We start from the raw sequence: 72,089 nt of genomic DNA on the forward strand, positions 1-72,089 counted from the left end.
TAAATGCATATGCTTGATGTTCCTTCTGTATGAGTCATCCATAAAAACCTAGGCAATAATTATAATACGAATGGATAGTGGTAGACATAAAATATGAAGAACAAGCTTAGGATGAAGACAGTTTGCTGAACTGTCAGGCAAACTAAAATAAAAAGAACCTTGCCCATCTAACTGGAATGAAACAAGAAACAAGATTCTCTTTCAAAGGCCTATGGTGGTAGCACATTTATTGTTAATTAAATATTTCAGCATCAATGCCAAAGGATCGGCTTTCATGGGACTGGAACAGACGTCATTATTTCCGCCTATTAAGAAGCTGGCTCTGTTAAATTTAAAATCACACAATTCACAATGAGAACTCATGGTGTCTAGAAAACTTAAGCGAACCAGATCTTCAATTCCAAATTGATTATTATATCTTAATTATTAGGTCAAATGTATGGTGTTTGATGAGAACATAACTCCCTAACTCCATGCTTAAATCATATGTGGACTTGATGGGATTTATAAGCTTTGGCAGTCTGATGAATAACATAGCACTATATACTTAATGTGGGGCAAGACTGAAGTGATTTTAAGTGTTGGTTTATTTGGTGAATATTTATTTGGTGAATTTAGAATTCACATCTTGAAACTCATTTAGGGTGAGATTAGACTAGGAGGTTTTCACATAGATGGGCAAATATTTATATATGATGACATTGATTGACAAAGTCTCTTTCATTTGTTGATTGCCCTTAGGAAGCTTATATATGCAAGCTGGTTGGAAGGGATACCCAAAAATCACCTAGTTCAACCTCTTGCTCAAGTCAGGGCTGAGTCAGATTTGATATCTGCTAGGACTAAAACTTCACAGCTTCTTCCAGCGTCTGCATCCGTGTTAGGTCAGTCTCATTGTCATTACTGTTATCCGCCTTACTTCTAATAGTTAATCAGAATTTAATTTTTTTGCAGCTGTGACTGTGTTTCCCATCCTTTCAATGTGCAACTACAAGAGATGCCTCACTCCTTTCTTCTCCTTATCCTCCCATTGGGTAATTCCAGGTGCCCTTGAGACTTCTCCTCTCCAGGCTAAACCCTCCCCCTTCTTTCAGGTCTTCTTCCTACTCCTGTAGTCCTGCTCCTTAAACAGATTCATGGTGTTTGTTTGCCCTTGCTCCTGTAAGTCAATAAACTTCTTAGGCTGGAGAGTGCAGAAATGTGCAGAGCACTCCAGATATTGCTTCATCCATGACAAATAGAGGGACAACCTGGTAACAGATTTGCTAAGGCAATACTGTATGACCCATACGGGTATTGTCTGGAGAATAATTTGCACAACAAATATTTGTCACATTTGTGCCCTTTGTGTCACAAAGGAGCTAAAATAAAAATGCAGATTGATGTTTGTAAAAGATTTCCTTTTGTACAGTGGAACAAGTGGCTGAAGTGGCTCCCACTTAGGCCATCACAAGGGGTGGAGTCAGAGTACATCCATTAAAAGAATTTTGACATCCAGACTTTTATACCAGAAGGTCTGCTGCCATGCAGTCTCTAAACTGTCTTTCTGGCTAGGTAATCAAACTCCCTTTCTTTGTCACAGCAGAATAAATTATATTTCTTTTCTCAGCACCTTTTTGTAATCACTATTGGCCAATGTACAATTTCAATGTTTTGTGTAGAATGTGTTTGTACATGGTGGGGAAAATGAAAGGAAACAGGAATAAAACACCTAACATTTTAATGTCTGAAGAAGGCAGCTCTGTAACATCAGGGCTTTTACTTCAGTATATCTGCATCCCGCATTCCTCTCCTAAAGAAAAAAAAGAAAAACCCAAACAAAACAACCCTTCACTTTTTAAAGCACTAGTTCCAAATGGGACATTCTGTGGCTGTTTTTGCAAAGAGATTCAAATTATCGTCAGAAGTTTCCAATCTACTTTCAGTTTGTTTGATTTGTCTTGTAATTTCTTTTCTTTCCTTAGCTTACTGCTTTAAATGGTTTTCACCATAGTGACTGCAAGGTTTTTGCAAATTCCTTCAAACTTTGTGCTAAACCTGATGTTGTCTTATTTCAGTCCAACCCTGCCTCACGCACATTGGACAAAAAATATCTGTTCATTAAAATCTTGCTTATGAATCACAAAATCTTGAGATATTTTGTTTTGGAAGATACATGCATATTTACACCAGAAAAATGTAAGGAAAAAAAAACCTAACCTAATTTGAAATGAATTACTGTTTGCAGGCTTCTATGTATTGTTAACTTATGGTACTCAGTGCTAAAATGTATTGCCTTGAAACTTGTAATAAATTAAGACTCTAGCAGAGGCTAAGACATCAAAGTAGTACCAAAAAAATATTACCAGGTCTTAAATTTTGTATTGTAAAAAGAATTTCATTCTTCAGCAAGTTGACAGTAAACGTAGACAAACCCAGTATTTTAGCCAAAGACTGTGTGAGAAAGCCTCCAAATATCTTGCTTTAAGCTGTGAATTATTGTTGCTTGATTTTGAGGAGTGAGAAATGGTGAATTTCTTGAGACCCTTAAGATGTGGAAGCTGTACACTGCTCTTATTTTGAATGACAGTATGGCCAAACTCTTCAGCCAGAAACATGTTTGTGTAATTTTTATTTTTTCAGTCGTCTTTTATGTATGATATAAAGTTGCTATTAATCTAAAAACTGTCACTCACAGAATGTGGGAAAGGAAGGCCAACTGAGACAAGCACTCAACAACATCTGAAATTGGTATCCTGAGACAGGTGATAATTTGGTACAGCTAATTATCATTTTTCCCATATGAAATAATGTCAGAAACATAATAAATTGTTTTTTTGCTTTCATAAGGCACATTTTAAAACCTGCAGCCAATGGTGACTTTGTCATATAACTGTTGCTTGTTTGAAAGAAGGAAAAGAACCAAAGAAAAAATGCCAAAGACAGTGACTCTGAGCATTTCCTTAGTAATGATTCATTCTTGACTTAGGCCTGACCTTGTCACTAATATTTAAAAGTAGTCTCTTGTAGTAATGGTAAATATCTGAGTTTTCTAATCTGTCCAAAATTGAACAGCTTGTTGTTCTCTTATTTGAAGGGAGGTGTACGTATACAGTCTTTGTTTGACAGCTCTTCTGTGTATCTTGGGTCTAATGGTATCTGATTTTATATGAGTTTGCATTTGATCTGCTTTTGTGTGTTGTTGCTGATCACCCTCCTCCTGTATAACCTCAGGGTATCTAGTGTCATGTAAATATATTTTCTGGACAACTAGGCTTGAGGGTGAGAGAATGGCTCAGTCCTTGCCACATTATTACTGTGGATGTTGGAATATGAATCCTTCACTCTTCTCTAGCAGGGGCTCAGTTCCATATGACTTCAGGACCATCATTATCTTTCCACTTTTTACTGGCTGGCTGGATTTGGATGAGTTTGCACTCTGTTAGTAGGTGGCAGACAGAGAGGTATCACACAAACACCTAACGAAAAAATGCTGGAAAAGTAGTAGCTTTATGACCGAGTATTACAGACTTCTCTTCTTTGACTCTTTCTTCTCTAGTATGTATAGAATCCTGAGAAACATGCTCCAAACATCCTGGATCATCTGTTCAACTCTTCTGACTTAAATGTGCCCATTATTTGGCTAGAAATATTCCCCTGTATAAAATCTGGGGTTTTTTTGTTTTTGTTTTTATAGGATCAAGCCTCAAAACTTCATGTAATTCATGCAATCCTGAAGTCCATTGAGTTTGTTTTACTGTCTGAAATTCATGTTATTATTTCCTGTAAAACTGTAGGCCAATTGACTTGCTTTTCTCCATTTCAATATCTACCTGCTTGGCTATAAATCAGTGTGGATGAATGATCACTTTAGACTTCTGTGTCTTTGAGCTGTGTATCTCAGGGCTTTATATTACTTTGAAGCAGTATAACTTTATAATAATTATTAATATCATTCTATGTGACAGAATGGTTCTGTAATTTATAATTGCAAAGGGAAAAAAGCCCAAAATAGTTTTGTGTTTCTGGCTTAACATCACTAAGTATCTGGGGTTACGTTATGAGTATCATGCTCACTTGTGTACAAAAATTAATTTAATTCATTCTTGTCACAATTATGATAAACTTTATATGGTCCTTTTACTCTACTGTTGTTTCTGAATTTGTGTTTGGTAACATTTCAAAAATTAAAGGTGTTATGAAGAGAGTCTGTTATAGGTTTTGCACAGTAAGATAATGCAAGAATTATATCTAAACCATTATTTTCTTCTTAAAGGTAATCTTTTTATCACACATCCTTTGACACCTTTATGCTTGATGTTGCATAGCTGCAAATCTTCTATAGTTTGCAGAATAGTGTGAGTTTCTATATCTTTTTCCCTGCTTGACATTTACTAATTTGTGATTTTAAGCTGTCTTGGAAACTGACCTATTTTTATACATAGCTTTTTTGATACTCAAGAAGTCACACGTTTGGCTATCTCACAGGCTTAATACTGAATTCATTATTTTCATTCTGTGTTACAGAATGCCTCTTTCCTTATTCATTTTTGTCTCTTAGGAATAAAAATAAGTTTGCTTTAGGTGGTAGATGTGGAGACTAGAAAGTCTTCATGACACTAGCAACATAGTACATTTTTACAAGAATAAGATGGGACCCTGGAGCCTGGTATTTTTAACCTAGTTTCTAAAGCCTTTCAAGTCTCTTGCTTCTTGCAAAATTATCAATGTTTTCATGAGATAGCTATCATAGCTATAGCCTTATACAGCTAAAAAATCTTTGCCTTACCCTGTGCTGTTTTTTGAGGTATATCTCCCAGTCACAAGTGTGCCAGCTTTTCTGCCTTTTCAGCAGCTATACAGACAACATAAACTATGGAAAGGTTAGATTTTATGGTATCTGCTGTGTAACTGCAAAAAACTGGATTTTTAAGAATTTGAGTCCTCCAAGTGCAAAAGGAAAGTAGAAATCCAGTCTCTCTTGGGAATATTAAAGAATGGCTGACAAATAACTCAGTGATGTTAATTTACTATTTGGACATTTGAAAACCTTTTCCTAGCTTTTCTCTCAGGCCTCCATTTTAAGCATAATAGTGATTATTACCACAGATGTTGAATAACCAGGTTAGTTTTCTATTTTGTATGTAGATTCAGCTGCCAGTAGTTAGCAGTAATTATGTTACTAGTCAACACATAATCTTAAATGACCTGAATAAGCACTGAAGGAATGAAATTTTCCTGATGCTTCTATTGCTTTTTCCACACTGTTCAGCCTTTAAAAAGTTAATTGATGCCTTGTAACATATACCTATGTTACATATATATATGTTAACATATATATATGTAACATAACATATATAAAGTACCCTTCACCTAAAAGTCTGAACTGTTCCTTTTCAGATACAAACAATTTTTCTGCCTGCCGGGTATCTAAACAGAGTTTTAGGTTTCCAAAATTCTCTCAAGTCCTTGTCTGTCTCAAAGTAACAGCACCCTTCTTTAATGTATCACATAAAAATCTAGAACAGTAGTGTGAGACTTACACTTTATAGACCTTATCCTATTTTTAGTTTAAAAAAATGAGGGACAGCAGAAAGATATTGTGCTATCGTAGAGAGGCAGGTTGAGGAATGGAAAACTGAAGTTTTGCTTTGTCTGAAGTGTCCCTGTTGTGTTTTGTTTGGTGACTAGTGGTAATGGCAGTGCAGCTGTGAATGTCAAGTCATCCTTCTGTGATGTGTCCCCTTTCTGTATATGTGCACATACAGCTACACACCAAACCATGAACATTACCATCACTCATTTTGCCATCCCATTTCAACAACTTCCTTGTTTTCTAGTTCCATATTTCCTTGGCGAGAAAGTGTGAGAACACTGTTACCTACAAATTCTTCACAAACTCAGTGACCAGGTTTCATTTGGTATTTTCACATCCCATCCTGGAATCACAGCCCTGTAAGAAGTGACTATTTCTTGCAGTTCTTTTTCCCTCATTCTTCTTTTTGCTAGTGACAAATCTCCTTTATGCTTTCTCTCTGTCATCAGGACAGCTTTCAGGCTTTTGGTGTCTTATTTTGCCTTGTTACTGTGAGTTCATAGAGGTGGGTCCCACAAAAATGTCATACGAAACATGACTTATGCAGCAGGTATGGGTACTGCACTGTCATCCTATAAGGTACAGGTATGAAACCTGTGTATTGCTAACTTATTTCTTTTAAAAACACAGATTATCACATTTTTGAATAAAATTATTAGTAAATGTAACATGGAAAAAGGACAAAGAACTGCTTTGCATTTCTTTTTTGTAATGACAGTTTTGCAAGTTCACTAGTTTTGATTAAATCGCAGGGCTGAATTTTGTATTTAAGACCAAACTTTTTTGTTTAAGTGCATTACATTTTGAGTTGCCTTTTTAAGGAGTTGCCTTTTTATACTATTGATACTGTCAATAGTATAATTTTAAATACTCTCTCTTTTTCTAGTTTGGCATACTTTTATGGCTATACTGCAGAACTTTTTTATTTTAATAGTTTTTACTGATTTCATGCTGTGGTTATATAGTGAACATTAGAAATTATCTGCAGAGAGAATTAGAGGGTGTAACTATGATTGTCTGAGTCATGTAAATGCCAAAAGCTTTTTGTGACATTTTTCAGACTTTAAAAATGGAAATATGTTATTTGCACATTGGCTCCTGATGGAATATGACACACTGCAGGCATGCAGTGAGTTTAAGTTTGGGCTTTAGGCCATTAGGGGCTCTGTATATGTATATGCTTCTGGAAATAAATGAAACAAACTGCTTTCTGCACAGATATCCCTTGCTGATGAGCCAAAGAAACTCCATTAGGTCAATGAAAGCAAATAGAACTTAGGGACTTGCTGGAGCCTGTTATCCAGGCTCAAATGTTATGGAATGTTTTTCTTACTTGATGTAACTTTTGTGTTTTCTCCCAAATGAGTTTCAATATCCTTGTATTAGCCTATGAAATATTAATATTGTCCAGTACAATCCGCACTTCCCTTTATAATTTGTCTTTTTCAGATTGTGATGCAATAAAAGCATGAGGGTAAGTGACACATTTGCAGTTATTTAGCCTTATTAATTTTTTGATACTTAGAAAGGAAGACCACTGCCTGTTCAAATGCACCACCTGAGCTGGTAGGTGTGGGTGATCACAGTGTTTTATATATATATATAAATCCCAGTCCACCTCAGCAACAACTAATATTAAATGTTCTCAACACACCTCAGGATTAGGATGTGAAAATGACTGTTAACAACTAAACACCACTATAAACTTGAAACAAACATTCTTTGAGGTCTCCATGTGTATTAATAAATTCTTTTTTTGTCTGAGTGTGGTTTTTTTCTTTTTTTTTAATGTGATAAAAAAAGAGGTAGACTGCTGTAATCCATCAATAAGTAGAATTTAATTTTTAGTTGGTGTGACGGATGGATTTGTCTGGATGTCAGATGCCCACTAAGCCTCTCTATGACTCCCACTCTTCAGCTGGAGAGGGGAGAGAAACTGTCATGGAAAGTTTATCTGTTGTGATAAGGGCAGGGAGACTCACTCATTAGCATCAGAACAGACTCAACTCGGAAATAAATTTATTAATAATCACATCAAAATAGAAAAATAAGAAATAAAGCCAAACTTTAAAACACCTTTGCCCAACCCCTCTCTTTTTTTCCAGGCTGAACTTCATTCCTAATTCCTTCACCTCTCCTTTTCCAGTAGCCCAGATAGATGGGGAATGGGGGCTGCAGTATGTGCTTCACAAGTTGTCTCTGCCACTCTTCCTCCTCACACTACTCCGCTGCTCTACAATCTTCCACAAACTTCAGAATGAGTCTTTCCCTTGGGCTACAGTTCTTCAGAAACTAGATCAGTCTGTGTCCCTCTCCATTGTGTGTAGTCCTTTGGGAACCAGCTGCTTCAGTGTGGATCCCCCAAGAGGTCACATGTCCTGCAAGCAAACATTTTCTCCAGAAGTCTATAGCTCCCTGCCAGGACCCTCTCCCACATGGACTTCAGAGCATGAGAATATTTTGTATTCTTGCCAGTTGCTGTGCGGTCATTCTTTCCCTGTGTCTCAATATCATTTTAGCCACTCACTTGGATTCCATTATTGTGTCTCACTGTAATTCTGATTATCACTCATCCCAGTAACTGGTAGTTTTCTATTATTAACTAATCATATGTTGGCCTTGTGGGAGCCCCAGAGCCTCCAGGCCATTTTAGTGAGGTTGAATTATATTACCTGCCCCTATTAAAACTTAGATTTAACCCAAGTAGGAAGGGAAAACTGTCCTCCTAGTGCTAATATACATAAAAATATATCACTAGACATGTTTAGGTTGCCTGAGTTTCATGGCAAACTGGACCAGTCTGACTTGGTACAAATAAAGAATGCTTGTGTTTTGGATGAACTGAGGACCACAGGAAGAATTTCGGTTGGGCACTTTCTTTAAAAAAATGAGATAATAAGTTTTGAAAGGTGAATATGAATAGCAGTGTGAATGTTTTGAGCATGTTAAGCTGACCGCAGGTAATTATTTGTTTAACAAAAATGGTGTACAGGGTCTGATACAAATCCCAGTGAAATCAATTGAAAGATATCTAACCCTCGTGCTTAGAAGATCCAGCTAGAAATATTTTAATCACCATTTCCCAGCAACATGCCTAAAATATTGTTGCGTAGTAATAACATGGGATATCACAAGACTAAAATTTTAGACTCTTTAATGGAACCCTGATTCAAAATTGTAATCTGTTCTGAAATTGTCACCTGTAGCACACTATGTAATTAAAAGAATGCATTTTATAACTTGGATTACGTTATAGTGTGGAACAAGTATGTATTTTAAAGAAAATATAAGTGCAAAATATGTCTTTTTCATTACATTATTTTCAAGGACTAAGTGTATGATCAAGGAATGTTAGAAATCTGTCTGAAATAGTATAAAAGAACTGTGGGACATAAATTAACCTAGCATTAGTTGTAAGCATGCTTGACTTGATGTTCTCTGAATAGAGCAAATTTTATGGACCATAGGAGGTTTTGTGCTCTGTTCTTTACTTTTCTGTGGTTTCTCTTAATTTTATAGCCTTCATTTTAGTCCTTTCTCAGCTGTTCTGTGGCCACCTCAAAGCAGAAAGCATGCAGGAAAGTACTCTTGCAGGTCATTTTCATCTGGAGAATAGGAGAACACCATATTAAAACCACAGATATCAAAGCTATGAATGAATTTTACTAAAGCTATTGGGTTATGGCAATCATGGTCCTCATGTTTTTTACCTAGCAGTGCCAATTGAAGAGCAAAGTGAAGGGTCTAAGTACTTGCAATGGACAGGGAGTGAAGTCTACTCAGATGATATGGCAGAAGTGAAGTAATGCCTTGCGCTAGGTCTCAGTAAACTCTGATTTCACTCTGATACACTGCTTTTCAGAGAAGTAACAGCCTCCAATTCTCATTAAAATAGGCAAAAGCTTGTTATTATGCCTGATCACCGCATTTGTGTTTCCTTGTAATGCTGGCATCATTATAGCTGTAAAGTGTGTCAATTTACTTACAATGGAGATCTACAGCTCAGGCACACAACCGAGTTGTAGAGGATTAATATGTTTCTGTGCATCAGCAGTGCCATGGTAACTGCTCTTAACTGCCTGTGCAGATGCAGAGCTCACTCCAGTTGCAAGGCAGTGTGATTTATCTGCAGTCCTTGAAGAACTTTCCACTAAGCTGCATTACTTTTTTTGATTGCTAAGAGTCTGTGAAGCCTTGTGGGGATAAAGGGTTCTGGGAGAATGATGTGAGGGTACCATTTGGCACCAATGGATGTGAGGAGAAGGGCAGAACTGCCATGAAAACCCAGGAGGAGAAGATTGCCCATGGTGAGGATGAAGCTTGCAGAGCTGGGTGGCTCCACTGAGATCCATGGAGTGAGCAGCACTCACCCTGAATGATGGGGATACCTTGCATCCCTGCTCTGCAGCCTCCTGAAAAGGGTCATTGCAGTCCAAAACATTGGAGTGAATTTTATTGTTGAAGTTGGTCAAGTATTTGGCAAATGAAAATGCTACAGCTATACAAAAACAATTACATTCCTACGCCCATGTCTTATTGAATAAAGCTGTGCTGAGAAGAGTTAATAGTAAGAGCTCAAGGGACAGATTTGTTGATTTCAAACATTAAAATGTCCATATTCTTACTTTACTTGTAACACTATCTGAAAAATTATTTAACTGCTGTTAAAATAAAAAAGATTTTTTTGGAATGTTTTATTTGGCCACTGTCTTCTGGGTTTGGATGTACCCCAACAAATTTTCCAGGCAATTTGTGCTACAATGTCTTAAAAATAGAAGTTGATATTATCCCTCATATGTCTTCAGGAGTTGGTGTTTTTAAACAAAAGAGAAAAACAAGAATCCAAAGAATAGAGGACCAGTAATTCTGAATGCAACCTTTAAAGATTTTACAAGTTTTGTACTCCCTTCCCTTCCCTTCCCTTCCCTTCCCTTCCCTTCCCTTCCCTTCCCTTCCCTTCCCTTCCCTTCCCTTCCCTTCCCTTCCCTTCCCTTCCCTTCCCTTCCCTTCCCTTCCCTTCCCTTCCCTTCCCTTCCCTTCCCTTCCCTTCCCGCACCTTCCCTTCCCGCACCTTCCCGCACCTTCCCTTCCCTTCCCGCACCTTCCCTTCCCTTCCCTTCCCTTCCCTTCCCTTCCCTTCCCGCACCTTCCCTTCCCTTCCCTTCCCGCACCTTCCCGCACCTTCCCTTCCCGCACCTTCCCTTCCCTTCCCTTCCCTTCCCTTCCCTTCCCTTCCCTTCCCTTCCCTTCCCTTCCCTTCCCTTCCCTTCCCTTCCCTTCCCTTCCCTTCCCTTCCCTTCCCTTCCCTTCCCTTCCCTTCCCTGAACTTCCCTTCCCTGAACTTCCCTGAACTTCCCTGAACTTCCCTGAACTTCCCTGAACTTCCCTGAACTTCCCTGAACTTCCCTTCCCTGAACTTCCCTTCCCTTCCCTTCCCTGAACTTCCCTTCCCTTCCCTTCCCTGAACTTCCCTTCCCTTCCCTTCCCTGAACTTCCCTTCCCTGAACTTCCCTTCCCTGAACTTCCCTGAACTTCCCTGAACTTCCCTGAACTTCCCTTCCCTGAACTTCCCTGAACTTCCCTGAACTTCCCTTCCCTGAACTTCCCTGAACTTCCCTGAACTTCCCTGAACTTCCCTTCCCTGAACTTCCCTGAACTTCCCTGAACTTCCCTTCCCGCACCTTCCCGCACCTTCCCGCACCTTCCCGCACCTTCCCGCACCTTCCCTTCCCGCACCTTCCCGCACCTTCCCGCACCTTCCCTTCCCGCACCTTCCCGGAACTTCCCTTCCCGCACCTTCCCTTCCCGCACCTTCCCGGAACTTCCCTTCCCGGAACTTCCCTTCCCAGAACTTCCCGGAACTTCCCTTCCCAGAACTTCCCTTCCCTTCCCTGAACTTCCCTTCCCGGAACTTCCCGGAACTTCCTGGAACTTCCCTTCCCAGAACTTCCCTTCCTGGAACTTGCTTTCCCTGACAAAACATATAAACCATACCATTATTTCATTCCAGTAGAAAAAGGTCAAGTGTCTCAATTTGTAAGTACATGCCAGATAATGGAAACTTGATTATAGCACTTTTCCAGTGTTTTAGAAAATATCTAGATTGATATCATCTGGAAATGTGGAATCATCTTTAATAGTGAAATAGAATATGAAGATTTCTATTAAGTCCTTTGTTACATGAAATGTTAATATTATTACTGTTTTGTTGGGATGAGCTTCCATGCTATTTCAGATTATTGACATAGTCTTTCTATTTTTGAAATCTTGAATCTAATCTACACATTTGGTAATCTATCATTTCTTATCGTTAAATCAGCCACTTAATTACAGTGACATTTTACATTCTAAAGCATCCTCTCTGAGCTATTTCTGCATCTTATTGATTCTTTCTGCTTAATGGCATCAAGAAACAGCTCCTTAGCTACCTACAAAGCTGAAAGTCTCATCAAAGCTCTCATCCCTGCTAAATGCTCTTCTCCAGATTCAAGAAACACGGCACTCTGCTCAACTCAACTCAACCCAAGCTGTCTGCTTTAAGATTCAAAGGCTTCCCTGACCTAGCCTTACTACACATCAGTTCATTGTCAAAATATTGACTCTAAATTCCAGCCTGGCTGGGATGCCAGCTTTCATTTTCTACATCTACTTGTCCCAGTATCCCTCATGATTAGAAAAAGCTGCCTGTAAGCATTCAATTTGCCTTCATCTCCTCTTTTAATGCTTTTCTTTAAAACAAACTGTTCAATGACTTGCTTCTTGCCAGTAAAAATTGGCTGGAGCACAGAAACCATGTTTTTTTCAGGCTGAATATATTTTCAGTGTTTCTTTGCCCACCCTCACCTACATTTAATGTATTATCTATTGCTGTAGTCTCTCTGGTTCTGTGGCCTTAAGGCCTTTTATTTTGGGAGGAGAGAGGAGACAGAGAATTGTTGTGATGTGTTTTTATGTTAAATGGGTTGTTTTGTTGTCCTCTATGCTAACAGTTTAGTCCCAAGTTGTACCCCACCCCTCCGCCTTTTTCCCTGTAGGTGTCAATCCTTTCCTAACCCTGCCTTTTCTTCCTGACTGTTCCCTATCAATCTCCCAATCTTCGATGCCTTATTAGTTGTTTAGAGTGCTCCCCGCCGGCTGTGTTCCCTTATTGGTTTCACTGTTGTAATCCCCGCCTTGTTCCCCTGTCCCTATTGGATCCTTATCCTGAACTCTCCCTCAAAAGCAGTCCCTTAAAACCCTCTGCCCCGCCCTGGGGGACAGGCTTTTTCTTTCACTTTTCGTTGAGAGGTGTGAGGTGGTAGGCTGTGCTCTGTGGTCGAGTTGGGTTGTGTGTTATGTAATGCTTTTATAATAAACAAATCTCGGGGTTGCAAGCCAGGCCCGTCTCACATCCTTTACACTGACCCGCCGGTGACTGCCTGGGACACACGGCCCGGGGGAACCTGTCACATCCCCGTAAAGAGCAGCAACATCGAAGAGTGCCGCGACAGAGGACATTTCTGAATATATCGTGTGCTTCGGCCTGAAAAACTTTGAAACACATGTACTTGCAGAGCAACAAAATATTTAATTCCTGTGAGTTTTAATTATTCCTTGTGCAGTACTCACAGTATCTGGTAACAGAGGGAGCAAAGCATTAGAGGAAACCTATTTGTTCTCTGCTGTACCAGCAGCAGTACTGAGCATCTGTTTTGCTGGACCACTCCTGAAATCCCACAGCTTTGGACTTGTGCCTCTCCAAGCATTCCTGGTAAGAGCTGACCCTCGAAAACAGATGTGCTGCAACTGGGCTGTGCTCCAGGGTAGGGGCAGGGGCAGGCTCCAGTTTTGTCCAAGACTCCGTGGAAGGCGACACCAGAGCTGTTTAGCCCTCGAGGCTCCTGCTGTGAGACCATCTAGCTAAATCAAAGGATTAATGCCATTAATTTTAATTTAATCCTTGTTTCCTTTAAATGGCCATGCAAAGAAGCACAGATTCCACTTCTCAAACCAACACCTTCTCACTGTGAATTGGATGTAAATCCATTTATTTTTGCTGTGAAAGTTTATCTAAATGCCAACAGCTAAAGAGTGCTACAAGTTAGTAAACAGCTCCCAGAGTCCCATTGCTCTGAGTTAATTCACTGCTCTTTCTGATAGTGACACTAATAAAACAAATTATTTGTACACACATTGCTTATTCCAACCAGCATTCATTTTTTTTAATAGGAGTTCCACAAAACAGACAATGTATTGGCTGGACTGACAAAATGGATGGATACTTTTTTGTCCACTAATAATAGATATAGCTGTGTAACTTAAGGAGAAAGTAACCAGTGTTCACATTTCTGGGGCAAACCTAAAGATCTCCTTTGAAGTAGTCTGCTTTCCCCTCAGCCCAAATAGGATCATTTCTGGAAGTGGGATGCAAGGCTTGAAAGAACAATGAGCTAATCTGGTATATATTTCATATCCCTTAGGCAACATTCATTGTTTTCTAAGATATAACCGAAGTCAGTTCTAGGGAAGTGATGGGTAGGATAAAGTCAGGCTTAAAATAAGTCAAAATAAGACATGCAATAAATTAGAACATTTTATTTTAAAATCCAAATTAAAGCATAATAAATAATGTGCATGCCATAATATGACAGACATGCATAATATGCATTATTACTTACTGGGTAGCTTGTAATTGAAATACAAGTTTACCTGAGCTGTGTCATTGCCTGTGTGGTGGTTTTGTATTAATTGATTTTTGGTGAGCAGAGAAGAAGCGAGTCACAGAAGTGATTCTCTAAGAGAAGCTGCTAACAGCTTCCTCCGTGCCTGACAAAGCCAATCAATGACTATGACTAGTTTTCAATATTGACACCTTGTTAAACCACTAGAAAGCTGAACACACGTTTGTGAACACACCAGTTAAAAAACAAACCCCGCGAAAGTTTTCTTCTTCTTCCAGCCTGGGAACAGGTAACAGCCGGCCTGGCCCGCTCTGTGCGGCCGGGCTGGGCAAGGCCGGAGCCCTTCCCGGGGAGCCCGCCGGGCCGGGCCGTGCCGGGCCGGGCCCCAGCGGCTGTTCACACCCTCTGCCGGGCTGGTTCCCACTCCCCCAGCACGGCCAGGCCGGGCTGCGGCTGGAATTAAACTCGGTTCGGGCCTGAGACCGGCCCTGCGCCCACAGCGGCCGCCGCCGTCCTGGCCGGGCCCCCGGAGATCCTGGCACAGCCCCAGCGCGGGCTGAACCCGTCACCGTGACGGCTGCGGCCACTGCCCTGCAGAAACCATCAGGACCTCTGCAGGCCCCAGGGAGACAGCAACTCTTTCACTGCACAGATCAAACTTGCAAAACATCGATCCTCTCTCGGGTGAGAGAAAAGGACAGAGTGAAGACACGTAGAGAAACAACATGAAGATCCCAAAGACGGTGAAGAAGGGGTCAAGATGGGAGGAGAGTGAGCAGATGCTTAGTCTGAGGCTCAAAATCTTTTGCAAGACCATGGTAATGGACTGTGATACACTAGAAATACCCGTTTAATTCATGGAAACATGAATTTGGGGAGGTGGAGTGTTCGAACTGCAGATGTGAGCAAAGGCATTCATGCTGAAGCAAGTAAATGCTGAAGTACCTGTGATTAATGAGAAGCTTGAAAAGAGAGAGGTGAGACCGATGAAGACCCTTAGCCCCCAGGGAAAGGAGATCTCTGTTCCTGGAGATGAAGATCTCAGATGAAGAGAACCTTTACTTTTGAACAGCTCATCCTCAAAATAGTACCTGATGAGTTTGACATGGCCCATAAATGCAGCTGTTCAAAGGCTGTGTAAGATGAGAGGGACTTCACGATTGCAGATGTTCAGATGGCTGCTATTTGTGAGAATTGGAGCCATGAAATAACTGCTTTCTTGTGGATAAGTCTCCATGACGTCGCAAAAGACTCCTCTCTCTAAAAAAACTGATGAAAAACTATTTTAGAGGTGGTAAACTGACCTAAGTTCCAAGGTTTTGTTTATATATATTGTCAGTAGGAAAGAAAAGAAGGATGTGGTGGGAGGAAAAGTATTCTGAAGGTTTTATTTTGATCCCCGCCCCCCCCCCCCCCCCCATTCTTACAGTTCTGGTAAGTTATAAATAAATAATAATAATGGCTATTATTATTAATAATAATAATAATAATAAAAATAGAAATAAATAATAATGTTTTATTTATACTCTTTAAGTTTTGAGCCTGCTTTGCTCTTCTTTTAATCCTATCTCTCAGCAGAAAAGGAGCAAATAATTCTAGTAGGTGCATGCACATTTAGCCAATATAAAGACCCGCCACATTATTTGGTGCATTGTCTGGGACATTTCAAATTGGCTAATGGAAACCACTATACTAAATTGGTGTTTCCACCCAGTTTCTGAAACTGCCACAGCCAGCTGGAGAAATAAGATCAAATCCGTGCATGAAATTTTAGTTCTGTTCTCAGGAAAACTTTTCAAGGTTTGATTCAAATTTTTAATTCCTGTCCATTAAAACTGAGAAGGAAGATTGTTTTTTAATCTCTGAAAGCTAGAAATAGTTTCAGATTTAAAAGAACCTGACTTTTCCAGCAAAGTACATAGCTGAGATTTGGAATTACCCATTCAGAGTAGGAGTCTAGTCTATACTTCCTATACACATAAGCATCATAGGGGTTAAAAAAGGCTTCCAGACAACCAAAGGTATGGCTCAAAGAAATAGCCACCTCAAAGCCACTCAAATTCGACAAAAAACACATCACAGTTTGATGAAACAGGAATGTGTGGCAGACAGGTAGTTCTTGAATGTCATTTTAATCAAGCCATGCTTTTCTGATAGTTTTCTTTGTGTCACTGACAAGCCTTCTAGAGCTTTTACAGATGAAAAATTATTAACAATTTCAATTTAATCTTCCTGCTAATGAGACTGGCATGAGGAAATCTTTGAAATCTTTGGATAATTCAGCAATGTTTACCACAGATGGCTTCCTCTTTGAAGATCTGACATACTGTTTGTAGGTTAGGATTGAGTTCTGAAAAAACTCCAGTAAAGACATTTTGGTTCTAAATCTAAACTAAAATCCCTTGATAGCAAATCTGATCTGATCTTCTTGGATAAATTGCTTCAAACTGGATTATTGTACTGAGCAAGTGATGGTAATACAATATATCAGAATTGATTTGCCTACAAAAGCTTATCTCACTTTAATTAGATAAAGAAAAATTTGTTACCACTTCAGAATTTTACTGATTTTGATATATAATGATTTTTGATTTATAATGATGTTTTATGCAAAATCACACCTGGTGGTTTACTCAAATGAATTACTGTTGCCTACCTACTGCATTATGACACATGGCATATAGATTCTGATTCTATGAGACTAAAAAAATTATGTCATAAAAAATTGTATTTATTCTTAATATATGCATTGTCTAGATACAAATTATTGCTGCACACCTCCTGAGTGCATAATTTTCAGAACTCTGAGGATTTAATTAATGAAATGTATCATAGAAATGTTCAACTTAATTCATGGAATATTTTGTTTAGAATAAACATTCTACCTAGATTTCTTTGGTTTTCTTTTTTTCAGGATGCATTTTAAAGAAAATAAGAAAAATCAAAGGATGCCCAAAAGGTTAGATTTATGAATGAAACCCTTTCTTCCCCCACTGTCGGAGTCCATGTTTCCATGGATCCTTCACAGAGAGTGAAAAGTACAGAGATAGAATTAAAACCTTTAGAAAAATTAGAATATATAAAAGCTTTAGATACATAAAGTAGAAATCTAACTCTTAGCTTTAAGCTTTACATGCCCTAAGTCCTAGTTCAGTGTAGAAGGACACAGCTTCAGGCTTAGTGATAAAGTACAGACATAACAAAAATAGAGTAGAATACTGTTTATAACTTCTAGTATGAGTTTTATGTACAACAAGGTAGAACCTTATGCTAGTAAAATAGAGTTTTACGTTAATAGATATGCTATGTGCGTAGGTTTTGATACTGATTTTCGTAGTTTTACGAACTTTAGAATTGTACCTAGATTGGTTAGTGTGTAGATAAAAAATATGAATATGCATTTTGCAATTTGGGATAAAAAGCCTCTGTGTCAGTCAGTCAGGTGGATGGATTGGAGGAATTGGTCGAGCGATCAATCCGATCAATCGATCCAACCTCCACCTCCTGCAGCCTGAGGAAGGAGCCTTGCCAGGGAGCCAAATGGGATTCTAAAGGTAGCCTGGGATCTGGGCCCTGGGGTCCCGTCCCCTCGCAGGAGGACCTCACAAAAGCCAAGTTAGCAACCTGAAGATGCTTCTAGGCAGCTGTATATTCCTAACTGCTTCTTATATGACAGACTGAAGAGCCTACCTTTGGCAACATTTCCTGCTTCAAATTTTCACAGGGTGAAATGCTCTTGAAAAGCTTTTGACTGCTTTCTTCACCCTCTTTTTAATCCTCAAAGGACTGGTACTTTGTGGAGGTTCTCAATTATTTTTTGTGTTTCTCTTACCTCTCACTTTGCTACTTTTTATATTTTTAATTTTTCTTCAGTGCCACTTCTTGCTTACAGATCCTCTCAATAGCAAAAATAGCTGATGAATGGAGAAACAGGGAAACCATCAAGAGAAATTACTCAGATTTCTGTATAAAATTCTCTTGACTAGATTCTATTTTTTAACACAGGGAATTAATATGTAAAGAAAAGAGAAAGAAAAAGAGAGAAAGAAAGAGAAAGAGAGAAAGAGAGAGAAGAGAGAGAGAGAGAAAGAGAGAGAGAGAAAGAGAAAGAGAAAGAGAGAGAAAGAGAGAAGAGAAAGAGAAAGAGAAAGAGAAAGAGGAGAAGAGGAAAGAGAAAGAGAAAGAGAGAAAGAAAGAGGAAGGAAGGAAGGAAGGAAGGAAGGCAGGAAGGAAGGAAGGCAGGAAGGCAGGAAGGCAGGAAGGCAGGAAGGAAGGAAGGAAGGAAGGAAGGAAGGAAGGAAGGAAGAGAAGAGAGAAAGAGGAAGAAAGAAAGAAAGAAAGAAAGAAAGAAAGAAAGAAAGAAAGAAAGAAAGAAAGAAAGAAAGAAAGAAAGAAAGAGAAAGAAAGAAAGAAAGAAAGAAAGAAAGAAAGAAAGAAAGAAAGAAAGAAAGAAAGAAAGAAAGAAAGAAGGAAGAAAGAAAGAAAGAAAGAAAGAAAGAAGAAAGAAAGAAAGAAAGAAAGAAAGAAAGAAAGAAAGAAAGAAAGAAAGAAAGAAAGAAAGAAAGAAAGAAAAGAAAGAAAGAAAGAAAGAAAGAAAGAAAGAAAGAAAGAAAGAAAGAAAGAAAGAAAGAAAGAAAGAAAGAAAGAAAGAAGAAAGAAAGAAAGAAAGAAAGAAAAAGAGAAAAGAAGGGAGGGTAGGGGAGGGTAGGAGAGGAGAGGAGAGGAGAGGAGAGGAGAGGAGAGGAGAGGAGAGGAGAGGAGAGGAGAGGAGAGGAGAGGGCATATGAATGTGTTTAACGGAATGTTTTAAGTTAGACTCCAGTGCAGTAAGCACAAGTTTTGAAGACCCAAAGGTTTCAAAAATGTCCTTAAGATTTTTAAGAGATAAGAAGAATATTTTTAAGACTGCAGTTTGCAGCAAGATTCTTGAGTATATTGTATTCATCTGAAATACTACTTTCCTGCAGCAGAACTGCTACATTGTCTTTAAAAATAATGCCATTTTCTTCTTTTTGAGGAATGTCCTGTAGTCTTGAGTATATAAACAAAATATGAAATGAAATTTCATGAAAACTCATGAAATACAGTTTGACAGTGTGCAATAGGTCTAAATGTCCATCTCCTTACCACTGTCCAATTCCTTACCATTGTCCAATTCCTTACCTGTGAAGATGGTTTAGTTCTAATTGTTTTTGGTTTTGCTGGTAATCTCTGCTGCAATTTCACTGGTTTCCTGAAAGATAAGAGCTGCAGGACTTCTGATTTACATAAAGTAGAAAACTGCACATACCTCTTGACAACTGATTAATGTAATATCTTTGGACATTAAGATTCATGCTTCAATTTGAACATGTGATTGCTTTCAATGTAATACATTTTTGCAAACAAAATTTTAAAGTAAAATCTAATCCAAAAACTTGAACAGAGGACAAGTTCTTTTTTTTTTTTTTTAATTCATAGTAATTTTTTTTTCACATGCCCCAAAGAATTGGTTAAGCTGCAGGTGGTAAGGAAGTAAGAATTTTTTTAGATAAATGATTCATAAGTACATGCTCATTTGCTTGAGAAGGATGACACCGATGCGCTCAGCAGACCACCACAGGACCATAATATTAATTTTAATAAAAGACTTCTGAAATACAAATTTATTTCAAGAAAAAAGGCTGGTTTAGTAAAGATTGCGCAAGATTTTCTTTGTAGTGCTTTAAACTTGTAAAGTTGTGGTGTGATGTGGATACCATACACATTTGGATATTAGAAGGACTGTGAAGGAACAAATGCAAAGCATATATAGAAAAGTGCAGAATAGCCCCACAAGAACTTGTAAAGGTTTGGCATAGATTGATCTGTTCATACATTAAAAATGATGATTTACTAGAATGTTGCTTTCTTAAAGATGTAGAAAATTCATATTTATTATAAAACAGCTTAATACAGTTTGGCTTCTCATCTAGCAATTAATCAAGAGATGAGGCCTGTACTTCTCACTAGTACATCAGTGGGAAAACATGTACTTTCAGTCTAGATCGCTTTTATTTTACATGAAAGAGAAAAATAAGTAAATGGAAAACAATGTAAAGATGGAAAATTCCCCCCAAAATAAAATGCCCATTGTTAATCTCAAATGTTCTCCATCTTGTCATCTCTTGCTGCTGTTATAGTTCACTTCTTTAAAGATGTAGCTGGCAGAGAAGAAGGTAAGAGGAACTGCAATCCCTTCTCTTCTCACACAAGCTTTGCATTTTCCAGTTTGTGGTAATGATGAGCTAATACTATATATTAGCCATTGATCGTGCTGGACAATAATACAGATTTAAGTGGCTTTTTGAGGTTGGCTTACATGTTATGTGTTTTAAGGTTTGGGAACATTTCCAGAGCACCACCCAGGCCTGGGTGCTACTGTGAACAAAAACATAAACAATCAATGGCTGTCAACACAAGAGTTCCTGGAGGCAAGCCTGGTTTCCAGGTAGTGATAAATAGCAATTTCTATAGAATTTTATGAGACCTGCTGATGTAAGAGATGACACTATGAGAAAATTACAGGCTGCAAAAATTATGTTCTTGCCTTCTGTTTCTACACTTTCTGTGAAAAGATTAGCTGCAGTTATAATTTGGAAATATTTTTAATTTTGTTGCATTTGTCTCAACAACTTCATCTTCAAGGTAAATATCAGCTGTTTAGGAAGGAGAAATTATACATGGATAGTAAAGTTTTTCCCGCTTATAGACAAATATATTTATTTTTTACAGTAGCTACCATTTTTGTGGTTTCTGTTTTGCAGATAGGAAAGAATGTTGATATTTTCCTACTGACACGTTCTGAGTTATGAAACACTTTTACCACCTGTTTTCATATTATGCCCTATAGCTATTTCTTGTTGTATTCTCGTAATAGTTTCCCATAGAGTTATTGAAGTATTTCTCTTTCTGTATTCTTCTCCTGGTGTCAGACTTACAGGCAAAATAATTTTGTACTCCTGTTCTGTCTGTACTCTTGGGATAATTGTAATCAGCAAATTCAGTCTTCTGGCAGTACAAGTCTATTTGTATCCTATTTCCTTCTTTTTAGGTGTTGTTTTTTGATCTTAATCATATTCAGTTCACAAATGGGGTCAGTAAATGCCTGCTGTCATGTTCATGTTCTTTGCTGTTTGGTGCCATGGGGGAGTCTCATGTCTGCAAATTCAGGCATGCTCCTTAACAAAACAGACATAACAGAAACATCCAACAGCAGCAGTTGTTGTTCAAAACGATTCAAATGCAGTTGTGCTACCTCTTTAATTGCAGTCTTGTAGTCTTTCCACTTTGCAGTCGCTAGTTGCTGTTCAGTTGTCTCCAAAATGAAGTAACTATACGTATTCAATCCTGTCTCTTGGAAATCTGGCTCTCCTGACCTGAAAGAAATGATGTTAGAAGCTCCAGTTTGCTTCCTGCCCCCCCGAAAGGCTTCTGTCAGACCAACCTGCACTGCCTGGGTAGGGCGGAGGATGCCAGGATAGAGAACAGGGGCACACACATGACATGCCCAGGTGCTGCCAGCGCCACGATTCTGCATCTGTCAGATAAATTTGGCACCGGGTGTATATCCAGGCATATGAGGCCATGTCTGCCCCCTGTCTGTACCACCTGGGGGAAAAGCAAATGGATTAAAATGTGAGAAAACTGACTACTGTAAACATGCACTACTACTCCTAGTGCTTATAGAGGACCAAGAGAATATATATAGTATGTCTTTTTAAATTGCAGTAAACATATTTGGAGGTGTTTGGTTGGGATAATTAATTTGACACTTTTTTTTAAAGGTCTCCTTGAATAAAGAAAAAGGGTAATTTTCTTTTTGTAACGCTGTACTTCTGCTCTTATTTGAATAATCATCAGCACAGGGAAAGTAAAAGAAAGATATCCATAAGTTTCTTTCATGCTGTGCTATTTATAGTCAGTTAAGAGACTACACTTACATTTATGCTCTAAGAGCCAAGCTGGAACTGAGGAATAGAGTGAATAACTTAGTTTTATTTGTTGTTCTCTCCAGACGTATCTCCAGACCTTTGCAATGTCAGATGAGTGGGCTGAAAGTGACTTCCAGTTCTCAGACCTGTGCCATATGTGAATCTACTGTCTTTCATGCAAGATTTCACAAAATTTCTTCTGATTTCCACATAAATGTAGGGAAAGCAGATAAAGAGGTATGTGGCTTCCTTCAGTGATTTACAAATGCAGCAATAAATATCTGTCAATATAGTACCTAGGCAGAAAGCAGGATCATTCTGCCTAATTTTTTGAAAAATACCTTATTTAGGCTATGCTTGCTCAACTGTATAAGTTACAAAAATAAAATAAGAGAAAAATTATCTCCTAAATGATTTTCAATCATATTAATTCTTTGCAGATTTTCCTAGAATATTCCTACAATGAGAAAGGAAATAATTGAAGTTGGTTGTAATAGAATTTTTAATGTAGAAATACTTTAGATCTGAAGTTTTTTATTAATGGAATTTAGTGTTTCCTAAATAGTTTCCAGCTGGATAATAATACTACCTGCTTTAATTGAAATATCTTTTTTTGCTGCCCAGAAGAATGGTGTTCCTGTTTCATTTATGGACAATGCCAATTTCATGTCAATACATTGATAAGAAAGAAGGAAAATTTTTGTTATCTTGTGATTAAAATTACAATTTTAAAAAAACTATCTTGAGGAATGACAATATTTTCCATTTTCAGTTGTTGTGATATTGAAGATTTATTAGAGGAACTTTCTACACCTTGATTTTTTTGCAATTTTAGTGTACATAATCTGCTTTATAATCACTTCCTTATACCTGTTTTATGTTTTCAGCTTGAGCCTAGCCTGGAAATTGCCATATTGGTGTGTTAAATTAAGAATTTCCTTTCACTTGTTTCCTTTCTTGGACTACCATAAATATCCTAGTCCTATTCTATCCATCTTGATCCCCAAGCAATAAAAACCAGCTTAGTTAGACATTCCTAACCTTATCCAAATATTTTCTTAACAGACTCCCCCACTTTATCACTTACTGTTTACAATGAGTGCTATAACTCTTTCCTCACATGATTTAGTCCACATTTTTCAAGCCTGTGAGTCTTACATTAGGCATACTGGTCTATGTGCTCAGAGCAGTTGTTTAAATATTGAGCCTCAACCCAAATGTCTAAACACAGGCAGCTGCAATTTAATGTTAAGTTCAAAAATTACCCTACTGGGGACTTGTCCTTGTAGATAATTCAGAAGTCAGTAGTAATTAAGCGGGCTGTGCTAGCATTATATATGCACCATATTTGTCTTAGCAATGGAGGTAGGTTGAAGTGCCAAAATTTCACCTGCAAATTTGTTTTTATACAGTTTAATTTGTGTTTAATGAATCTAATAGACTGTATAATGATAGGAAAAAGTCTGCCTGTCTGGAAAACAGGTTTTGGTCTTCTAAATCAACTTGCAGTGAAGTTTTCAACATTTGAATGATTTATGGTTGTCTGTAACATGTGCACTGTTTTGAAATGCAAGCCACCAAGAAAGGAGTCAGAGAATGAAGGAAACCAAACGTATTCCTTATGAAAACCTTCTCACAAGCAGATTCATGCAAGCAACTTCTAAGAGAGATCCTAATTATCATCGTGCTTGCCACCTCTTACTATTATATTCAGTGTAGAATTGTCTTTTTTTATCTTCAAGAGAGTTAACATCCCTGTTTTCTCAATGATAGAAACAACATTATTTGTACGTTTTATGACACTACAGCCTTTCCTTATGTCCTGGGTGTCACTGTCTGTGTTCGTGCACCATCACAAAATGAGGTGTGTTTTAGGAGCTAAAATCCCTCTTTTCCCTTCATTATGTGTGTGGCATGCAATGCAATTTACTACATAACAGATGTCATAGCTAAATGGCCAGGCTCATGTCATGATTCATTCATTTGAAGACAATATGTTGCTGGAAAGTAGAGCTTCTCAAAATCTAGGAAAAATTTTGTGTTTGCCTGAGCACTCCAGATTTTATGCTGTACTGTGCAGAGTTGGATAGGCTAAAATATCAGGTATAAATAGATTTGTGCTGGGGCCTAGAACACAGATTGGAAATTTGACATCTAAGTATTCACCTACTTCTTTGACTTTTTAACTTCCTCACCTAGAAAAAATTATACTGTTTTGAAGTTGCAGTGCTTTTCTTTAAATTTTTATCTTGATTCAAAACTTAATTCTACAGACTCCTATAAAAACAAATTATACAGTTCAAAATTCATGTATACAGTTATTGGAACAACTTTGGGATCTGAAAAAATGAGACTGATATTTAGACAAATTTGGTGGAATATTATTATATGGCCTTTCTAAAGCTAGCAGAATTCATGTCAGGCAGCATTTTACGTAAGATTGTCACAAAACATGGTGTATCTTTAGGGGAAAAGGCAGACAGTAATAAGTTAGACATCAATGATGATTTATCTGAATGTAAGGAGATACATTTACAAATGAGGTAACTCAAATCTTAAGAGTTAGAAATATGATAGTAGTATATATACAGCAAAATTTTAAAGGCTTTCTCTGGGCAATAATTATACAGGAAGCCCAGAATGTTGGATGCCCAGAATTTATGCTAATCGGAACTTCAAATGTATGCAAAACCCCCCCTATGTTAATCTCATTTTTGTTTGTTTGTTTATATTAGTTAGACTGAATTTTTTTCTGTGCGGAGACTTAATAAAAAGATGTGTCTCCTATAGGTATGTCCAAATGGGATCATTCACCAGATTCTCCAGTGTCTTCACTGAGTGTCTAAAAACTGCATTGGCTCACTCAAGTGCATAACAAAGCTTTGGAAAAGATGAAAATCTAAACCCTTTTTTTCAAATTAATTTTTATTCTGATGTTTAAGAAATATCCAGTAACTGAAATGAGTTATAATCCATAGTGAATTTGATCATTTCATTCCCCTGGTTCGTGCAAGGAACAATGCAAAAGCATTAGAATTTCTCATTGGGAGATGTTTGAAATACTCTCCTGAGAACACAGATATTGATTCTCCATCTGCATTTGAGGATGCCTGATGGGAGATATTTTGCCTTTGATTGTGCTGTCAATTGCCTTCTGCAAGTGTCTCTAATAACAGGTTGTGGTGCCCACCAATAGAGTTTCAATGGGAAGAGATCCAAATTCTACAAAAAAATCTTGTGTATCAGATATGGTTCCAGTAATGTAGACTTTATTAATATGAATAAAGATTTTCATCAGTCTTCTTCAGAAAACAGCTGGAATGATGCTCAGCATAGAATTTTCACACTGTGTATATAGCATTATCTAGAAAGACCTTTTATATCAGTATTATTGATCTACCAAACCTCCAAATTCCTTTGTGAAAAATTGCTATCCTTTTTCAATAGTTTTGATGCTGTGTTCAAGACAGATTAGGAGAATACCTTGAGGGCCTGTTTTCTTCAGCATTTGTATTATAATATTTCCAAATAGACTCCTGATGTGCTCACTCCATGATTTTCTACTTCGCTTTATCTGTACTTAAGGTAAAACATGTCCAGGGAATATGACAATAATGAAAGTCTACTGGTAACACAGGGGGAAAAAAAATCTCTCTTCTCACTTTTCCCATTCAAGCTGTAGTGGGGATTTTAAATGTGGCCAATAAAGAAAAAAAATTTCATCCTTGTGGGAAGCTCTGGCCTGCAGTGTTGCACTTCAGTGTGCACCAGAAGGTAGCATAAAGGTGCAGAATTTCCCAGCAGCACAAGGTGATTTCCTTCGGGAAGGAGGAGAAGTGGGTGCACGGGGCAGGGGTGGCAGGAGCCTGGCCAGAGGGGCAGGTGGACGGTGGGCAGTGGCTGGAGCCCTGTGCCCAGGGACAGCCCTGCACTGCCAGCCAGCTCACCATGAAAGGGCAATGGGAGCAGGCATTTCAATTCCTCCAATTTTTTTTTGTTTGTTTGTTTGTTTGTTTTATTGGGGAGAACCTAAGCAGAACTCACTGCTCAAAGCATTATTTATATACCCACTTTAGAATTATATCTGAGGCAGTCCTTGAAATAGATTGATGTCATTAGTTCTAGGGTATTCAAAAAGGGGTTTCTTCTCTGCTAGTTTACTTCTTCTGTTAAAGATTTGGTGTTCTACTGCAAAGATAAACTACAAGTTCCCAATCTTCATTAGTACCTGCCGCCCCGATTTTAGCAACCTTTCCTAATCTTACGCATAAATCAATCCTTGTAAGTGGAGTGTAACACTAGTGCTGAAAGAATAATTCGTCCTTTAGTAGTTACAAATAGATAGGTTAAATAAGGTGATAGACTTTTTTAAAAAAAAATTGTTTTGTTTTGTTTTGTTTTGTTTTGTTTTGTTTTGTTTTGTTTGGGTTTTTTTTGTGATACAGAAATTCATCTCCCTTCAGGCTGTGCTCCAATTTATTGTGTGTGTATCAAGCAAGAAATATTAGTCCAGATGGAGTCATATGTCTGCATATGTCCATTTTTGACATTCTGGAATGAAGCTAGATGGCCAAAATACATTTAGAATTTAATTTAGTTCAGCAAATAACATAAACAAAATTTGGAAGGTTTTTGTTACCTTTTCGTCAACTAACTTTGACTGTAGTTTAAACGGAATAGTTTCAAAAAGCAGTTCATATGTTGCGGTTAGTTTCTTCATAATGGTAACTCCCACCCTTCTGGTAAAAGAAATCACACTCCTTTTACTTGAAAAGAAATGTGTAAAAGAAGACAATCTAGTCCAGAAACAAATTAAAAACTTACCAGATTGATCTAGAGGGATCTATTTATACTAGATTTTAGTCTGAATATATTTTGTTAATGGAAAACTTCTTTTTTTTGGTGTAAAATCTTGGTGGCACATGAAGACCTTTGTCTTTAGCACCAGGTTTTTGCCAGGGAAGAACCAGAGCTGTGGATAAGAAAAACACAAGAGAAGAATAGTGTAATGATTATGATTTTTTAAAAAAATTACTCTGAAGCAGCACTGCAAAGCTGTGCTAAATGTTGTTACCAGATAATGGAATGTAGGTAGAAAGTAATTCCCCTCATCAGGTACCCACTATGTGCCTTTTCCAGTACAAATTAAATATGAGAATCTCAGAACTAGAATATTTTAGAAGTATTTTGTTGGCTTTCACATGTTATTTGTTACTCTCAGCTACCCATCACTTCAGGCTATCTGTCACACTGTTGGTGCATCTTCTTTTAAAACAGGAAAATTGCAAAAGCAGCATATGAGAGTACACCCAGCTGTATGATAACATACGGTTGTAATCTGATGGAACATCATTCAACTGCATATGCAGGGTTGCTGTGTTAGAAAGATGATGTACTGAGAGATGATTGATTCTTATTTATACATACTGATTCTTACTGGATTTTATATTGCAGGGATGTAGACAGTGCCTCTGATTTTGTAGCCTCTGTTGCCTTTAATTTTTCTGGCAGTTACTGCCATTTCATTATTGTGGGACAATTGCTTAATTTGTTACTCTACTCCTGGGCACAGGCTCTGCAGTATGATGACTTTCAAGCTCAAAAGTGCAGAGATGCACAGTGCAGCCACACTGGGCTGCCTTTGGTGAACAATTTGACAAGGTGGAGAAGGGTCTTTGAACACCTGATGACTGTAGTTGTCTGAAATCCTCCTTACACCTCCAAAGAATCCCACATGCCTGTCAAAGGCAGTTGGGGAAGGGAATGCTCACTGTTACCCTGTGAAAACTGCGAAGCCATGATGTAGCAGGGGTGTGAGTGCATGAGGGTGAGCACAGTGCAGAAGCGTGGGCAGGTGAAAGACTTACAGTCATGAATTTTATGGCTACAATCCTTGCTCTGTGTGGATTTATTACACATCTCTCACCAGAGAGTTCTCACCTAGAGATCCTAGAGATTTTTGTGTTTCCCCCTCCTGCTTCCACTGGAGACAGACATCCATAGTCTGTGCTAGACATGGAAATGTGAGCATTTTCTGATCACTCTCTGAGGGCAGGCAGCAGCACATGCAAATACAGCATTACATGTTTGTGAAATAAATGCTCACAGTTCTTTCATGTATGATAGATGACTAAGTTCTAACCAAAGGAGTGGAACAATTCCTAATCAAGAAAATCTTAGTTTTCCATAGCTAATGCATATTAAATTTCTAATTTATCTTATAATTCTTTTGGCAAAAATGGGCATATTTTTAAATTGACTCTTTAAAGATGCTTACTGCATTTTAGCCCTTTTAAAATCAAATGATATACTTCAGAAAACCATATTTTCTTTAGAAAATTAATAAGCAATAGAAAAGCCTGCTAAGGTTCTTCCTTTGTAACTTTACACTAGGACTGAATGCAATATTATGTGATCATTATACTTGCTATGTTGGTTGAGTTCCTACTGTTTGTAGATGGCTTTTTTTTTTTTTTTTTTTTTTTTTTTTTTTTTTTTTTTTTTTTTTTTTTTTTTTTTGTCAGTCAAAAGTACAAGATCCTGTATGCCAGGGGGATATTTATACTACAAGATGAAAATTAAAAAAATAAAAAATTACAAAGAAAGCTTCTCTTCTAAAGCAAGACTAAGACAGTGGGTTATCAATAGCATGGAATATATGGCAATTATGCCATCTGAATGTGTGGAGGTTTGTTTTGTTTATTTTCTTTCCTATTTGTGTCTGTCTTGTTTTTAATGGAATATCATACTGTTGTTCCTTGTACCAGCTATTTTCAGTACAGTGTAAAGACAGTTATTCTATGAAATCTGCATTAAATAAATACATTCAGGGTAGTTTTTTTCATTGAAAAAATAGAGAGAGATGTTCCTCTGTAAAACTCACAAATTTATGCATGTGGTGGAAGAAAAATGTCTCTGCAAGATCCGCCAAGTTCCCTGAAGAGCTAGCTTATTCAGAAATACATAAATAAGAGAAATACTGTATAGTTACAGAAATAGTATGGTTTTGAAAATAATGAGACATTCCTACTTCCTTTATTAATAACGACAGGTTGATTTTAAACTCATGTTTTTGTGTGTGTATGTGCATTTGTATAAAAATGCACACATATAGAACACTCATGTTATAGGCGTATTACAAAATATTTCACATTTGAGTACAATAAACAATAAATTACTATGTGGCATGTAATACAAGAATGTGCTGTTCATGAAATCATAAATCTCTATCCCATTTCTCCTGCACCATCAAAGAGAATGATGAGACAGCATTGGACAAAATCTCTGTATTTGCAGTCCATTTGTTTCTCATGAATGAAAAAAAACCCCATACACTGCCAAACCTCAAGAAATGCAGCATTAAAAGTCTAACAAACAAAAACTCCAGACAACAAACAAACCCTAGTTTAGAGTGAATTTCTTTTCCTTAAGATCGCAGTTTTCTAGCTGATGTAGATATGATGCTTCCCACGCTGTCCCTACTGGGTAGAGTCCCTTCTCTCTGTATCACAGGTTCTGTTAGCTGTAGTTTGGATGTAGACTGAAAATTACATCAGTGAGATTTTCAGTTGTTTAACTGCAGTGTAATTGGGTATTATCATAAGTGTCAAGATGATAGTGTATCTTCATCTGTCCGTGGATTTTGCGCACTCTCTCTGTCTCTGTCATTCAATATTGGTCCTCCATGGTTTTGTTTTTGTCTGCATGTGTGTGTATGAAAACATATAAATAGTAGTCTCCACACATTTGATGTTTATGTAAGCACAAGGTAATTCCTATAGGGAAATTTATATGTTTTAACAATAAAAAGGATATCCTTTTATGTGAAAAGATAAACTAGGAAGCTATTGACATGTATGAGGAAAGGTCTGTGAAAAAATGAATGAGAAAACTTTCTTTTGGAAAGTGAGAAGGATATTTAATTTCTTAAAAAAACTAAAGAGCGTGAATGTATGTTCTGCTTTAACCCAGTCTGTTTAATCTTTTGTTGAGATGCTCCCAGATGCTGAGCTTGATAGAGTAAGTACATCAAACATTCAAACCTTTCTGCTCACTTACTAGTAATAAACACTTTGTAAAAGAGCAGGGCTTTCCTAGCCTTGTAGTAACAGAGAAAAGCATCTCATTATGTCTCTTTCCCTTTAATTTTCTCTTTTTTTCCTTTCTTTTCTTTTTTTCTTTTTTCCTTTTCTCTCTTCTCTTTTTTCCTTTTCTCCTTTTCCTACTTCTTTTTTATTTTCTTTGTCTGTCTTTCTCTTACTGTAAATCTGCACTCCAACACAGCTGCTGACAATGTGTTAGGTGCTTTTGGGGAGCAACTTGTCATCCGCTGATGATTTTATCACTTTAAGGGATAAAGAGAGAAACTTGTAAGAATAATAAATCTCTCTAAAACCTAGATCCTCCCCCCAAATATTTTTCTTTTCTTAACTTCCATTATGATTGCGTTTAAAAAATTACAAATGAAATTACCCCAAACCCTGTCGACACCCCCAAACCTAAGTATATAGTAATACTGCATATTGAAATCAGAAACCACTTAATTCAGCTCTAATCATTATCTAACCTTTTTTCTACAGTTTTCTGACTGACAATCTGACAATATCTACTTGATCTCCTCCATATAGTAGTCATATTCAATTCATTGAATGGAGAATCATGCTGAACAATGTTTTGGGAAAACAGGAAATGGCTTGAATGCTGTGTCTTAAAAAAAAGGGAGAAATACGAGCAGCTGAAATACTAATTTCTCATCTTCAGATAGAAAAAAGGGACATATCTTGATTATCACTGCCTTTTTTTACCTTTTTCTCCACTTCATTCTGGAATTACCTCCACTCACCTGATTTTCTCCCATTAAAAAGCAAACAAGAGAAATGGTAGCTAAAAGCATGAAGAAAAGAGGCAGGAAAAAGACAAGTGATTAAAAACATGGAGAGAAATGAACGAAGGTTCTGCTATATATTTTCACATATGATGGAATATCTGCTTGTAAAGATTCAGAAAGAGCTTTTTTTTGAAAAAAGAGTTCCTGCAGCTAGCCATGCATTGACAGAATGCAGCAGACAGGTCTGTGAGGCTGGAATGTGATAAGGCAATCGGAACTGACTGCCATCTGTCTTCTTGTGAACCTTTTTGAGCTGCTAATTCATCTGATTGAATATCAGAATGCTCCATGCAGAGCAGGATTTGTTAATGTGTGTTTCCCTCTGTTGAACAGTTAGGAAGATATTTATGATTGTTAAGTCTTACATAAGCAATTGACTGCAAATTGTTAACAAAATCTTATATGCAAAGTGATGGATTGGGAAAATGTGCTTAAAAATTAGTGACATGGGATTATGAAATGCAATACATTCAGGTAACACTGTCCATTAATGTTTTCTGGGCTATGAACTTCGCTTGATTCAACATGAAAATACTCTATTGTTCTTACCATGATTGCTGTAGGTAGGTAAATCTATTTAGAAGTGGATCCAAACACTTTTTAGTCATACAAATATGTCGTAGGTATGGTTCAGCAAGGGTTTCAAGTGCCACTATTAGGTCTAATGTGGAGTTTGATCTTGCAGCCAAAACTCTAAGCTTAGTCTTCCATAGTGAGCTGATATTTGCTCATCTAGGAAAAAACATGAAAGTAATAGTTGCTAGATTGCCTCTCAGCTCATCATGACCTGCAGCTTTACTTGGTTTGGGAAATGAAAGGTGGCCATGCATTTACTAAGAGGGAAAATCCACAGAAGACACAAAATACCTGTGCTGCCAGCAGATGGCTTGGAGGGTCTGTGTCTAAATTGCCTTTCTTGATACATTTCCCACAATCAGCGACAGCGCTGCTGAATCTGCATTAGCACGAGTGACAAGGGGTGGCAGGCAAAGCTCCATAAGTGTCCCAGAGCTGCCTAAAGCCCTCCGTCCTTGCTCTGAAACAGTTTGGGTTTAATGTCAGGTCACAGAAGCATGGTTTCTTCACATAGCTTTGGAAAAGGGGAAAGTGAGCTGAAAAACTGACAATTGCATAATTTCTGCTTTTACAAATTTTTTGGAGGAAAAATAATGAAGTTGATGAAATTTCCATTTCAACTTGTAATTCTGCTTAAGTGGCAGATACTGAGATAATTTTATTTTCTTTTTTTGTGAACTTGGATAAAATTAACAAGGATATTAAAATGAATTTGAAGATCAGGGTGGATGCCTTAGATTGCTTTATCATCTAGTTTTATTGATGTATAGCGATGGTGAATTGATTTTGGCTGGCTACCAGATGACTGCACCCAGCTGTTTTTTTTTCTTCCCCCTCATCAGTGGTACATGGGAAAGACATTAAGATGGAAAAGTTTGTGTGTAAAGACAGGGAGATCATTCACCAGTTACTGTCATGGGCAAGCTAGGCTACACTTGGAGAAAATGAATTGAATTTATCACCGATTAAAAGAGATATAGATGGTTAAAAAAAAAAAAGGGGGGGGGGGACTAGGAAATGGGATATGGGGAAAGGGGGCTGTAGTCCATCTATGATAGATCATCTCTAGTCCTTTTTTGCCTCACATTGTTTCTGTGCTCCAGCATGGGTCTTCTCCATGGACTGCAGGGAAATGTCTGCCTGGAGCACCTTCTCTCCTTTTTTCTCTGACCTTAGTGTCTTCAATGCTGTTTTTCTCACTTGTTTTCTCCTTTTGTCACCCTCTGTGTGCATTTTATTTCCCTATCCTAAATGCACTTTCCTAGAGACAGCATCACCTTGGCTGCGAGGCATGCCCTGTGGTGGGTCAGCTGGGGCTGCTGGAATTGGCTGGGTCCAGCTCAGGGCAGCCCCAGCCTCTCTCATAAAGGTGCCTTTGCAGTCACTGCACCTGCACCCAGCAGGATAATACACATCAAGTTTGCATTGAAATGTGCTGGCCCTGGACTATAAGTATTGTTTGACATTTGCCTTGAATTAATAACAGTGATCACCCCCGCCCAAAACTGATGAAATATGTTTGCTCATGGATAAAGAAAATTGCTTTCTGAGGAGTGAACAGATGAGATTTTTTCAAATCGTATGTAGGCATCTCTGCGGAAGTGCAAGCATTCTTTCACAGAGTAGAGAGACAGATTGTGCTGTGATACTGAAGAGGCATGAAGTGACTCTAAGAAAAACCTCAGCTGCAAAGGATGGTGCACTTTGCAGCTTTTACAGAGCAAGGACAAAGTATTGGAATTCAGACAATGAATTTTTTGAAAAATACTATTTGCTGTGAAAAGTGATTGAAAGACTGGAATTTCATGCTACTTGGAATGCTGGTGTACCATAAAAGTTAAGGTTAAAAAAGAGTCAGCTAGGACTCTGAGCATATTCAGCACTGGATCAGGAAGAAATCAGTTATGTTGCATATTACTGCTTGCTAGCAGACCAGAGATTTTCTTTTTAATTAGAAACCTAAGACTAATTTTTTTTTAGTGACGAAACCAGGAAATTTACAAGTAAGATCAACATCTTGGTTTAAATTCTTAGTTCCGTCTTGTTCTTCTGCATATGAAGGGAAGTAGTTGCACTCTTTTCAATGGCATACCCAAATGAGTATTTTTTGCAAACTGAGTTGATGTTCATATGTTCTTTGTATTCCTTTCAGCCATAGTTTTGTCCCTTTTGGACACTGCAGTTTTTTCATAAGATGGAGTAGACTGCATGCCAGATTAGCATTTTACAATCTTTGACTCATATCCTGCTTCAGCTGCTGCCATTGGCAAAACGTTTGCTGAATGAAATGAGACTAGTATCTGATTTTTTTTTCTGATTGATTTGTGAACATTATGTCCTTTACAGATTGCTTTTCTTTAAAGTCTCTGCTAGAATGAGTTAAGGGTAGGAAATTACAGAGAGAATTATATTGTTTCCTGCTCTTAGAAAGAGCAGTAGACCAGCTCTCAGCTCCACAGAGTACACAGGCAAATGAAACCATTCATATATTGTGGTTCCTCTTTTCATCAGCTCACAAGGTTCCTTGTGAGTCCATGCATTTTGATGGCATAGTTTACATCAAAAGCACTCCAGTGCAGTTGAGCTTTTGGACTATTTCCCTGCTGCTGTGCACATTTTTAAAATGGAGCCACAGAAAAAAAAATTGTAGGAGTGTTTGGCTTTTTAAAGATCTCTAAGAAAGAGATAGGCACATCATTTCAGTAATCCTTTATGTGGAGTGTCAAATGCTTCAGTCTCTGTCACATACATCACCTATCATCATTAAATAAACCAAAAAACCCACCCCACTACACTGAAGTGATATTTCTAAAATAAATAATCATGCATGAATAAAAATGTATGGTTTGTATAATTTAAAGTGCATTTTTACATATTCCCCTCCATGGATGATTTGTTGAAGCTGTCACACATCAGGTATCAGTCAAATGATATGCAAATATCAAAGTATTAAAACAGATCTTGGCTTGGCTTGTAGTTTATGCCAGGATTTTTCCTTTTTTTCCTTGGGAAAGAAATTACCCTGTTGCTCCTTCTAGGAATTATAATGCACTGATGCAGCAGAACTGGCAGAATTACTACTGTAATTTTTACTGGAATTACTTATGTAATCTCTATAACCTTGTATTTGCTGGTAGTGCTCACGATATATCAGGCACTATGCAACATAAAAGTACTTTTTCCACACAGCCCAAAATATGAACCGAAGGGAAACATATAATTAAAAAGAAAATGCCCTTATACTGACACAATGATTTTACATCTTGTCAATTTATGTATATGTTTTCATGTAGCTTTGACTTTATATTTATGTAGAAGGATAGGTGTGCAGATCAATACACATAACAAAAATATATTTTTACGTATTCCTGTAGGTAACTCTTCAGAGCTTTGAGAGATGAATGTCTTACAGAAGGCACTCCACAAATGTTCAAAACAAAAGTTGTTCATTTGTTGAACCAGAAATATAGTATACCAGCCCTAAAAGATGGAAAACAAAAGAGGAGTGGATTTTCAGACTTCAAATTTTTGGCAGAACTGCTTTTCCATAAACTTAGAGATGGTGCAAAAAACATTGGCCATTGCTACTTAGAGGCATTAATTGTTGGGAAATGCATATTTAAATAGCTCATATTTTAGAACAATTGAGAGATCAGAGGACTTTAAACAGCTTCCACTTCAGATTAAGTTGTCAGCAGTAGCAAAGCTAGCAACGTGTGATGTGAAATATTCCATATGCTACACTGAAATAATCACAATTGAAAGCCATTACATAATCAGAGCTGCTTTGGCTGAGGTTGACTGACAGTGCTTACTATTCAGTTAAGAAGCATGCTATTGGGCTCAGATGGTGATGCAAATCTGAAAGAAAGCTTAATTTGTTTGACCTTTGTAACCCACCAGCTTTGATTTTATTTGAAACTGTGCCTAATGCATTTTATGTATCCAAGGAACCCATTATTTCATCATAAGAAGGAGATTTCCAGTTGCTGCTCCAAAACCCTACTTAAGTTTTGTTAGCATAATGATTTATTAATATTAATAAAAAAAAAAGAAAACAGGCTTAGAAAACCTTTAACCTTCATTTAATCTTTTTTTTATTTGCTAACCCAAACAGGAACTAATCATTCGTGCAAAGGATTAACAGACACAGGAGACCAGATTATACATTTTTAAGTTCTGCTTTTGAGTCTTGAGGGAATCCTATAGTGTGGAATTGGATTAACCTTTCTGACACTTTTTATAATAACCCAAAAGCTAGAGTATAAGGCTTATTCCCCTGGCAATAAGCATGGTTGGTTTGCTTACTGTGTAGAGTCTATATTTGTCTGTGTCAAGATGTATGTTACCAAACACAAAGTGAAGAATGAGGAATATCCAGAGTTTGCAGTGATTATTCATCCTGTCTTTGTAAATTAGTCACAGTCTTTGTAAATGACGTCCAGGTACCAAAAGATGTTGTTAATAACAATATTGATAGGATTTGAGAGATGTCTCATGCTTTGACAATGAACCTCGTTTAATCAGCTTTGTGACTGACCTATCTGAGTGAATATGGTTGCTTATGAATTTCATTCTTTCTCTTGTGGGTCCAGATTTCCTCACTTTTCCTCAAAGCAAATAGCATTAACTGATCTGGAACTCACTTTTCAAATATATTCCTGTTCCATTTTAAAAGGTCAAGACATTTCAGAGCAGTTACACTTGTGAAGCATCTGAAGTGTGGGACGTGAGTTTACATGGGCTGTGTGAAAAGTTACACTCTTGTTATGATATCTTCATCCATTAAATCAGTAGAACAAAGAGGGACAGAAGTAAGATTGAAAATTGCATTCCCCAGAGCAATCAAATTTTGCTGGTGTAACAAAAACTGCGGTGTATCAAATTTACCCTAGGCATACAATTTCCTTTTCCCTATGGAAATCTTACTCGGCATTTTACTTGGGTAAAAAGCAAGCAAAAAAGGGGGAATTACAGTGTTCCTGAAACCTGGACAAATTTGGCATAGCTTTCATGCCTGTCACCATCAAGCTTGGAGTGTAATCTATCTTGTCCTGAGTGGGATATATCAAAAAGGCTTGCAAGTAACCTGCTTATGTTCAGGTAGGCTGAGACCATAGTTTTCCATCCCTCTCTGCCACAGAGGGGTACAAAGAGTTTAGAACATAACCCTGCTCTCCTTGAGTATTGACCTCCAGTTTAAATCAATATGAATGGATTGCATTTTTAAGCTCCTTTTTAAAACATAAGCAATCCTGAAGGAAAAACAAAAAAGGGTTTGTAACTGTGCATAATTGTAATATATTCATATATTTGCACAGTTGAAAAAATCTGATGGGAATCCTGCGCAGAGCAGTACTGTAAATTTTCAAGATGATTTTTCATATTTAGAGTGTAATTTTTACGCATGCAGACCACTATAGACCACTAAGTTAAGCTCAACTCTCCCTTTAGATCATCCTAGGCATCAATGAAATAGAAAGTAGAAATATAAATATTTGCCTTAGGGATGGAAAGAGGTCCGTATGCTGTTTCTCATTGTTTTCTTCTATCATTCATTAGCTTTCATATTTTCTTAATCTTTTGCTCTTCTCTCTGTCTCAGACACAGTTAAGTTTTGTGGAGTGTTTTGTCAAAAATATTGCCTATAAATGCCCCTTGCATGATCACTAGTCTGATTTTTGGGGAATATCAATTAATTTTGAAATAATTATAGTATCAAATGCTAAAGATTTTTCTCCTTCCACTTCGTCTTACCCACAACAAGCTGTCAGTGCCAGAACTTGACCTAGGAGGTAGAAGAAGGCCTACTAAAGGTCTGGATATCATGCATTTATTTTTCCCTGTCCCTGTGAAGCTTTGTATTGCATTTACTTATTGCTCAATTAACATGTTTTCTGGCTTTTTCACATGATTTCTAATTTTTTTCAGTTTTTGGTGTGTGGCATTATTTCATCATGTTTGTTAAAGATTTTATTTCTCAGAAATGGATGGAAAAATGATATAAAAAGAGCTGTGGACTTTCATAACAGAGAAGCTAATATTTCAAACTATTTTCAGAAAGCTCTAAAGGTGAAATGGTTACATGGGCATCACTGACAATTAACTAGGTAACGCCTAAATTAATTTTTTGAAGTCTCTCAATATAAGCATAAATATTCCCACATGTATCTTCTAATAAATGCATCTGAAGAAGCTTTATGGTTCCTGGTGACATTTTATAAATCCACAATTCATAAAGAAATTTAAAATATCTCTTTACCCAAAAATAGCATTTGGCTCTCTGTGACATGAAAAAATGCATTCAGATGACAGAAGCCTGCTTTTCAGTTTAGTTCTGTGGGCAATTAATTGCACAGTGTCTGGTCGAAGGCTGCAATATTATCCCTGGAAAACCATTCTCATTTTGAGGCAGACATTTCAAATGACATTTTACAGAATTTCCCAGGACACTTACTAAACTTGGCTAAAAAGCATGCTTAGTGTATTATGTTTCTTTGTGTGTGGAAACAAGAAAAACTGTTTCATTTTATTGAACTCTGAAAGAAAGGCTACTTTCTTCTGTCAGAAAGGGGTAAAAATGTACTCAGATTGACATCTTAATGGATAAATTAACTAAAATTAACAGCTCTTTCTAGCCCACCATACCTTCCATATAGGGACAGAGTCAAGATAAATCACAGAATCTGCTTCCAGAAGGAGATTCTATCTTCAGATTTTTCTTGAAGTGCCACAGAAATATGTAAAAGAAAGGTCTGCTAAGACCAGCAAGATCCTAATAAAAGTGTTGCACAATGTTATATGCACAAGTTCTAAGTTCAGCGAGTTTTATTTATAAAATATTTATGAAGAAATGAAAAAAGAAAAAGCACTAGCAGCTTCCAAGGGGAGTTTATGCAGGCAGAACTCCCACTGTTTTCAGTGGGGATTTTCCCTGTTTGTGGCCTTATCTAATAGCCATTGATATTAATGGAGTAATTCCTTTGATTTTAATGGGCTTTGGACCATGGATTTTGGTTCTAATAGGGCCTGGGCTTTAGAAATACTCATACATGTTTTATTTAGGAATAAATATTCAGCCAAATTTGTTTACTGATTTATTTCCATATATCAGTCTTCATAATAGCTGCCTATGCTTTAGCACACCATTCAGGTAAGTGAGAGGACTTTCCCCCTCCATCTCTTGTCGATTCTGGGAAAATACACAAACAAAACACATTATCATTTTGTAGATATCTTTTTCTGGAAACCTTTTCTGCTAATTTTCTGTAATTCACTCGAGTTTACATAGAGCTAACTGTAGCAGAGTTTGGTGGGATTTACTGTAGCTTTAATGAATTAGAGATGGATCAAAAATCTCCTCTGCTCTGTTAGATAGTGTACTGACTACTGATTTATAAAGATTTTCATTACCTTCTCAACTAATCCACCAAGTTGACTATCCATTTCAAGCAGAATCCAAGTGGATTTCAGTCCACAACAGATCTATTCTGAACGCACCAAATCATTCAAATACTGTATCAGCTTTTGCCTGAAGAGAAATTAAATCTAAAGTGAGTCCTCCCAGCCCAACACTAACAACGGACTGAATTAGTGACAATCCCACACCAATACTTTTTAGAAATGAAAGATTTTAGGAGTTTTGTTTCAGTTGGAGAGTTTAGAAAATTTTTAAACTTTTCATACTAATTTGCAATATTTGATTGCATCACCAGCTTTCCTGAGTTAGCCATGGGTAGTGTTTCATTAATATATGACTATCTGATACATTGAAGGTTCCTGAAAAATAAAGTAACTTTGACATGTGCAAAGCCCTTCTCCAAGATTCCATGTGACTAGTCTGCATATGCTGCCAGGTGATAATCAGAGAGCAATTCTCATGAAAACCAGCAACTCTCTTCTCAGTGAGGCTCACGGAAAACTGTTAACTGTCAATTAGCATTAACATGAAATGCCAAAGGCACCTGTTGTGTTGTGTCATATTAGGAAACACTTTGTGCAGAAACAAAAATGTGAGCCAGATCCTTGGTACATTCTGTTTCAGAACTGAGAGCAGTTGAATGCTTGGCACATAAGCCAGGGATATTTTAACAGCACATGTCCATAAAATTGCTCAGCATTTGGTCTCAGGTGTCTCTAAGGCAATTTTATTTGCCTTGCAGAATTTAGCCATGCGTTAAAAAGAAAAAGCTAATACTACTATATTATTATGATTTGATGGCTAAGTCAGGTTTCTAATTGTTTGAAGGTTATCTTATGGGAAATAGGAATAGCTGAGAATAGATAGATTTTTAAGGAAGAATCTTCTGTCATCACTTCTGAATTTCGCTCCCTGTGATATTTGCTAGTGCTGGACCATGTGCTTAGAAACATGTAAGAGCTCCTTTCCTATATTTTTGTATTTGTATCAAGATGGTAAATTATCAGCCTCATATTATAACGGGCATAATGACATCAAAAGAAGTTTGTTCTTCTGAGAAGGAGTGGGTAGGGATGAGTATGCAGTAATAACATCTTTTAGAATACATTTTTCAGGGCTTGTTCAAAGCTTTGCTTTCATTGTGTAATCAAGACTGTGGGCTTGATTAGTGCTATTAACAGTTCTTGGCTACTCTTCCATCTGTCATAAGGCACAGAAAAAGCCCTAAAATGGACTCCCCCTTTTGCTGTTAAAGGTGGTGCATTGACAAGTTTCTTTCTCAGGTGCTTGCAAGATGTACTGGTAGTTCTGGAAAAATGTATTTTAAAGTTTTAATAATTAAGTAAAACAGTAATGACAGAGTTTCTCTTTCTCAGGATGTTCACCAAAAGAGAAGGGACACTTATGCCTCTCTAGCAGATTGAAAACTATTCTAAAATGCTGTATAGTGTAGGACTAGGCAGAGTGGCAATATCACCTACTACCCAACAAAGATCTGCTGAGATACAGAACAGAAGTGTAAAGCCAGTGAGCTGGGACCATAAGGAAATACTGCTAATGTGTTCCAGACTTCTCAGTTTGACTGGTAAAATGGAAAAATCAAATGAATACAAATACTGGGATTTTCTGCTTAGTTCTCAGTAGAAATCCCTATTACAGATGAAAACTCATCTTATTTTGAACAAGGCTAGGGCTTCGTTTGTATTGGCAGAAGGAGAAATGATTATGTGGGTATGATTCATGTGAGAGTTGACTACTGTGTCTGCAGTTCTCAATATCAAAAGAGAGCAGTGTCATGCAGGTTCATTTTGATCATAAAAAAGAAACTAAAATTCCTGTAGCTTCATTGGTTTGCAAGGAAAGCAGCATGGGTGATCTGAGAACAATCTTGTTTCAACCAAAATTTTTCTTCTTTAGGATGGTTTACGCTTGCACATGACACAGAAGCTGGTCCTTAGGCTTCCTGTATTTTAATTTCATCATGTATAAAATGCAAATTATAGGTGTTTAAAATTCTGAGATGAAAGAGCCTGTCTTAAGTAAAATACAGGGAAGATATTATACTCATATTGTTAATGGCAAAGAAACTTGTGTAAAGAAGTGGAGAACTTGATTGTACTTGTAAAAATAATGAATTGAGTATGTATTAGCAGAAATCAAAAGAATCTGGGAGTTTTCTTTCATCATTCAGGCCTTGCTGGTTACCATCTCCTGTTCACAGCCATACTAAAAGCCTATTCAAAGGATACAGTGATGGAGCAAATTCACTTTGACAGCTGAAAACCTCTTTTGAATTTGTGAGTCTGACTTTCTTCTCTGCACCAGAAATTGTTGAAGTGAAGGAAAGAAATTGATGCTCATTGTGAATTTTGCCCGGTACCTTCTCCGTCTCCTTGATGAATCCTATTATCTGGAAAGCGACCTTTACAGTTCGTATCTCTTTTGCACCTAATGCAGTTATTCTCCATTCCATTATAATGAAAGTATTACATGGATAACTATGGAGCATTATCTTCCAGAAGAGAACTAATTTGGGAAAGAAATTAAGTACTTTAACATGAAATCCGATTTCTTTTTCTTTAAACCTTGTAGGTACAAGAGAGTTAGTGCTTAGTAAGTTTACAGACACAGTAAATACACTGAACTACTTACTTACCATAACAGGTATTTTCCATTTCATAATTTATGGGCAGCTGAATCAATTCCTGTCTTGAATTACAGTACTTGGATGGTTTATGCTGCTGTCTGAAAATAGACCTATTTGACTTTTTGAGATATATATCTGGAAGTTATATCCATGTACCAATTTTCCTCAGCTCTGTGCCCCTTGACAAGCCATTTTGTGAACATTGTCAAAGAAACTAGGTACTGCTATACTTAATTAACTCTGTACCCATTTTATTTTCAGATTGCTTTGAAGTTGCTATGCAGTATGGTGTTATTTGATCCATAAAGAGCTGTGATTCAGGTGAAACTTGTGCAGCTTTGTGCTATTAGGGCTGCTAAGATTTAATTTGACTTCAGCTGGTTGGCTTAGGACAGATGAGTCTATATTGTTCTTCCCTCATGGTTTACTCATATGTGACAATAATTAATAATGTCCAGTAATTTCTAGGGATGGATGAGCCATATCCAATTGACATAAATATACACGATAGTGTGAGTCCTACACAGAATGTGCGATTATGTTGAATCAGATGACATGAGATCCTCTAATGCAGTGAACGATATAGATCATAATTTGCTGGGTAATCATATTCCCATTCTTTTTCTTCTGGAATAGAGCTTGGAAAAAGGCAAAATAAAATTGTGTCAGATTTCAGCATTTAAGAAGAAAGTCCAATCATTTTTTGCCCCCCCTTGTGATTTTCCCATCTGAAGCATTTTAAATTGTTAAAATGGTAGCATTACCCAGAAGTTTGGGTTTCTCAGAATGCAATGAAAGAAGTCCAGAAATAAACATCAATAGGCAATAAGTCAATGTAGACTCTGCTCTTTCTTTCCTGTTAGCATGGTACAATAGATAACGAAACAAAAATAACAATGGTTCAGATTTAATAGAAATAAATTGGATAGTGTGAATAGCTACTCAATAGCAGACAAGGCTGTGCAAGATACTGCACGTTTGAAAATTTTTATTTCACTGTATTTTGTAAAAGGCAGCAGCATAATCAAATTGGATATCTTGACATGTCTGCATGGAAAAAATGCTGAATTTTGAAGCATGTTGAATCTTCCAATATGCTGCCATAGCTAATTTGAAAAGCTGGAAAAAACATTCACCAATCCTTCTGTGAGACAGTCAGACTTTTACTTTCAGTAACAAAACAATACAAGAAATGAAGCGACACATCTAGTTGATATTAGTGAAGTACCTATAAATGGTATTTTCTGAATTATAAGGCTGTGTAAATAATCAAAGTTTTTGGCTTTTTGGCAACCAAACCAAGAATTAAAACAAAATTGTGTTTGTCTTGTCAAAATGTTCAATTCAATATGAAAGCAAACACTTCATTTGTAGACATTTGGAAGAAAGGAAATGAAAGAGTAGTTTTAAAATACTGTTAGAAAATTCAGTATAAATTCTTCTGGAAGCCCTGTCTTTAGGACTCTTAGCCAGGTTGTTGGAGAGCCAAATTCCTTCTGTCTGAGCAGATTTTAACTCCCCAAAGAATACCCTAGCAGTCAGGCCATTGCATAGTCTACTCCAAAGGATGCTCTCCATCTCTTGATTTTCTCTTTGGCATGAACAATAAGCCTGTGAGATACCCACAATCCTCTCTGAAGTGATATTTTTCCCCACTGGAGTGACTGAAAGAGATGTTCTCTCAGTGGTAAATTACGTCCTGAGAAGGACAGTCACTTCAGGAAGTGGAGGGATGAGCAGCTCAGGTGCTTTTCAGCACAAAAGGAAGCTTGGATCATGACACCATGGATCAGGACAGTGAAAGGAATGAATTTTGGTAGTGACTCAGTAGCAAAGATCTAAACCACTGAACTACTCTGCTGATGCAGCAATACTTCTTTTTTTCTGGGTGCTTGTTTCTCTGGTCACTTTTCTCAAAACAGGTTGATGAATTTATAAAGATAATGTCTCCAAAATATTTTTTAGTGCCTGACTCAGCAGAAGAATAAAAAATTATCTTGTTCTTCCACACCAACTTGTTAGGGGTCAGAGGAGATCACAAAGTGTTCTGCAGTGCTTGTGTCTTCTGCTTCCACACATGAATTTTGCACATTCTCCACATTGTTTCCTTGACTGCGTAATAAGGAATGTGCGGCAAAGCAGAGCTGGGAACTGCAAGTGTTGTCATCTCTACAGCCTTTTTCTACATCCTACTGCCTGTCACAAGACATGACTTTTCCCCTCCCAAAACTAGGTCTACCATGGGAAGAGAATGACAGTAGTTACCTTCCTTCCATTCCCACCAGACTTGCATCTTCCCTCTGGCGTGTTGTTACAGTCACAGATTTTTTAAGTACCAGACAGCAGGAATTATGTCAACACTGTGCAGCATAAAAAGAAATGGGAAAGATGCTGTATATTCCTGTTGGGGCAACAATTTGCAGGCAATTCAGGACATGTGTTTTCACTGGAGGTAAACTGACCCTTAAGTGTAACTCAGTTACATAATAAAGGATTAAAATTATCTTTAATTCTTCTCTTAAATCTAGTTAAGCTTTGGTTAGTTCTCAGACATACTTTGCCTTTTGTTCTACTTCATACATAAAATAAGGGAAATGATAGAAAGACAGATATTAGTGTTGGAAGAAGACACTGAAAAGTTCTTTTGCAACTTGTTCTTCCTTCCCTTCTTCGAAAGAATGAAAATTTTGTTTGATGGATATTTTAATGGAGCAGGTTTTTCTGTTTTGTTTTCTATGTTGAGTTAACTTCCACATCTTCAAGAACCTTGAATAATTTATTGATCCTAAGAATATAAAATTATTTGTCTCTCCTCTGTATGACAACCTTTTGTTTCTTTCCATTTTCATTCACTTTCTCATTCTTCTTTTCTTGCCCTTTTATTCTTCATAGAGAAAACTACTTTTGCAGTCTTCAGGATTAAATTGTCTTCCAATCAATACAAAGTGTGAATTTAGCGTCTCCAGCATTTAGTCAGGAGTCAGCTGTTAAGTTCACCTAAGTGCCTACAAGTAGGCTTGGTAGATCTGTTATTTCCTCTGCACTGCTCCCTGCCTTGTTTTCTCCAAAGAAACTGTCTTGGTTTGGAAAGAGAGGTATCTGCCAGGGAAAGCAGGAGCCTCCCATGGAATGGAGAATGTAAACTCCCTCCAAATTATTATAATTTTACAATTAAGGGGCTTTCAGACAAAGATATGGAAATGGGAATAACAGATCTTCACTAGGAATAATAAAAAATACAAATATAGTAGTACAAAAAACCCCACAAACCCCAAACAAACAAACAAACAAACAAAAAATCTTAGAAACACTGACAGAGTATGACCTGACACGCTGTTGGTCAGGGTGTGGAGAGCAGTCTAAAATCTAAAGCCTCCTGGAGTAACAGATGTGGTTCTGTTGGAGTAGAGATGATCCTGTAGAAGGATCCACTGGTGACGAAATGGGTCTGGTCTTCCTCTGGGAATCTAATGGAAAAATGGGCTCTCTTGGTGTTCTGAATCTCAGATTTTATCCAGGTAGGAATGCTTGGCTCCTCCCCCTGGGTGGAGCATCTCCCAGTGGGATGATGTAATTTTATCAGTCATACAGTGAGACTCAATGGCCCATTAACAGCAGATATCCCCTGGAGGGAGGATGGGTCATGGAAGAGATAAAGAACTCTGCCCCACCTGGTTTAACAGCTGGCCCATTACCAGAAGGCACTTTCCCCCTCTCCCCTGGAGTTATGAGGAATGCGTTATACAAGAGATAAAGCAAAACACCTCTCCAACCAGTTTCAACAGATAGCAAATAGAATACACACTTTTGGTTACATATTGCAACCCAAGACAGCAATTCAGTCCACTAAAGAGTTTTAAAAATATATAAAATAGAGGTTGTCCTGTTGCACCAGTTAATTTTCTCATATTATAGTATTCTATAACTCTGTCAATCATTTCTCATACATTCTCTTGAATCTGTATATTGCCTTCTCTTCAAAGCTTTTTCTTGCCTTTTCCCCTAAAGGTTTACTTGTACATCTCTTAAGTCTTTCTACTCCTAGGATTCTTTATGCTTAAGGAAAGAAAACAGGTTGTTTTGCTGTGAACCTGATGATAAATTTTCCCATTTACAAGAACATAGGGAAGTTTCTTAGATGGAGAGAAGTGTTTTAACTCTGTTGTACTCAGTACAAGTGGCCACTTGTAGAAACTGAGAAACTGGACCAGTACATTAATTGAGTTTTCAAATGAAATAAATACCTACCAAGAGCTTGGTCAAAAAGCTACCTTTTAAAGGATTTTTACAGTAATAAAACTTTCTTAAGGTGGGCAAAATTACCTAAAAGAGTTATGAAGCCATCAACTGCACCTGAAATAGACCCTTGAAAAGCAAATGGTTGGAATGAAATTACCTGATAGTTGAATTATCTAAATGACCTCTAAACAAGGCCTAGAGCGTCTGCCTTGGAATTAGAATGAAGGATCTGACCTGTTGGGTCATTGGTAATTATTGGTAATTGATCATTATTCTCCCAGCTTGTGCTGGGAAATAATGGTTATTTCTGGCCATGAGATTGTGTAGATTTTTTAGACTCAAAACTTTTGAACTCAGGGTACCAAACCTGTCACAAACCAGCAACCACCAAAAATGCTGTACTATGGCATTTTAAGTGTAATGTATTTAAGGAAAGTTGATGTTGCCCAAGTACATAGTAGCATATGCCAAGGGAAAAAAAGAACATTTGATTTTTGTGTGGAGAAACTTACGAGGTAAACTAGACATGTTTCCTGAACTTCTGCTGAGATTCCAGTAGGAATCAGCCTTGAAATGAAATTAAACCCGTTTAGGAAGAGAATTCCTTGAATATATTTAAATTTCTTAAATTAGAAGAAGGTACAAAGACTTTGCATCTCCTTCTGCAACAGGGAGAAAAAGTAGAGAAGCTCAGAAGCCAGTAAAGTATGAATATAATAAGACACAAAGTAAATATAGAAAAGTAGGAAGGTATATTGAAACTTGCTAGACAAATCCTTCCTCTCCAGCTACCTGAGAAATGACATTTTCGGAGGTTTGAAGATCTGTGATGACATAGTGTAGGCAGAATTTCATATCTGAGTTGTCTTGGGGTTTGCTTTCTAAGATTAGTTTGGAGCTCTGTGCTTTACAAAAAAGTGTCATTCTTACATAGAATGAAGTTTGAGACTAAGTAAAACCTGTTGCAGATTTAGTCTGCCTCCCCAGCAGAATTTCTCTGAAAGGGAGTACACCAGCTAGAAAAGGAAATATTGTGGAACAAAATACTATTGAGTGACAGAGAGATAAGACTCAGGATTGATGCCTAATATTTTCTGCTATTTCATGTCTGCAGGAAGAAAGTGAGTAGTACAGAGTAGGTTTAGTAAAGAGTAGTGAGATAGTCTGTGACAAGAGACGGTGACACACCTGACCAATTTTTATATATTTTCTCCCTTCCAACATGTTCTTGCTTTTATTGAAGTGAAATAGTCAGTCCAGGCACTGAAAGAAGCTAATGAAGACCAAAAAAGAGGCAGGACTACGGTACAAAGGTATATCGATGCTTACAATGAAGACTGATTTTTCAAGAGAAATTTTATTGGACAACAGAACTGTTTGAAGTCTGTCCTTCTGTTTCTTTGGTCTACCTTATTCTCACTTTGAAGACCTGGTTCTTCTTCAGAAATTTGTAGTATTCTTAGTCTTTAGGTTATGGGTGCTTTTTCCTTTTTGCAGGTTTTTTTGTTATTTGTTTGTTGGGTTTGTTGGGTGGTGTTTTTTTGGTTTTTTTTTTTTTTTTTTTTTTTTTCTTCGCAAATGACTGCGTATTACTTTAGAAACCGTCAAAACATCAAAATGGTGTGGCTTTGGTTTTTTTTAACCGGTGAAAATTGAATTCAATGTGTTTATAAAATGTTTCATGCTGTGCAAACTATTTTTAAGGAAAAGGAAACTGGAAATTATTGATCCCACTGTAGAAGGCAAAATTATTATTTTTTTTATTGCCCTTTCCATCCCAAAAGTTTGGACTCCTCTTGGCTGGAGAATCAAAGTAATTGCAGTATGATGGGAGGGTAAAGGTTAGAAGAAAATACGTGAATGAAAGAAAGCTCTGAAAGTGCTAGTAGCATTTATTCTTGCTAATATAATGACTAAGACACTTGTACACTTGCAGCTGGACCATGTATTTCTTGTGCAAATTATTTAATTATTGGAGCATTAACATTCTTAAAGCTTTTCTTATTTCTATTTCATAATTTTGGGTGAAGTATTTCTGAGCCATGAGCAAGAAGCACTATTAGTGGTAGCCTTATATAACGAGGAACAAGGCTGGAACTCATGACTCCTGAATCCCTCTGCCCTGTAGGTTTATTAAAGCTCTGTACAGAACCTGGCATCTTATTGACTCTCCTGGGCTAAATATTTAAACTATGAACTCTTATTACATTAGATGCAATCAGAATGATCTGTAATAACCAGGAAAAAGTAATATATATATATATATTTTGTTTTGTTTTGTTTTGTTTTGTTTTGTTTTGTTTTGTTTTGTTTTGTTTTGTTTTGTTTTGTTTTGTTTTGTTTTGTTAGAAATAGATGGCTAAATAGCCAGATAATGAATATTTTAGAAAAGTGCAAGCACCAGGACTGCTGTCCTTTTCTGAATATTTTTTTGCTTGACAGTTACATAGAGAAATGGCTAATGAAAATGTGACAGTCTACCTAGTCTAATAGTATTTGAGTGAAACTTTTGTTCTACTGGCATCTCTAGATATATGATGAAAAACAAAAACCCACAGAAACTTCCGCAAAACCATTGTGTTGAAATCTATTACAACTGCAAAGAACAAAGGGGGAAAACCACAACTCTTATAATTTGTTATATCCTTCTGCCTGAGAACTTGCATTTGTCACTGCATAATCCTTTTATAAACACGGGAGAAGTAGTGAGCTACTATTTCCTGCACTTTGTAGGACAAAAGTATTTAAATTTTTTTTTTGACTAATAGCATATTGTCTGTAGTATAATCAAACAAGCATCTTTTTTTACTTTAATGAAACAATTCAGTTCCTTTGTGCCATATTACTGTAAGAGAGACATCCAAGGTCCAACTGTGGAGAGAGAAATTACTGTAAAATTCATGGCAAATAACTGTGTCTTATTACGCAGTAAAGTCTATGGAGAAGTATGAGATACTAAACTTGAAAAGCTACCTAAAAAAAACTGTAAATGTTTCAACACTAGAGAATTCTTATCCTAAGTTTGCTTCCTGTTTGGAAATTTCACAAAGCTTATTCCTTATGCCAGAAAGCATTTTCAGTACCCTTTCAAGTGCACTCCTCACAACAACATCCTAGAAATGCTTCCTGGATATGAAACTCTTAGTACCAGGTTGGAAGCAGAAAACTGAGCTGGCCTAGAGAATAATATCATTGATTTGTTTAAAAGCACTGAAAATCCTTGCTACAAATAGTAGCTTGCTGTCAATAATTGGAGTTGTACTTGCATGAACATTTCCAGCTTTGTATATCCATCAGTTTAGTAGGCTGGTAATCTGGAAAGAAAAGATTCCTTTGTCTGTGTAGAGCTGGTTTCTGTCCTTCAAGAGATACTTTGGGTATTTGTGTGTGCATCAAACACGTAGGATGAGTTAAATATTTGGAAAACCCTAAACCACTTCTCACATTTAGTCACCTACTTTGGCAGCTGGACATAAAATGTTATTTACCTTTTTATTTGAGTTAGTCCAGGTGTGACTTCCTCTTTGAAGAGAAGGTTAATGCTGGAGGAATATTCCAAAAAGTCAGAGTGAAATTAGGTGTTTGCAGACAAGATCTAAGACAACAAAGGAAGGAGTGAGGAAGGACCTAATGAGAGCAATTTTTACTTCCCAGGTCTGGATTTTCAGCAAACTACAGAAGACCTTAAGGGGCCAGGGGTACAGGCTGAGAAACTCCAACGACAAAGCCAAGAGAAATCTCTATTTAGTGCCAAAATTTTTTAGAATTTTTAATCTTTGGCCCAGATCTCCATCTGGTGTTAATTCCACTGAAATCCAAGGAATTATGCAAGGATCTGGGGCTGCATGTGAGAAAGATTTATAATTGTAGTTTTGAAAATGAGCATGAGTTCACAAGAACACAGCATGTCTAGACAACAAATGGATAACTATAAGAAGCTAGTTATTGTATTGTACTGTAATGTTTACTGTTGTTTGATGTTGTCAGGGTGACTGCTTTAATTAAGTTCCTCAGAATGCCCTCTAATCTCTACCTTGTTCTCATCTGGGTGAAGATAAACCTTTTATTGTTGCATATTTATCAACCCTTGCAGGCATACAAGAGAGGAAACTGCTACCTAAAGCATTTGTGCATGTATCAGAAGTTTCAGTATTTGTTAGAGCTATGCTAGATCTTAGCAAATGGTTGTTTATTTCTCCAAAGAAATGTGGAAAAATACTTTACAGCATTAAACTGATGACTGAACAAAACCCAAACATTCCTGAATTTGTGTTATTTTCTGTATATTTTAAAGTTTTTGTTGTATCTTTTCTCTCCTGCTGGGTTTTTCTTACCACACATAACAAACAGAGGACACTTGTTACCTTGATAACAAGAATCTGTCTCAGTATTTTTATGCTCTGTAGATAACTTTGGTGGTGAGTTATTTTTATTGTGGTCTCATCCCCCCTGCCGCTGTTGCAGCTAATTGAATAATTAAATAAATTTTGTTTTCCCCACTAGTGACATTACATTTTGACTAATCCATGCTGTGGGTGCCCTCTGGCACTTGCTTTGGATCTTGACTTCACCTTGTCTTTTAACCTTCTTTTTAATATGCTCTTTCCCTTTCCCTACACTCTGCATAAAACACTCAAATGTATTCTTGATTAATATTAGATGAGTCAAAATGTTTATATGCATGAAAACTTCGCCTTCTGGTGTAGATTAAATTTGTTTACTAAAAATGTAATAGTTAAAATTTTCCAGCAGGTTCTACTAAATTATTTGATTTTTGTTTGAAAGAAAGTTGTAAATAGAAGCTACTTACTATTATTAACTTTTTGTAGAAGCATGTTTTTCTAGGATAGCATGCTATCAGGAAGAGAATTACACTATCCTTCAAGGGTGATTCTCAAACTGATATTTTCCTTAACCTATTGTTAATAGATCCCTAATGTCTCCATTCCTCCCATCTTTTATTATGCAGAAAAAAATGAGATGAGACCTGTGCTATGGTCAGAAAACAGGGAAGCTTGACTTACTGAAGTTTGACTTCACTGCTAGACTCATTGATAAAGCTGTGAAATAAAAAATGGGAATTAAATTCCCAAGCTGGATGCAGTATTGAAATATTTTTCTGCTTTAGGCATTTCTAGTGTCTGTGATGAAATGATGTGTTATTAGTGATGAACAAACAAGTACTCATATTCATTTTATCTAGACTTTTAAACTTTTGCAGAGTGATTGATTCAAGTGTCAGTCAGAGAAATTTAGGTGCTGCTTGTGACAGCTGAGAATAGCAGAAACTCCCATGATATTCATCTATGTATGTGAAAATAAGAAGTTACATGATCCTTCAAGGGAGCAGATGCTCTGACTGGTACATGGATTTCCTAGGGGCTGCCAGCTAAAACAGACTAAAAACTTGACTGAAAACCTGGAAATTCTGAAGAAACGTACCTGACTGTGATTCCTGTGGTTATGCCAGGGCTACACTGTGGACGTGGCAGAGACAGGTTCTGTGTGAGCAGCAGAGCAGGTTAAATGCCCTGAAGGACCTGTGTTGCCTCTTGCTTCAGAACTTTTTAGCAGCTCTATAAACAACAGACAACATCACTGTACTTTTCACACTTCATGATACACACAACAATATTTTTCTTACACCTTGAAATGCCAGTTCATGAGGGTCAGAAGGCAGATAATCAGTGTGGGCTGTCAGTCTTTGAACAGAAAATAGTCACGTTTTGATTTTTAGGACATAACACTGGAAAATGTCACCTTGGGCACTGTGGAGCCAAAGGAGAGCATCCCTAGCTCTTCCACCCGATATCTCTCAATTCTTACCATTGCATTTTGATAAAAACAGCAAAAGGAATGGAAGAAAAGTGCAATGAACTTTTTTGTACAGTTTTGTACAGTTTAAAAGAGAACCAGAGCATATTTGTAATATTAATCATAGATATAAAATCTTAATCCATATTTCTGTGGTTTTTCTTTTTTTTTTTTTTTTTTTTGAGTGTAGTAATTAGGAACTGTATAAATAGAAATGTGATCTTAAAAGTGAAAAGGAAAGTAGTGGAGCTCTTTAAAATTAGAAAAATTCCTCTTCTCTATAATGCACATTCCTCTTCTAATGATACACATTTATTTATTTAGCATTCAGTAAGAACTAGGTCTTTATAGACCTTTAGAACTAGTGTCATTACTGTTTCATTGGGCAGGATATAAAATACCATATATTGCAAATAACAAAATATTTGCATACAAATTAATATCTGACTACATAACTTTTATTTTTTCATCCTAAAAACATTTTCTCATGCTAAAAACATATACCCCTGCCACCAAAATTGAACTTGACTATATGAAAAGATAATTTCTGTAAGGGCAGTATCATTATATAAACATTCAGGTGCAGATAAACACGTGCTCTGCCTGGTGGGTTCAGAATATTCAGCTGAGAATGACACTTGCAGGTCTAGAACAGCAAACAGAGGTAAACAGTGAAAGCTTTTTATTGTTTCAGGTTGAGATTATGCAAGTCAGTCTTGTGATAGACCAAGCCAAAAATCTGACTGTCTGAGGCATTCTACTATTATAAGTGAAAAAAACCTAAATAAATGTATAAGACATTATCTAGCTAGAAGGACCAGCTTTTTTTCTGTATCTTTTTTCATCAGCATCAATACATAAATTCTAAAGAAAAGACTCACACTGGAGCCTATGCTCTGTCTTCTCAAAGCACTCTGAAATTTATAATTTTGAAAGTTATTATTATAATCTGAAAGATTTACATTACAAAAATGTGGAAGTTATCTGAAAAATCAGTTAGTGATACTGAAATTTTTCTTTAAAATAAGAAATTGCAATAGCATATGCAATTATTTTAAGGAGCTGGGCATGTTTAAGAACAGCCCCTTTAATGCTGTGTTAAGTATTTTAAGTGTGAAAAATTTACGTATTCATACCAAGGTTTGGGGGTTTTTTGAGTTTTATGCAGGTCTTCTAAAGTATCCTAAGGTTCAGAGCATGCCCAAAGCACAATTTTCTCTGGAAGTGCAGAGCAAATAAATAAATTGGTGACTTTTCTCCTTATGCTGACAATATTTGACAATATCTTTTATTGTAAGCTACTTTTTAAAGTAACAAACCCCATGAGTATTGTAACTCACAGCAGACTTAGAAATCTGAAACAATGAGAGTAGAGACTTTCTTACACTACAGCTTTCTGAGACATTACTAAAACAGCAAATGTTTGCATAGTTTTCTCCAAATGAAAATCATCCTCAAAGAAGCATCATCACTGAGTAAATCCACGAGGACCACACAGAACAATGTGGTACTACCTGTCTAGAGGAGGTCTTTATAATAAAATAGAGTTGCAATAAGAGACTTCAAATCTCAGCAAAAGTGTTGTAAAACTCCTAACAGTTTGGTTTTCCCTGACCTTTTTCCATTCTATCAACTAGTATTTGTAAAGAATATACTCTGGAATTATTCTTGCTGTTCAGTTTTGTACCCTCTGTGGAATTAGCACATTATGTTAAAAACAAAGGTAAAGGGTTATGTACTCATTTGGGAAGAACTTAGCTAGATTTCTTCAGACCAAATGCAGTTATTCTGATGATGGCAATACCCCTAAAAATATAAAGGCAAGTGTTTGTAAATAGTTTTTCCAGAAGTTTTGCTTTTCATACACCACTGGTCAGGCTGGAATAGTTATCTCCTGTACTCATATATACTACAGATAAATAATGCTATGGAAATACTGCAATCAATGCAGACATGGGTAGGGATGTGGGCTCTGACATTGTTCTGGTTTTCTTTGCTTACTTTTTGCAACCTCTGGATTTTTCCAACACCCATTCTCTTTTTTAGGCCACTATAACAAACTTACAGCTCCTTCTTCCAGAATAGCAAAAAGGAATGTCTGCAGCTGCTATGTCTTTCTTTCCATTAGTTACAATGCTGTCTGAAAAGTCTACCTCACAAGAATAAATCAGATGAACTATGATTTTCAGGTGTAATGGTAGGGTGTAGACCAGTGACAGGATAACTGGAAAAAGCAATGGAATAGAAAGGACAGGGAATGAAAGATGGGACAGCAACTGCGATGAAAGCTATGCTGACTGTGCTAATAAGTGGCATTGACACAGAAAGGGGAACATTTGGCCTATGTAAGTTCAGGCTGGAAATACATAGAAAAGATGTGTAATTTAAACGATTAAATTCCTTGAATGGCCTTCTGATAAAAATAGCTGGGGCAATGGATAAGTTCTAACATGAGATTCAGTAAGCCTATGAAAGGGAAGAGGTGATGGAGTGGAGAGATTAATTCATTCCATAGCCCCTCACACTTTTTTCAAGGATAATTTGACTGAAAGTATAGTGCATCACTGAGTCTTATTTTATTTTGAAGAGTAAATGTCATGCTCAGCCATTAGCACAGTAGATTTTCTTAAAAGTACTCTTGGAAGAAGTGGTTTAGATGCTTTAAAGTGTTCTTGCTATAGTGCAGATTGATCTCGTACTGATTAATCTCACATCTTTTGCACTTGCTAGAAAGTTATCACAGAGAAGGCAAGCATGGATAAACTGAAAGAGCTATTTTCACCAATGATGTCCCACATACATGGAGAAATTAGCTGTATGCACAGGCCTCAGGACGTCAGAGTAAAGTGATCTCATCTGTTATAAACAATAAAGTATATTTTTTCCCTTGTTGTGGCATCATTTTGAACAATACTAGACTGTTTCATGCCAGCAACAGGAGACCAGCAATCCTCTGATGTAATATTACTTCATCTTTGATGCGGGACAAGACATTCATGGTAAAGCTCCATTTGTCTCAAGTTTTGTCTACTTAGGCGATACAAAAATGTGTGTTCAAATAGCTTGCAATTATATTGGTACTTGCAATTGACAGGAATATTTGGGAAATTAGATGGTTTGTTACCAAATTTTTCATTCCTTGCATTTTGCAAAGATTACATCAGCCCATTACTCCACCTCATTCCTTATGACTCTTCACATAATATCTGAGGGGTCATGATCAAATGCAGTTCTTAATTTAGTGAAACAAGAATGTAACCTTTTCATGCCACTGGGCTCCACAGATGAGAGATGCAGAATAAGGAGATTTCTAGAACAAAATGTGTAGTAACAAAAGCTCATCTTAATCAGGCACCTCCGTCTCTGTGGGTGGAGCAATGACACGCTTGTGTTTGATTGGAAGCTGAAGATCCGTATTGCAGTCTGCCTTATAAAACAAATATTATTCCTGGTTCTGTGGGGTACTTAGTTCCATAATAAGAACAAACATAAGTACCATAAAATCACTCATTATGTTAAAGCATTCTTATCTTCTGATACACCTTTTTACTCTGTGGTTACCCATTTTTTGTGCAGACTGAATTAAGGTAGGAATCTCATGTGTCACTGTTTTGTATTTCCATTGTATGGAAATTACTTCTCAGTTATTTGCAATTAACTGAAACCTACTGGGAACTGGGCACACATACCTGACATTTGGAGTGGAATATGGATTTTCTCCTAGTTCATATATTTTTACTGTGACTGTTAGGGAAGACAATGAGCAGGGTTGGAGGAAGGACACTTTTAAAATTGATTATACCCCAGAAGATGAATACATTATAACAAAATTGGTACATATCTAAGTAAAATAGTGTGGTTTTGTCAGCAAACTTCTTTCCAAATTGATCTATTCACATATACACACACACAGAGGAAGAGGGTGGGAATTGATGGAGTTTTAACTGCCTTCAATTTGTTAGAAATTACTAACTTGATTTACATTAATGGAGAGAAAAATCCAGAAGTATCTGCCTGACTGAGGCTTTGCATAATTTAGATTTTCTTGTTAATTGTTTCTGCCAACTGTTTATGGGGTAACATTTTTGTCATTTTGAATAACTTACTTTGCACAGGCTGTCTTTTTGAGAACTTGAAGGTCATTTAATCTTTGCCACAGCTCAGTTTATGCCATAAAGATAATTTATTTTGTTTTTCATTTTAAAACAAACACACAGACACAGACACACACACTGCCTTACACACTAGGCAACTCTTTGGATAATTCAGATGCTGATAATTTCATAAGAAGATCTTCAGAATTTATAGTCTTCCTTGACATTCTGCTGATTTTTTCCCTAGTTTCTTTCATCTCTTGTTTCTGAAACTTTATTTATTACCACCCTGTTTGTATCCCTGTATGTTTTTCTTTCTGTTTAAATATGCTGACCTAGTTGAGTTGTCTCTGAATGAGCTACTTGTGGGTATTGCTTAAAGAGAGCAATAAAGATCTTGGTTCAAGTTAGTGAACCTTATTTTCTTTGGTTACACACAATACATCATCTTCTTGTGCTTCAGTGAACAGGCTTATCACAGTGTCTTATTATTATAACATAAACCAGTAGTGGTTAGAATTTATAGAGGGATTTTGAACACTTTTGACTAGTTCCCCATCTCATCTGCTAGTTGTGAATAACAAGTCTGAAAATCTTGTGGGAAGCATAGAGTCTCTCTGTACAGGTTTTGGCCCTGCAAGCCTTCCCCTTCTTGTATGACATGCATCAAGGAAGGTGCTGAGGAAGAAGAATCAGTTGTGGTCTCTCTGCTCCTAGAGACAGCGGAGATAGGACTGGCTATCTGAATAGAGAAACCAGTGTGGTGGTGTTAGTGCAGTTGTCCACAAGACAGGCCAACACAGACTGATTGCAGTACCTGTGAAATTGTATTGTTGTCATTGTCTGTTATCTCTAACTCTGCTTTAACAGAGACAGCTGTGTTTTCATATCCTTAAATGGAAAATGTAAACCTCCTCCCTCCAAATTATTACAATTTTGAAATTAAGGGGCTCTCAGGCAAAAATGTGGGAATAGAAATAACAGTTCTTTGCTGGAAAATTAAAACAAAAATTGAGTAGTGCAAAAAAAACCCCCTAAACACTGACAGAGTCAGAGTACAACCTGACACCCTGTTGGTCAGGGCATTGGTAGCAGTCCAGTTAAATGGTAGCTGCAGTACTCCTGGAGTGACAGATGTGGTTCTGTTGGAGCAGAGATAATCCTTTAGAATGGTGTATTTTTTCTCTGAAGGTCCAGTGGTGGTGTAGATGGGTCTGGTCTTCCTCTGGGAACCCGGTGGAAAACAGGCTGCTGTGGTGTGCCAAATCTCAGGTTTTTATCCAGGTAGGAATGCTTGGCTCCTTCCCCTGGGTGGAGCATTTCCCAATGGGATGATGTAATTTTATCAGTCATGCAGGGAGCTTCGATGGCCCATTAACAGCAGATATCCCCTGGAGAGAGGATGGGTCATGGAAGAGATAAGGAACACTGCCCCACCTGGTTTTAACAGATGACGCTAGAATACTAATTTCTGGTTAAATCCTGCATTGCAACCTGAGACAGCTAGTCTCCCTCTCTCAATAGCTTTATAGCTGTACAGAAGCATTATATTTCACAGTGATGGAGCTACCCCCAAATTCATAAAAGTCAAAAGAAAGCCGCAGCTAAAGCTATCATTCCATGAGGGATCTGGACAAGAAGGCATTCATGTGGAATCAAAGAGGAATCACAGTGAATGGTGAGATCAAATCATTACAGCCTTTCAAATAAGACAAAAATCTTTGGACTTCATGATAATTCTGCATTCCATGGACAATTTTTAGAGCTTAACCTGGTTTCCTTAGTGTCCTGGTTTGAGGGGGAAGTGAGTTTTCCAGGAAAGTTGTGGGCAAACCAATCAGTGGTCAGGTTTTATGCTGGCACCTGGAGTAGCCACTGTGAGGTTGGACACGCCTCTGAGAACACAAGGAGTTAAAAGCAAGGACTTCAGAGGGATTGGCTGTCTTTGGGTTCTGGTTGTGAGGTGAGCACACGTCTCTCCCCTTCCCCCCAGCTCACAGGGCTGGGTGGGGGAGGGGAGGGGAAAAGCCATGCGGAGCCTCCTCAAGATGGAAGGGTGGAAAACTGTGGAGGTGCCCCCCTGTCATCCCCCGCCCCAGGAGAGAGACTGCTGCTTCAGAGCTTCGGAATTGATACTGGCGGCAGCTGGCAGCGGAGAAAGAGCGGGGAGGGGGGGGGAAAAAGTTCCGGCTGTGTAGGGATGTGCCGAGCCTGCGACCCTGCCGGGAGCCAGACTTTTAGCTCTTTCTTGGCAGAAGAAAGCTTTTTCTAGACATTGATTCTCGTGACTGGTGGTTTGTAAGAAGAGAGAGAGAGACAGCCTGGGACTTACATGACAAAGGAAGATGAAAAGAATCCCAGATGGGCAGAAATGACGAGGAGTGGCTTTTTGGGCTGGACTTTTCTTGCATAATGTTAGCCATAGACTGAACTTGAGTCCCTTTGAACATAGACTGCATTTGGATGGATGCAGTCGGCTCAGCTTTGCTGCAGTGACTGGCACTGTAGGAGTGGAGTGAACAGAAAAGAGAGGAGGAGGGTGTGGTGGCGCCCTCTGCCCTCAGGGAAGATCTCTGTTCTTGGAAACCCTCAGCCCCAGGGGAAAGATGGGGAGGGACTGCTGTCCCGGCATGCAAGCGTCCTTAAAAGAGCCCTATAGCAGCTTTGGCCCATGGACAGTGGTGAGAGCACTGGACATGGAAAAGAGAATGTCCCCTGGCAGACTTCTCCTGGTGGTGCCATGGGTGACATGGAAACACAGAAGGGTGGACCTGTGTTTCCTGTAGGGGGTCTGTAGTGCGAGAGAGACTCCTCTCTCCCTGGATGAATTGAAAATTGGTTTTTTTGAGTGGTGATTGTTTTGACTGAGAACCTAGGGTTTGGTTTGAGCGTGGAAGAGTGGAAATTGGGAGAAGAGAAGAAATGTTCTGGGAAGTTTTAATTTTTGCTTTTGCGTGTTTAAGGTTTTTCTTTTCTATTTCTGTTCTTATGTAGTTTAATAAAGTTTTTTTTTTAAAGTGTTGTGCCTGATCTGCTCTGTTCTTGATCACATCCCACAGTAGTTGTTAAGAAAACATATACTCATGGGTGCACTAGCATCTGGCCAGTGCCAACCCATGACACTTAGTCATGAATAAAACCACAGAAGGTGAGGAATTCTTGTAAGAAAAACAGACTTCAACTCACCATCTTGAGCTGTCATTTTTACACAAAAAATAGAGAACATGATTAATTCCAAGGGGAAAAAAAAAAATCCAAAATCAAAACAAACCAAAAAAACCTAATTTCCCTTTTGATGGCAGCAAGGAAGATTTTTTTATTTTTCAATTTTCCCTGTGAAAGTAGTGCTTACGACTAGGTATAAAGTACATCAGGAAATGCACTTTTGAATATGTACTAATAAAGGTGTTACTACAGCAGTAAAATTGCTTTGGCTCTGAATAGTGACATATAATAAGGAAAATATTTTTGCATATTTCCAGGGACACACTAAAGTTGATTATGAAAATAAAATTACAATTTTTTAGATCAGAAACTCTTATTCAGATTTTCATACAGACTTTTTAATTTCTTCCCTTGTAGCTGAAGATGATTTTCTCATCATCCTCACACGACACAGATCAACAGGGGATTCAGCTCTATTAAAGGAGATCTTTAGAATTAAATCAGCTGTGGAATGTTTTACAAATGTGGTTCAGTAAACTCCATATAATTTCAAAAAGAAAATGGTGCATAGAGAAGTATCTGGAGAATTACCATAAATACAGTGCTTCATACAAGAAATGTGGATTCATACTAGAAGCACCTCTGGGAGAGTAAGACATTTTTCAAATAACCTATGAAAAAACCTTATCTTTTCCTAGAGTCCTAAACCACAAAATTTGCATATTAATTGAAGACTAAAATGCCCATCAAGTATTCTTTAGCTGTTGCTTTCTCTTTTGTATTTTGCTCTTCACATAAACATTCTTCATAATAAAAAGAAACTCCTTCAACTCTGCTTATTATATTGAATCACTAAAGTTTCATATTGCAATAGCACACAGTATTTTTATATTTCAATCATTTTGACAAGTTGCTCCCTGATTTCCCTTTATTTGTACTTTATTCCTCTTCAAGATGTACCTGTCTTTTTAAACAGGGTCTAAGCATTTTATAAAGGCTAATTCCTAAGTGGGTTTTGTGTCCCATCAAAATCATGCTGTAGACATGGATCTCACAAGCCTATTCAATTTTAAATTTTAGAATCTACAATTAAAAATGTGTGAAGTGATAACCTATTATTTGGGTATGCCCAAAAGGTGTCTTATTACCTGGAGTGCCCAACCAGCAATAAAAAACAGTGTTTAAGCCAGCTAAGGTAAGGAAATATGGAGTGGATAAGTAGAACTTAAAAACTGGTCATGAAAAGGTAAAGCAGATAATTTCAGATTTTCGAAGTATACTGAATTTTAGAGACCTGCTAATGTTATTGTGTACTTCACTGTGAATATGATAATTATATATAAGTGCAATTTAAAAATTATTTACAATAATCACTAAGGGTTTAAGTGCTGCTACAACTGAAACTTTTCTCTAAAGAAATATGTCAGTGAGGAAGAGGCTATGGTAATGCTTTTCATGTTTTTTTATACAGAATGAGAGAGCTGTTCAGATAGGCCTGTCTTTTCTCGGTGCAGATGTGGACTAAAAAAGCCAGTAAATTTAGGAGTAAACATGCTAAAACAAACCCAGTAGTGACCAAAACTTTGAATTCCAAGTGACATGGTTGATAATTCCTTAAATCTGCATATTTTTGGGAATCTCATAATCTGTTTATTGTATATTTCTTCTTAATGTGTCAGAATAAATACGAGTGTCTTCGAGCAACAATGTCTCTGTAAGTGCTTTGTTTTCCCAAATGACACATTGTTCTGTTTCATGGGCATCGCTCTTTAACTGCATCCTGTTAAAATGATTTCCAGGGTGTCAGGAAAGCGTTCACTTTACATAAATACAAAATACAGTGCAGATCCCAAAGTCTGAGCCTCACTACAGGATCAGAATATTTCCCAGTATTGGCCAGAGCAATGTCATCACTTACTGATGACAGTTTTGTACAGTAGCTGCACTTTCATTCCCACGATCAGTACATTTTCCCTTAGTTGGCTTTGTGTCCTTGTAGTTGGCTCAATCCTGTTTACAGCTGTTCCTAGGGCCTCTGAAGCACTTCTTGATCTCCCCATGCCTTTGCATTGACTCTTCCTTTGTCTAGGCGAGAAGGGCACTCCTTTTGCAGTTTGTATCTTTTCCTGAACACACTTGGAGAACTTTCCCATCAAAGGAACCACAGTACACAAGGTGTATGGGCAGAAGATGTTTCCAGTAACTCTTACAGTTCCATGAGTGTTGTTGCAGGCATGATAGATGAATGGAAGCAAAAATTCAGACGTTTTACAGCAGGACTAGGATGGCTTGTTCTTGAGGGACTGTGTCTGTAAAGTTTTGGATGTCATCAATGTAATTTCTGCCACATTAATGCCTGTTCTGCAAATTAGATAGTAAAGGAACAACACACCAAGCAAAGGCAGCACCAGTTGTTTTCTTGCTAGTGGTACTTCATTGTCTAAATTGAATTGAGGTCAACACCTCAGAGAGAGAATGTGAAGAAAATTTCCAGTAACAGACTCTTGAATTCAATGACAGCAGAGATTCTTGGAATAAATTACAATAAAGCCACATCTGCGCCCTCCACTCTACCGCTGTACTTTTAGGGGAAGTTGAGTATCCTTAAAAGTGTTTGGTAGAGTTATTTTTGCTTTGAAGTAAATGGAAGCTTTAGGATAGGCTAATGTACACTTAATTGGCATGTGCATGACAGCAGTATGTGCTAGAGGGCACACTGTGTTCTGCCAAGACAGCTGTTTATGTTGTAGGCTTGGCTGGGTATGAAATTGTGTGATCAATCATCAGATTTGTGGGTACAGGATGTATTCACTAATGTTTCTTTTTCCTTTTTCGGAATGGATTTGCAAGCTGGACTTTATCTTCTCAGCTGGTGAAATTTGGTCTCCCAGGAAATGTGTTAAGGCTAATGTGGTGATGTTGCTTAAAGAAGTAAGCGTCTATGAACTTCTAAAACAATTAAAGGGCCTTTCTTCCTCATTCAAATATTGAAGGTTTATTGCTTTAATGAATCTAAAATTCCGTTGGTACTAGTTACTGAGATGGCATTAATCTGATTTTTGGAAAAATACATACATTGGTACCAAATTACACAGAAAAGTGTCCCACAAGTGCTTTATTGGAAGAGTTGTATGTGATTGCTGTGATGATATATGATATAGAATCAGAGAACTTTCTACCACTTTTTTGTTTCTCTATGTTTAGACTCCTAAGTGGAGTGATGAAAACTTCTGATAGAAAAGTATTTCCAAATTTCAAAATGAAGTCCACTCATTCAAGCCAAGACAGACTGTCTGAGACATAAGTGCACCCTGTTTCTTAGGTCTCTGTGCTTTCTGTTCCTGCTGCTTGCAATCTGCAGGGTATTTAGGTAGACTGAATTCCTAGTCCCACCAAAATTCATGCCTTTCATTTGTTGCTACTGTATTTACATGACAACATTATTTTTACTCAAATCCCACAGGCTTTGTAGGAAAGTGTCTGACTTGCCAGACCAGAAAATAATCACTGCCCCATGGAGCTGCCAGTCTGACTGCTCTTTTGTGTAAAGATGTTGGTATAAATGTTTTAGAGAAGTCGATAGAAATGAAGGTCTATTACTGGGCTTTCAATCAGGAAATTAGTAGATCAGTCAGCAAAAGGAAAGACTAAAGACAGTATAAGATAATGAAAGCTATGTTATTCAGATTACAAAGGAATTTTTTTTCTGTGTTTGTTTGGTCTCCTAAATACACAGTAGTTTTTATACCTAATGAATAATTTTTACTAGCATGTATTTTGTCATTTCAGCTTTCTCTAAATAATATGGCTGAAACTAAAAGAGAAAGAGAAAGAGAATACCTGTATTCATAATAGCACTCATAATAGTAAACTACCAGGTAAACAAAAATTCATAATAGTAAACTACCTTGACATAAGGGCAGCCTGTATTTTAATGAAGCTGTCATACAAAAAATAAATTCTCTGGCATTTGTCAAGTGAATGGTTCTGCTAAATTCAAATGTATTTTTCTGTGGTGAAGGTCTCTTTTGTGACCACAATATTTTCTATTAGGCAATCACAATATGAAAGAGGCTTATCTTGTCTCTTGTCACTTCTGACCTGGGCATGATCACACTATTTGCATCCCTTGAAAGTTACCCTGTGCTGCCCCTGAGAGTAGGTAACCTACCAGCTAAGCTGGAGTATTTGGCTGCTGACAAGAAAGCATCCTTAATTTTCATTTATTTATTCCTGTAGTAGTGGAAGTGTTCCACCTTTGCCAGTGAGTATGCTAGAAATGAAAAGCTATTGAAAAACATAATTTTGACCATGACTTTACATTTCCTTTAAGGAGGTTTGCTTTTACAGCCTGATTTTAGGCAACAACTTAATCCATTTGTAGGCACTTGCTCTCAGGATCTGTCATTATGAAATATTTTGAGGTCTCTAAGCACAGACTTTAGCAAAAATGTAGAGGAAGCTCTGATGTGAGTGAGAGGTCCCATAGGCAGGAGCACTGCTGTGACCACTCTGCATGGTACACATGCATGAGTCAAAGCAGCTGGAGGTAATGGGAGAGAAGGTAACTAGAGGCCACCCACTGGCTTCAGGTAATTCACTTTTGCAGTTTTCTGAAGATTGAGAGTTTCAATTTGCACATCTTCAGTGAAAAAAGTGACAGCGATATAGCCTTACCTAAATACAGTGCAGCCAATGAACTCCCATATTACCTGCATCACATTAGGAATTGTTGTTTAGCCAGACTTCAAAAATTTCTTATTAAATGCTTGTGAATGCTAGAAAGCATAATAATTTTGTTAATTCACAACAATGACTGAAACTTAAACCAAAATCAAAATAAACTTAATTTTTTATCAGAACTTACATGACATGCAGATTTTTGAGAAAATTACTGTGGTGCTTTATTTAAGAGTATTAAACTGGTAGACTTAGCTCTTTGTTTCAGAAACCTGTACAAATAACGGTCAGACCAGAAGTTTACTTTTACCTGTATGTGCTAAATATAATAGAAAGAAATCTTGCCTAAACTCAACTCATGAGTTCAGTAGCTCAGAGTACCTGGTAAGCCTTATCTAATTAAATTTTACAACACCCTTAAGATAAAGGATAAGCTGAATTTTTATCTTCTGTACAGCCACCTCAAGCTGTATAGAATGGCCTTCATACTTTCTTTTCATGTTAAAGAACATCTAACCTTAAACCAACTGCTGCAGGCATGATGTATGTATACAGTTGCTTTAGCAGTGGATTCTTATGGGGTGTCCTGAAATAACTAAAGAACAAACATATACAAATATACTGCAAAAGAACTTTACTGCAGCTGGAATATAAAGATGTTCTTCAAAATCTTGCTCTAGAGTCAACAGTATAACCATGCTCTTGGTTGCCAGGAATAAATTTAGCAGTTACTCTCCTTAAATGAAGTGCAGCGTATATTGGGTAAAGATAGACCACTTGTCTTTAATTAAAGTAACTACTTAAGTAGTTACTTAAATTAAACATAAAATAGTAAAGGTTCATCATGATATCTTAAGATGCACCATTAACCTAATACTGCTGAAATCTTCATCTATCAACAGGATGCAGACAGAGAGAAAGTCAGGAATAATGCACTAAAATAAAAGGATACAGTTAATTGGTTGGAAGATTTTCCCAGAAAGTATTCCAGGTGAGATTTTTATATTTTTATCAGTGTATGCCGCATCAAAGATCTACCAGAAAATGTCTAAACCTAATTGTACCACGTTAGGGAACAAAGACTTTGTCTTTAGATGTTGATCACTTTCCTATCAAAGTTATTATTTTTGATTTATACAGCCTCTGATGGGAGCTGTTACAGGTTCCAAGTGACCTAATTAAGGTTAGGTATACACTGCACTTTACATTTCTTTCTAAACTTGTATATGGAGGTCCTTATTTACACTCAGGAAATGGACTAAAAGGTTCTTTGATTCACCTGTATTCACAAAATTTGCTTTGTGATATTAGTAGCCTTTTGCATTTCAATAATGTGAGCAATAAATCTAAAGCCATACTGTAATGATTTCTGTGGATCCAGAAGAGCTTTCTCCCCAGTACTCTCTTTGAAGCCATCTTCAATCCTAGATTCTTCTTTAGATAACGAACTGTGATTTGTTCTAAGCTGCCACAGCAATGAATATTAGTGTTTGAGAGAGATCCAGTATTCTCTAGCATATCTAAAATAAATATTAGAAGGTCAAGGATAAGAAGTCTTCACTTTTGATGAGTATTTGCTGAAATACACATTATGCTACTTATTACTTTCACAGATTTGTGTGGATTTATTTGGATTTATTTCTTTGTACAATACTTTCAGTTACTAGTGTCTTGGTTTGGAAAGACAGGTATCTGTCAGGGGAAAATGGAGTTTCCCTTGGAATGGAGAATGTAAAAACCCCCTTCCTCCAAATTATTACAATTTTGCAATTAGGAGCTTTCAGGCAAAAATATGGGAATAGGAATAATAGTTGTTTACTAGGAATATTAAAAAATACAAATGCAGTAGCACCAAAAAACCCCACAAACAAGCAAACAAACAAAAGTCCTAGAAAACCCTGGCAGAGTCAGAGATAGGACCTGACACCCTGTTGTCAGGGTGTTGGAAGCAGTCCAAATAAGTCTTCCAGGAGTAACAGGTGTTCTTCTGTGGAGTAGAGATAATCCTGCAGAAAAAAAGGACTCCAGTGCTGGCAAGATGGTGCAGTCTTCCTCTGAGAATTCAGTGGGAAAACTGGCTAAATTAGTGTTTGGGATTGCAGGTTTTATCCCTGTGGGAAGGCTTTGGCTCCTCCCACTGGGTGGAGCATCTCACACTGGAATGAGGTGATGTTATCAGTCATGGGAGAGGCCTTCAATGGCCCATTCACAGGTGATGTCCCTCGGAGGAGGATGGGTGGAGGAAGAGATAAGGAGGCCCTGCCTTATCTGGTGTTATCAGGTGTCCCATTAACAGAGGGCATCTTCCCTCTTTCCACCCCTAGAGTTACAAGAGATAAGGAACAATATCTCCCAACCGGTTTCAACAGATGAAAATAGAATACACATTTTTGGTTAAATTTTTCAACCCAAGACAATTAGTTTTGCCTTAACAAGTTTTCACCACAAAGATTTTAATTTTTGGAAAATGCTCCACTGCACTCTTAGTAGACCATAAGCACTCTGTGTGTATAATGTCCAGATTTCACATTGTAAACTCAGAAATGAGAAAAGTAAAATTTCATGCCATACAAAACAGCAAAACCAGAAAACCTTTTACTAATTGTACTCTTCTCAATTTTACTTTCTCCTCTGTCACTAACAAGCTAATCACTAATATAGCACACAGTGCATTGACACTACATTGGCAAATACCTCAGAGGGAGGCCATCTATTTTTGCACATATAAAATCCATTAGATATTGATGTAACAAGATGTAACAAGAGAGCAAGTCTAAGTCATAAAAGAGACCTTCACCACAGAGATATAAACTTGAATTTAGCAGAAGCATTAACTTGACAGCTCCAGGGATTTTTTTAAAAATTTATTTCATTTCTTTTTTTACCATTGTCTTTCTTCCTTGGAAGAAAGAAGTTTCTAAGTTTAAAAGTTTCTGATGGATGCAGTGAGAAAAGACTGATTTCAAAATGTAAATATAGTTTAATTGTTGTCTCATACTTACTCTGCTTCGCTGTGCATGAACCTTCTCATCTGGGATATATGTCTCATTCTCTGTTGCAACTTAAACCCATTAATTCTAAAAGCAAAATTATTCTGCCTTTGGAATTAACTCTCTCTCTGAAATAGATGATTATAGTAAAATGCCTGATATTTCTGCAATAATCATGCATTATGAGGATTGTATCAATCCTGCAGGTGTATCTGATTTAAGAAACACCTGATCCGTCTCTTTTAATAGGGACATGATTTTCCAGTGGAATTTTAATTTATTAAGCAGATACAAATTGTAATTTCCAGGCCTTTGAATTTTCATAATTTTGTTAAAATAAGTAACAAACTGACAGTATATGATAGATACATAACCACATAGTTACTTATTTATCATATACTGTCAATAACTACAACTCCCCATAGTCATGCATGCTACTTCATCTGTTGTGACCAGCAACTCGATGTCTTAGGAAAAATTTTTTTTTAAATTTTGGTTTCTTTAATTATGAAGGGAATAATAGAAATCTGACAAAAGAGCTTGTGAATTATCTTTTGTGACTATTCTCACAAACTAGTACTACAAAGAGGATACAATAATATGCAAGCTAAAAAGTGAAAGATAGATGTCTGTGAAGATAATGACTTTTTCTACTGGAAGATTTGAGGAGATGTATGAAGTGAGATTAATGTATATAAGTCACCTTATGGCGTTCTTCAGTGGCCATGGGTAAACTGATACCAGTAAAATATTGCAGCAAATATAACTTTTCTATTTCTTAAGACTCTAGGTAGATTGGCAAAGGATTTGAGAGAAAGAAGCTTTTATGAAAGCTTTGTAATGAAGTGTAGTATTTACAGAGTTAAGGAAACTAAAAGGTGCTGGGTTATGTTGAACTATAAAATAAATCAGAAATTATGTGTAACAGAAAAAAAATCTGTTTCCTTTCTTCTTGTATACGCTTAAAGAAACCTTATCTTATCTAGCTAGCACTTAATAGGTTTCTTTTTCAAATGAACACTTAAAAAACATACTACTATGCCTTAAGGAGTAGGTCATAGGAGATCAATCAACTTCTGGTCTGCTAATCCAAGGTAGTTTACCAATTCTGAAGGATTAAAAAAAAAAAAAAAAAAAAAAAAAAAAAAAAAAAAAAGACTTGCATATATCTTTATGTTTCTCAGTGCCACTGAGAGGTCCCTTAGGCACTGGTGAATCTAGACATTTTGTTTTTCCCTAGTTTGATTTGTTTACTGACCTATTTAATGGCTAATATGGACATTCTAGGGAAGTGGTTGAATGGATCCAAAGACAATGGAAAAGAATAGTGTTGGAATTTTACCTGGGAATTTTACCATACTTTGTGGTGGGAAAATCCTCTGAGCCACCTAATGACACCAAGCTCCACAGAAATTATATACTCCTTCTTTCCTCTCTGCCTCTCTCATACTGTTACCATCATAGGACTAGAAACTATTTGTAATTGTTTGTCTGGATGCAGAGTCATCTTAAAGGTACTGTTTTGTGTTTCCAGAGTATCATGTTTCTACATAATCTCCCTGAAAAAAGGACTCTCCCCAAATTTAAATAATAAGGATTTATTGAAGAGTTGCAATAGCAAAACCATGCAATTTCAACAGAAAATTGATAAAAGACCCAGAAGAGCAACACTAAATGTTCAGAGTTGTGGCAATGGGTTTATATTCAACACTGTGAATGATCTAGGGAAGTGCAGAAAGGTGTTAATATTCCAAAAAGTACACAAGGATAGAGTTGCATGGCAACATAAGTTTTCTTAGACTGAAATCATTGCATAAAAGCTAAGTGTGCTTTCAAAGAAAAAATCTGGGTTGTGTTGCAAAGTGTGAGACACTGACCTGGACTGCTGTGACCATGAAGCAGAGGTAGAATTAAAAACAGGTTGACTAACTGAAGTCCTAATATAAAGTTCAGGGAAGTGAAGATGTAAAAATGGAATATTTAGTAAGAAAGAGTAGTACATCTGAATATGATACTTCAAAAAATATGAATAAAAATAAAATCAGGTATGTTCATTCCTGATGCCAGATTCCAGAAGAAGTGCCAATCATGAACTAAGGAAGATCAATCTATTTGGCTTAATTGAGAAATGAGTATCCTACAGGCAACTAGAGAATACATATCTAATAATGGAAAACTATTTCACCTTGCCAAGAAAAGCAGAAGGCGCATTCAACAGGGGGAATGCCTTACTTGAAAATATAGTGGTCCCTACCAGTTAATGAAAACATGCTCAAATATAACAGGAAGTTAAGGCTTGATGGTAAAACTTACCAGATATGTTTTTGTATCTTTTGTTTGGAAGGACATCAGGTAGATTGATTTTCTTGTAGCTCAAAAAATGTATGGACCTAAATAGGGTCAAGTAATTTCCACTCAGAATCCAAACTTTTTAATATAACAACAGGTTCTCCCATTTACTTTTTCAATTAAAGTTTCTGGATGTCTTGGGAAGCATTAAAAATTCTCCACAGGAAAAGCTCATTTTGCTCTTTTTCCACTAAAAAATAAAACACTGTTCAGAACTAAAAGAAGGATTTAAAAAATCCCTCTTAACTGGTATAAAACCCTTTTCATTCCCTCTGTAAAAATTCATTGTTGAGATACACAACTTTGCTGCTACTTTAATTGCTCTAATTATTAACAACCTAGATTTAACTTGGTCTTTTTCTAGGTAAAATCTCCTTAAAGGTGTATTTAAAAATTCCCTCCTGCTAGCCTGCTTTCAATGCTGTTTGGAGAAACTGGCACACTGCCTTTGTAAAAGGTCTCAGGTGTATTGATAGAGCCAGTGCTACAAAGAGGGTTTAGGAAAGGGAGAGAAAAGCACACATGTGATCGCAGGGGTTCTATCTAAAATAGGATGACTGTAATAGAAATGTTGGCTCTAAGGAGTATTGTGGTATATGCGCCTATACAGACACAGAGAAGTAGGCTGACATTTTTGACTTCTGAGCTGAAAACTTAAATGCTAGGTTCTGGCTTGAAATGAATATATGCTGAAAATCTATGCTGCTACTAACTACAGATTGCTTAGAATCTCATCAGTTTTATTTGGCAGCTGGCAGATGTGAGGCCTTGGGAACCCAGTTTCCAGAATAGAGTGGTCAAAAGTTGTCCTTACACTGCAGGGTGTTTGCCGAGTGTTTATGCTTTCCATGGAGAGGCCAAATGGCCAACTTGAACCCAGTAACCAACATTTCACAAACAGGCTCCTACACGTGAACAGAGTATAAAGAAAAAGAGGTCCACTTCTGAAAGGTCTAAGAAAATATAATTTCTAAAATAAAAATACCTTTTTTTTTGCATATAACTTTGAGAACGAGAAAGCAAACTTTTCTGAATTTGTCTGGCTGAGCTAGAATATGCTTTAGAGGTTCAGTTATTGGAGCCAAAATTAACCAAAAGGTCTTTCACTTAAGGGCCCATTTCTAAGGCAACTAGAGACGTATGGTGTGAACAATATTATCAAGAGTCTAAAGAAAAAGACAGCCAACAATCTGGGGCTTCACAACACTAGAGTTAAATATAGTCTTCCAATTGAATTAGGGGGAATTAGCTCAGGCTTTTCATTCTGTACTGCATAAATTTTAGGCAGAATCTAAAAAAATGTTTTAAATTCATACAGAAGTTTTAACATTTGAGATCTTAAGCAGTTAGCAGCAAATTAGAGGACATTTACCTAAGTAGGAAAGTCAATATTTTCCTAGGTCCCTTTTTAAAATTGTTTATGAGCTGTCAAAAAGGAGTAGTGTCTCTAAATGCAAAAATCCAAACTGAAAAATAGAAGCAGAACCATCAGAAAAGAACTTATTCATTGTATGAGGAAATATTAAATAAGCAATTCAGCCAGTTAGTTTAATTTATATTGAACAAAGAACGAATTGGTGGAATTAAAAGCTTGACTGGCAAAAGAAAATTATCCTTTGTTAGTTTTGCCATGTGTGGGATGCTAGGTCTGACTTCAGAATGTAGTGCCAAGGGATATTCAAGAACGCTGAAATAAGATGGGGCAACACATATATCCAGGGAAATTTAGAGGTTAAGGAATTGAAACTGTCAATGGCTAAGAAATATAGAGAATCATTCTTTACTGAGCCAGAGGCTAGAAGACCTAATGAGCTAATAATAGCACACATTTAATACCCCCAGAAAAAGGGAGACATCAGAATGACATAGCAAGATAAAGAGGATTGTAAGAGGAACATGATTGGGATCATATGTGATCAAAGTGTAGTCTTTAATTGTGGGAAAAGATAGAAAGGTTTTCCATGAGGAAACAATAACAAAACGTGACTGTGTTCCAAAACACCCTATGCCCAGATATGGATCGTAAAAAAGATTTAATCACTTTGTTTTGGTGCCCTTTTCATTTTTCTTCTCAGAAAGAGAAAATTGCAGGAAGACATGCTTCCTGAATACAAATAAAAAACTTAGTACCACCCTCCAATATAGAATAGTCCTGTGCGATGCAACTTCAAATTGAAAGGTTAACACAAAAAGTGGTAGCAAACTATGAGTGAAGAACACTGAAGAAACATTTGGAGTCATGCAAAGACAACTGTTTTTATATTTCATTAAAAATATGTTACATATAATGTTAGTTATATTGAAGTCAGACTTAGCAGATGTAAACTGGCTTTTGACTTTATTGAGGCCTATGAAAAGTAAACATTGCAAAGTCTGGTCTATGGTTCAGTGGTATCTATTACAAGTCCCCTTCTGGGGCATTAATCTTTCTGGGAAACCTTGGCTGAGATGGGAAGAGCAGCAATGGCAGTATGAGATTTCAGCCTTGCCACATTTCAGCCCGCCCATCAGCTGAAAGGTGTGGTCAGTTCTTGCCTTGTACAAAGTCACTGCGTCACAGAGGAGAAGCCATGACCTCAGATGAGTTGTGGGCAGAGGAGGGTCAGAATAACCAAAATTCGCCTGCTTCTTGGGGATGGATGAGCAAACAGTAGGAAAATGTTGCTTTGGGATTTTTCTTCATTCAATAAAGTGAGGAAAGTAGGGCTTGAAGGCACATGAAAAAAATGTTTCTTATAGAAAAACTAACTTCAGGTAGTCATTTTTCATTCTGTTCTTTCCACTCACGCCTCATGCTTTATAAGCCATATTAATTCTTGTTAGACTCCTAAATAGAGGAGATAGGGTATTCTCATCATAATTAGTTTCACTTCAGAATGATAGAACAAAATAGTGCATGTAGGACCTGTAAAGTGCTGTAACAAGTAGTATCATTGGGCTCATGAAGGTGTTAAATATTTTAATAATAAAACATTATATGTTCTTTGGTGTTGAAAAATATTTACAGCAAAATAAATTAAAACCATTTCATATAAGAAACA

This window comes from Prinia subflava, chromosome Z (genome assembly GCF_021018805.1).
Source record: "Prinia subflava isolate CZ2003 ecotype Zambia chromosome Z, Cam_Psub_1.2, whole genome shotgun sequence".
Classification (NCBI taxonomy): Eukaryota; Metazoa; Chordata; class Aves; order Passeriformes; family Cisticolidae; genus Prinia; species Prinia subflava.